At 44.7% G+C, this 72,089-nt stretch overlaps 4 protein-coding genes across 8 annotated transcripts in view; 1 reads left to right on the top strand and 3 right to left on the bottom strand.

The window, feature by feature from the left end:
* Positions 1-939, bottom strand: part of sox18 (SRY-box transcription factor 18) — a 6,788-nt gene extending 5,849 nt beyond the window's left edge. The window contains exon 1 of the mRNA XM_037480797.2: positions 113-939. Within this exon, the coding sequence (XP_037336694.2) occupies positions 113-521 (409 nt within the window). The 5' untranslated portion in view covers positions 522-939. The remainder of the gene's footprint in view (positions 1-112) is intronic.
* Positions 940-16,570: 15,631 nt separating this feature from the next.
* On the top strand, positions 16,571-22,173 carry tcea2 (transcription elongation factor A (SII), 2). Its single transcript, XM_062565151.1, has 10 exons — positions 16,571-16,828; positions 18,134-18,196; positions 18,664-18,769; positions 19,184-19,283; positions 19,402-19,589; positions 20,050-20,107; positions 20,256-20,409; positions 20,520-20,666; positions 20,772-20,843; positions 21,870-22,173. Exons 1-10 carry the CDS (start codon positions 16,760-16,762, stop codon positions 21,876-21,878), a joined length of 966 nt encoding a protein of 321 aa, XP_062421135.1. The 5' UTR covers positions 16,571-16,759; the 3' UTR covers positions 21,879-22,173.
* A 1,659-nt stretch (positions 22,174-23,832) lies between these two features.
* On the bottom strand, positions 23,833-42,086 carry rgs19 (regulator of G protein signaling 19). 5 transcript variants are annotated; one of them, XM_037480241.2, is made up of 6 exons: positions 41,944-42,079; positions 36,795-36,905; positions 28,698-28,873; positions 27,575-27,655; positions 26,948-27,182; positions 23,834-25,654 (listed from the first exon to the last, which is right to left on the bottom strand). In XM_037480241.2, exons 2-6 carry the CDS (start codon positions 36,807-36,809, stop codon positions 25,454-25,456), a joined length of 708 nt encoding a protein of 235 aa, XP_037336138.2. In that variant the 5' UTR covers positions 36,810-36,905; positions 41,944-42,079; the 3' UTR covers positions 23,834-25,453. The 5 variants fall into 5 exon arrangements, with proteins under 5 accessions (XP_037336137.2, XP_062421130.1, XP_037336138.2 ...); XM_037480243.2 differs by having other exon boundaries at positions 36,795-36,902; positions 41,944-41,962; XM_037480240.2 differs by lacking the exon at positions 36,795-36,905 and having other exon boundaries at positions 23,833-25,654; positions 41,944-42,086.
* Positions 42,087-67,659: 25,573 nt separating this feature from the next.
* On the bottom strand, positions 67,660-70,476 carry LOC119223286 (Ig-like V-type domain-containing protein FAM187A; the record flags this gene model as incomplete). The annotated part of the gene is made up of 5 exons (XM_037480506.2): positions 67,660-67,886; positions 67,971-68,197; positions 68,627-68,989; positions 69,220-69,497; positions 70,312-70,476. Coding segments are annotated over 5 exons (1,260 nt in total), but the record flags the coding sequence as incomplete, so codon positions are not given.
* Between the last annotated feature and the right edge of the window lie 1,613 nt (positions 70,477-72,089).

Genomic DNA, 72,089 nt, shown 5'->3' with positions numbered 1-72,089 from the left:
ATTGATCACAGTCAGGTGGTTCTCGCGTATGTCACCTCAAAACCTGTCAGCCTTAAGAAGATTTTTCATCATTCTGGTCTTATTTTGCCCCCATGTGTGTTGTTTATCTTACCTAGCATCTTGCTGAGCACGGCGTTGTGTAGGTCAGGGTTCTGCACGGCCAGTCGTTTCCTCTCATCTTTGGCCCAGACCATGAAGGCGTTCATAGGCCTGCGGATCCTCTGCTCTCCCCCCACAGCCTTCCCATCAGCTGTGCCTGGCAAAACACCCCCTGCTGCGTGGGTCAGGTCGGGACTCTGCCCCCCCGGACTCGGTGTCAGACAAAGCCTCCGATCTGCTCTCATCGTGTTCCCACTTCTGAGGTCATCGGGAGAACTGCAGTCGCCGGAGATGTTCTGCTCGAAACCCGGTTCGGAGTCCGAAGCAGGGCTCGGGGTTCCCGACACCCAGTGGCCCCCGAGAGCCATCCGGCCGGCATGCAAAAGGGTCTCTCTGGACAAACTGGGCTTAGCTGAATTCATTCCAGAACAGGGCTCGGAATCAGCTTTTAGTCCAAGTGGAGGTGAGCAAACGTCTGTCTCGGCTTTTTGGATTGCAACGTTCTGGAAAAAAAATGTTGCTCAAAATGTTTCAGATGACAAAAAGCAAGATCAAGAGAGGAATCTGATGGATTTGGAGCCCAAATTCCAGAGCAAAGCATCGAGATCTGAGAGTAGCTTGGAAACGAGAAAGAAAGAGAAAAACAAACAAGTTGTGGTTCAGGATATTCCCCCTGGAAATGATCCACAATGATTCTGCCCTTTCCCCCCCCCCCTCAAAAAGACAACAGTTCTTGTTTGGAGTGTGTGGTGCAGTGGTTTGCCCAAAGCTCCTCAGTCACATGGACCGCCCCACTGGCCGTCTCTCTGTCTGTCTGTCTGCCCTGTTTGAGCGTTTCAAAACTTGTGGCCAGATTTAACCGACCCATGCTGGGCATATATACCCCGCCCCGACCAATCACATAAACATACAGCCGGGGTACTTAACCAATGAGACGCCACCAGAGGAAGACACCAGTGTGTGTGTGTGGGGGGGAGAGAAGAAGGAAGGGGGGCAGGTCCAAGCGTTGCCTCCCCGTCTTTCCTCCTCCACGACCGCCACCCTTTACTCCCCCCCTGAAGCTTCACACACACACACACACACACACACACACACACACACACACACACACACACACACACACACACACACACACACACACACACACACACACACACACACACACACACACACACACACACACACACACACACACCTGTCCGCCTGTACAGGGAGATGTAATCATAGAGGTTCCATTGTTTCTGCCCCACTGAGAACGAAGCTTCTCACACACTCATTCAAGGCCCCACATGCATGCAAACCAAAGAACACACACACATACACGCAAACACGCACACACACACACTCACACACACACACACACACACACTTGCATATGCATGACACAAGCACACATCAAAATGAGACCAAGACTACACATTTATAATTACATTTGCGGACAAATTAGAGAGACAACATGAAAACACACTGATAGCATGTATTGTTTTGTGTGTCTGTTTATGTTTCTACTTGAGGGCAGGGCAGTGGTAACACAGTCCACCACCGTCCAACCAAAGCAATTAGCGGCTGAGTTTAACAACAACAAACCGAGAGAGTGAAGAAGAAGAAGTAGAAGAAGAAAAAGAAGAGGAAGAAGAACATGAAATGTAGGCATGATGAAACAATGGGTTGATTATTCAGTGTAAGCGCCGTTGCGGTTGATATAGGACGAAAAACTCAAAAATCATTTGGCGTCAGTTATTGCTTTTTTTTTTAGAAAGCCGGTGACGTTGAAACTGTTGGTTGGAGATAACAAGCGTGAAGAAGAAAGTTGGTGTAAATTTGTAAAAACACAGCAACATCAGACAGCACCACTGCAGTTGTGCGTCACATATATCAGTCACGTATCCGAACTCCAGGTTCCATCAATGAAGATGTGGCCCTACACAGCATCAGCTCTGTCAAATGGAAATAAGAGCTCACTGATTAATATGTTAGGAAAACCTTAAAAGTCAGATACTCTTTTAATGAAGTAGTGTCCACGCATAATCTGACCCACACTTCACCAATATATCGGATACAACTAATACAACTGTGTACTAAGTGAATATGAAAGGAAAAGGTTGCCTTAATGTCCTGTAATATTTTCATCCTCCTCCCTCAACAAAACCACAAAAATCTCATAAGATGAACATCGCATGTGATGAGTTTGCCAAGTACATGCCCCCCTCCACCTTCCATATAATGACGCCCTGCGCACACACACACACACACACACACAAACACACGTGCGCACAGCACGCACACTAACTTTCCTCCCCACACCCAGCTCCAGGGGAGACTGCTGCAGGCGTCTCAGAGCCTCCAACTCCAGCAACCAGGAACTGCTCCCACTTATCACTGCTGTCCCAGGCTGCTCGGGTGTGCGTGCGTGTCTGTGTTTGTGGCATCCGCTGCACCTTCTTTCATTTGACAGAATAAGAGAAACAACATGTTGACTTTATTAATATAGCTGCTCTACAAACTGAGTTTACAAAGTGCTTTGACAGACAAAAGCAAGTCAATAATTCTCTCAAGAGTGACGAGGCCCTCTTTACCTACTTTGCTTATTTATCTCAAAGTATTATTTTTCTTGGTTTATTTTTACTGTATGGATTGTTTCGGCTATTGTACAGAAAAAGCCATTCTGTAAAAATGGGTTTTAAAAAGTGATTTAGAAGGGATTACTGAATCTTCATCTCCTAAAGCAGGTTGATCCAAAGCCAAGTGGCCTTGATGTCAAAAGCACGCTGACCTTCTCAGCCAGACGGGCCCCACCTGAGGATGAATTCAACTCTTGAATCTGATTTAAATAATCCTGAATGTATGTCAATAGTCAGGGGAAGATGTCAATGGGACTGATGGGTGAAGTGATGAATTGTAATCATAATAATAAGATAAACTAATGTGTTTACCGATTTGGAGCCATCCAACAGTTGATATCACTAAGTAGCATCTAGATTTTGGAGGTGGGGGTAGCTGCATTTTTGAACAGCCTGCCCTTTTCCCCCCGTTTCCCCATTCTCTGGATGAAAGTAGCAGCTTCCCTTTCTGAATCATTTTTTGCTTTCATGTATGACAATGCGACTGGAGATGAGAAATCCCATCGCCTCGCATCCACGTGTTCTTCACGACGACCCCATCTGTTATTTAATCCGGCTTCATCATTGTCAATTAATGTCCCGTCCAGTGTAGATATGCCCACAACAAATGTGCGTGTGTGTGTGTGTGTGTGTGTGTGTGAGAGAGTGAGAGTGAGAGAGACAGTGTCATAGCACCACACCTTTGCCACAAAGGGAATTTGGCAGCAGCTCCAGACTTTGTGGCGAGAAAGAAAAGAGAGAGAGAGAGAGAAAGAAGGAGGGAGTACATGGCAAGAGCGACATTTTTTCTAGAACTCCTGATAATACACATACATAAACACACACACACACACATGCACACACACACACACACACACACACACGCCAACATTCGGGACAAGAAGCCAAGACACAATGGCAACGTAATGGGTGTGTTTACTCAAGTGTGTGTGTGTGTGTGTGTGTAGGTGTGTGTTTATGTGTGGGAGAGGTCATGTTCACACACCGTTCTATTTTTGAACACGCTGAAGGAGGGAAGTGTGTGTGATGATGGATTGGAGACACACGCGCACACACACACACACACACACACACACGCGCACACACCGTTTACTGGTCGCCACGGGAATCCCCAACCTTTATCATCCAAAGACACACACACCCACACACACACACAATTGCATAATGCTCAAGATCCAGGACAGAAACACACACAAAATCAGAGTAAGATCGACCTTTAGAAATCAGACTCATAAAACCCTCCTGAGTCCTAAAATCTAAATGAAAAAAAACTTTTTTAAGATAAGCTGTCCCAAACAACATTTATCTGCCTTATCAATATATATATATATTTTTTTGCTGGTACGTTTACAGGATAAACTTCTGGTTATTCCTCTTATACATTCACAATTCATAAACCAAAATAAAAAAAAATGATCTTGACCTTTGACCCGCAAACTGATAATTCAGCCTGAGTGGAAGGTGATTGTGGGTCAGGCAACTTTGTGATAATCCATCCAAGATTTTCACTGAAAAACACTAATGCCAGCTTTGTTTTGTTGTTCATGTCTCACTTTTACAAATAATAGACTTACAAATAAGTCTGTTTTTGCTTTGCTTGTCTTAGACGCCTGCAGCGTCATTTATGTTTATACGTGATTCTTTATGATCCAAAAATACATGGGCGCGTGAAGAAGTCTTTTTCCCTAATTGCCTTTGAAAGGGAGGTTTATGCAAAGCTTTCCATGCCGAGCTGATGAAAGCCACTCCAACATTTGATTGAATCATTTCACAAATGTCAGCAAAATTGTGAAAACTACACAAATTATTTTCAGAACTGCAGTAAAAGCTCCTGAACAACTTAGATGTGTTTTGTTCTCCATACAAAGCGTACAAAACAACCCCTAAATTAACCCCTGAGTCTTTCAAAAGCTGTATTAAAAACTAAAGATTAAGGGTTAATGTTATTATTTATGTATTTGTATGAATTTCACATGACATCGAAAAAAAACATTTCGGTTGGAAGAGACAACAAAAAACACAAGTGAGCAATTGCCACTTAATTTAATGAAGCTCAATGAAGCCTCTGTAATTTGCTCTTTCTTTTACGGATTCTCACGCTGGTTTTCTCACAACACTCAAGTTTTCAAATCTCAATTGTCATCTTTGTACTACGTTTCTCTCTCACCTATCGCTCCCCTCTCACATCGGCCCCATGTGAGTGGAGGGTTGTGGGTCTCCCATTCACTAATAAAACCAAGGAGAAAAGGCATATTTAACTGTTCTTTATCCAATAAAGAAAGGGTTGACCATGGAAGTTTTAAAATACATTTTCCAGCGTGACAAAGTTATAGGACCGCTTAATCTTCCCTGCAAGCCTTTTCAAATGATGTCTGTGGCAAAAGTACAACAAGGATTGTTGCATAGTTTTATTGCATACTATTCCTGCTTATTAGTGTATGTGGTGACAAACATGTGATGGAAAAAGATAATATGAAGCAGTAATTGTGGGGTTTTGTGTATTTTAAGCTGCAACGTAAAGTGTACAGTTGGGTATTATTATGAAATTATTATGGACTCGCATTCTGGCGGTTGCTGGAACTCTTCAATCCACCAAAGACACTGTGACATTTACAGAGTGGAAGTGTTACAAGCCTCTGCGTGAGCGCTTCTCTTATCAGAACAACTCCATGGAAAGTTGTCCTGCTTTAGCAGCCGCATGCGCTGAGGTTCAGTCAACCCCTGTCAAATTCAGATCCCTGCACTGTGTGGGGTGAAAAACAAACCCTGAACACTGTTCTTTTATTAAGTGGGAGGGTGAATCCATCACAGTGAAGCATCCCAGTGGTTCCACAGTGTAACGAACAGACGGGCAGCCACTCACACTCACATTGAGACCTCGTGCCAGCAGTGATCATTACAGCTTTAATGCTTCAGATGGGCCCGACTGCAACCCCCCATAACAAAGCCTTTCGACAAAAATAAGGTCAAATAGACATTTTTAGTTTCACACAGGAACAGTGTGTACTTTTTTTTTGTTGACACAATGAATCGAGTTGTTCATTTGAATAATTCTGTATGGCATTTTATGAAATTCAGGGGTATAATATTCAATAGTATAATTAAACGGATCAACATCTGTTTGACCTCATTGGAAACTGTAAATAATATATCTCCAGCATTACTTTCACACATACTCATTCAAACAGAAGTAATGAGTCCGTGCAACAAATCACGCACTCCCACTTTCACACACACACACACACACCCCGGGGCCTGTTTAGTCTGTGCTTTCCCACTTATCTTATTTTCAACATGTTTCTCCTTTTTTTTTTTTTTTACCATTTTACCAACAACGACTTTCTGTAAACTCCCCACATTTTTCTGATTCGTTTTCATTTCCGGCAGCGACCGAATATCTTCTGCCCATCAGACACATTTGTGAACAAGAGACGGAGGGAGAGCAGGACTACAATGTGCACCAGAACAAAACTGAGGGAGGGAGGGGCTGAAACAAGTGGATTGTTTGGCAAAGCAAGAAATGTTGGGTGGGAGTTAAAGTTTTTGTATTTCTTTCATGTGGTGTGCAAATGAAGTCTATTTCTTTCCTTTGTGGTGTGTGCGTGCGCGTGTGCGTGCGCGTGTGTGCGTGTGTGTGTGTGTGTGTGTTTTTTTTCTTCTCTTTTGTGGTGAACTTGTGGGAACCGCTGGGTGAGATGGAGTGATTCCTCAAGTCAATGCTATCGGACTCAGGCACACTCAAACACTGGCCCTTGTTCAAAGGGGAGGGGGGGGGGCGGACGATAAGGAGGGACGGGGCCCCCCGATGGCGGCCCCAGGCTCCAAGGAAGGGAACCGGATCGGCTTGGGATCCGATCTTGATACCAAACGTAACCAATACAAACGAATAAACCATCTAACCGGGGTTCAAAGCTGTTGACAGACTGTGGCTCTCATCATTTCTCCAACTTAAAATACGTCCTTACTTCACACTTCACAGATCCTCACAAAATAAAAAATAAAACAGAAGACATGCATTACATTATTTCTGTTGGTTTGATCTTCTGGTCTCACAAAATAAAGTTTGACAAAGCAAAGTCTGGCAGCGTGTTTGTGTTTGTGAGAAGAACAAAAAAAAAACACTCACAGTGTCAAAGACATCAGCATGCGGTTTTCGCTGTGTATTATCGAACAGTGCTTTTGTTGATTTTGAGGCTTTTCCGACATTGTTTTAGAATTCAGCAGCAGGCCGAGTCGTTTGTCCATCATTTTGTCTTAAACAAGATACGGCAAAACAAAACTCACTCTGTGTCACCTGATCCAGCACCACATGACAAACCATCATAGATTTAATACACCTGACCTGACCTGAAACGTTGTACCTGTTCACACACATCTGAACTCTGCTGAAGTGAAGAATAATCTATTTATCCTGCCAGCTACCAAGCTCAACAAACAAAACGGTGTTTGGATTTAGATTAGTGGGTAAAAGATTCACGGCTGACTCATTACTGGAGTCTGAGAGAGGGGTTAGGAAAGGAGAAGTGACATTTAGCAGCATTCATCTTTCTCCAACATATAAAGTAATCGAGACAAACATGTTTTTCCTTCATCCACACAGCCTCTGGGTTGAGATATTGTCTTCACACTGAACTTAAATCATTTCAGGCCTCCTACAGGTCCCAGGAATATTTGAACCACTTCATCATTAGTCAAAGGTCACCATCCAGTGTTTTCCACTAGATCACCAGGGCCTCAGAGGGATGGGGACTCGACAAAAGCTTATGGTTTACACATCACATACATTAACACTAATAGTACAATGAGTGAAATCCAAAGTAAAGGTTGGTCGACTACATAACGTTAAATGCTTCCTCTAGCGTGATCAAAGGTCGAAAACATATTCATTACACGTATTCATGAAACATAATTTTAGGTTCACAAATGTAGACGTTAGAGGTATCCTGTGCTTTGCAAAAGAATACAATGGAATCATTTCTTTTTCTGGTGACTGGTTTGAACAATTAAAGCAGAATCGTCTGGACGACAAATTGCCCGTGGAAACCTACTGTTTCCCCCCCCCACCGACTACTGTGGAGCAACAAAAGGTTTACAGAAACCGGAGCTTGAGTCCTGCAGAGTGCTCCAACACAAACTCCACTTTAGAGCAAAGCCACTTATTTAACATGTAAGTACCATCTACTCCACCACTATCCATTTAGTAAGCCAGTGCACGTAAACGTATTTAACCATGAAGTGACATAATTATGTTTGTTCTAGTCGTTGGTGGTTTACAATGGTCATTAATTAAAGCAGAGCTAAGTATCTGTGATGGTGGAGAAAAAAAAAAACTCCACTCCATGGTACGCATTTTGTCTGCTCAGCACAAAAACAGCACCCCCCCCCCCCCGTCCTATATAGGCACTCATTAAAAATTCAGCTAAAACACTGTTTATATTTTGTTAAATGGAACTGTGGGCTACAGCTGTTTAGAAAGACCGAGAGACAGTAAAAATACATAAAGAGAAATAAAGAGAAACAGTACTGACCAAACAGGAGGAAACAAGGAGCTTAGAACAAATGGCAGAGAAGCCCTAGAAAACTAACTTAGTAACTAACTGAGCTGCATGACCTCACACAGCAGCTACAGCAAACTAAGAATAGCTTTTTGCTGATGTTCTGATGCGTCTCAGACCTGAAACACACACACACACACACACACACAGTCACCTGAATTACGCCGGAAGACGTAACGCAGTCATCCAAAATCAATGTTCCTCGGCCTTTGTGCTATTCTCCCTTTAATCACTTGTTGTATCGGGTACAGTGCTCCAAATTGGTACTAATTTGTAATCTTTACAGAAAGTATAGCTTTTCGCTACCGTCATTGCTTCTTGTAAAGATGGGTAAAAATCATGACAACTATTGTGTCCGAGTGGTTTTAAGTATCGTACAGATTCCTAAAAGCACTGACGCAATTAACGGAAGAAAAAGGGCAAAATTTGTCCAAAACAAGGAAATAAATAGAAGAAAGGAGAACATAGGAGTCAAGTTGGGACGGATGGAGAGACAAATATGTAAGTGACAGATTTAGAGGAAGAGGAAGGGGTGAGAGGAAGGACTGATAGTGAGCAAACTCACAGCCTCCAGTTTACTCGGCCACAGAAGTTGGGAAAGTATTCTGTGGTCACTGCAACTATTCAAAAAATGTTAAAGACTGAGGGAGGGAATCACTGAGCGCAAAGCAGGAGTGTGTGTGTGTTTGTGTGTGTGTGTTTCTCTTGGTCTGTTAAGCCCTTACATGTAGTTCTCTGTGTGTGAATGTATCACCGTGAACAGTTGGTTGAATTCCCCAAACTAGTCATTGTTTAGTAGCATCAATCTTTTACACAGGCCACTGCTTAAATAAAACAAATGAATTCCCCCCCCCCCATGATGACTTCGAAGCCCCATGTGAGCGGTGTGAGGATGCCCTGCGAGGCCATAACCGAGCCAATTAGGCAGAGGCCTACGCAATGTCACGATCCGGGCCGCAAGGCCGTGACAACAGGACAACACAAACAAGTAGTCGGAATGAAGTTTCTTACTGAACGATGCTACACTGGCATATATATTTATTTTAAACATTTAAAACTCTTCCTGTATGTTTTAAATCAAATATAAAATATGTTTTATTTAAAGTTTTTTTCACACAACCTTCGTGATACAAAATATCTCCACATCTTCAAACTCTCCCCGGGGCAGTAGGTAGTGATAGAAGTCAGTGAAAGTCCAAAAACAAGAGAAGAAACATTTATATTTGTGTAGAAAGTGTTGTAAAAGCAAAAAGCAAAGCTGGCTGAAAAATTGCAGACTCTGCGAATATGTAAATGAATTAGACTTATATTATATTTATTAATATTAGTGACCCATATAGACCATAGGTAGATGGGACACATTTTCCAGTAAATGACCTGTTGAATCCGAATCAGAAGCCATTTATTGCCACATATGTTACACATAGATGAATTTGACTTGGTACATTGGTGCAATATAAGAATAAAATACGATAAAAATATAAAACAATATAAAAGATTTAATAAGAACAGATCAGTACGCCAAAACACCTTTATGTGTCCGTACTTTTCCATGCTGATGTATTCTTATAGTTTGTATAATGTTTATGACCATAATATTATTTGTATTTACACTGGTTGTAGGATTAGAATACAGTGCTAGCTGAGTAAAGAAGGGTTTTCCAGCTCATGTTTTAACAATTACTTCCGAGCAGTTTACTCCAAATTTATTGAACGAAGAGATAGATAGATAGATAGCACTGGCCCTCACTTATTTAACCCGTAAAGGGACTGCAAAACAACAAAAGTAATCACTCATCCAATACACACTAGTGCATATTTAGACAAGGTCACATGATCACCAGCACACACGCAAATAAACAAAAAAAATGAGCTGACATTGCATTCTGTGTGCAGATGAAAACAACCAGAGGGACAAACAAAAGACGCAGGTTTACAGAAAAAACAAACATACCCCCCCCCCCCCTCCATTTGTGTGTATGTGTGGTCTTCAACATTGTCCACACACAGGGGCACGTCCCAACCGCTGCGTCCCACCATTGTCCTGCAGCACTTAGTTCATGCAAAAGTTACACGCCGACACACGTGTAAAACGTGCAGCCCTCACTCACAGACACACACCAGATAGGAATCTATAATGAGTGTGTGTGTGTGTGTGTGTGTGTTCTGGATGGAGGGCAGTTTCTGGGAATTGTACTGCTGCCATAGTGGGGTGATGCTGAGAGCAGCAGGAGGGTGGACAGAGTGTGTGTGTGTGTGTTCATTGTTTTCCCTTGTTATATGGATAAAGATTAGTGCGCCTTTTCAACAAAATCTCTCAAAATCACACACACACACAGCCATGCATACACCCTAGTCTGACCTATATCCAACTTTGCATGCACACACACACACACACACACACACACACACACACACACACACACACACACACACACACACACACACACACACACACACACACATGCACACACAGACAGACAGACAGAATAATGAGGGCAGGCATGCTGAAAGCAGGACAAAGCCCGTTACTTCATGACCGTATTGATGGAAAGACACTCATTGACCTGCTGGACGTCAACCTGTTGCATTGTCAGTTTAATTTGATCATAGAAGAAGTGGACAGTATCATTAGAAGGAACACTTAACTTGCATTTGGGTTTAGGGATTGAACGTCAGCAATTAACTTTAGAAATAGCAATTCTTTTTCAATTTCTTTGGTTAATTTGGGTACTTTTGTAGCACATTTAAAACGTGTTCCGTTTATTAATTATATTTAAGCACTGCCGTGGACGGGGGCTTGATAGCGGCACGCACTGTAAGTAATTAACATTTCCCACCTTTCCCATCTGCAGCCCTGTGTTCTGCGTCCTTTAAGCAATCCTTTTTACGCCTATTCACAAGAACAGAAACTGTAAACGGGCAGGAGCCAGCGCGTTACAAACCCGCTTTAGACATATATATCTGTATATCAGACATGTCCTCAAAATATAAAGGCTTTTAGATGTGATGGGGTTTTTTTAAATCACCCAGTCGGTCTTCAGTTACCATAAACTGTCCTTAAACGCTTCTAATTTCACTTTAACTGCAACATACTGTGTCTTTTGAGATTTGGGCTGATTTGGCATTGAGACTCAGTGGCACTATTTATCTTAAATATTAGCAAATATTAAAGGAACACATTGGCGCTCTTTGCATGGCAGTGGAGTGAGGAACCATTTCAGTTCAGTGATTGCCCCCCCCTGAGAGCGGTGGAGTATCTCCGCTCTCATCTTCCAACCCCCGGAGGAGAAGGAACATAGTCCCAAAATGCTGATCCTCTCTTTGGCAAACAAAAACCAACAAAGAGAGACAGATTGACTGACCGGTGGACAGATGTGCGGACATTTTAAAGTCCCATGAGGCCCATTTGGAGGAAGTGCGGTGGATGTGTGGGGGACACGGGGACAGGAAGATGCAGCAGGGAGCCAACGCTTTCTCAGTTTCACACCGCTGCGGCGCTGCTGCTGCTATTCTTCTGTCGTTGATCCCAGAGGAGCAACCACACACACACACACACACACACGCTAAAACAACACATGCAAGAGTGACAATAAAAACAGGACAATTCATCTATAAATCTGGAACACATTGGTGTAACAGAAATGGAACTTTCTCTAGAATTTTCTTCATATTTTGTCATAAAACAAAAGTTCTTCCCCTTCTAGATTTTTTTTTTAATTTAAATATGTTAACAATTTGGCATCCCTTTAAGGAAGAACAGTGCATATACCTGCAATCCTTCTTGCTAATATTCTACAGTCTCTTTAGAATAAAACATTGAAAAACAATTTTCAGTCTTTTGTCCAATAATAAAAAAATAATCATGAGCATAAAATCTTCTATTTATATTACATTTATGCTGAAACACTTAAAGTCAATTAAATGCACAAAAAAATGTATCTGCATGCAGCATGTTTTAATGAGTGGTGTGAGTGCACTACATATATGAGGGGTAGGGGTGTGGAGAGGGAAGTGTGTGGGAGTGGGGCTGCCAATGCCTTCCCACACACACATCATAAAACACTCATAAAACACACACACAGGCAAGATACACACACACACACACGACACACACCCACAGCCCAGCAGCAGACCAGCGGACTTCAGTCCTGCTGTGACCTGGCCAAGAGGAAATCACTCACACTCACGCAAACACTGTACATTTGCTCTGTCCTCATTCATCGGGACGAATCAGATCACGGTAAAAAGGAAATTGGAAACGGAGCGCAAGAGAAGGAGTTTGATCATTAATATACTCAACATTTCTCCGATAACATATGAATTATGACTGTTAATGTCATGTAGTGGTGGCAGGTAAACCGCACAGAAAAGAAAATGAGAGTTGCGAAAATATTCAGTTTCAAAGGCTGTTGTCAAAAGATAAAATAAAAATAAAGTTTGCCTTCTCTGTGTGACCTCTGGACTCACCAGGTTGTTTTATTGGTCCTTGTAGATAAAGCAACTCGCTAATGCCTTTGTTTTGAAATCTTTGCCACATTTGGCCATGAAGCACTTTTCCGATTACTTTTATGCTTTCAGTATAATTTGTAATGTCAGACTTTAACGCGTCATGAAGTACGTCTACATTTTAGTTCTGGTACTTTTGTTGAGCAAAACGATCTGAAAATGTCTTCTACCCCTGGAGACAAGTAAGAAAATGAAAATGTACTTTTAAAGATTGAAACTGGAGGAGTGCTAATCTTTTTTTTTTGGCCTTTGCTACATGGACTCGCTCACTTCGTAATTCCTCACCTCGTTTCAAGCCGAGTCTCGTTCCCCCGGCTCGCCACAAGTCTGCGCCCTTGCAGGGCGGAGAATGGCTGGACGTGTGCCCAACGTTTGCCACACAGGACCAACGGCCTAATTCTCCATCCTGGGATGGTGACTTCATCACCTTGTTCCTGGCTTCCTGTCTCCTGGTTTGGACGCCTGGCTGGAATGTTGGCAGCTGGCCGGGAAGCAAGCAAGCACACACACACACTCCGTCTCAGACACACACACACACACAGTAAAATGTTTGACCCCCTGCTTAATGACAATGTATTAATCCTGCGTTCATTTTCTGCGATAAAGACTGAAAAAGGCAATACCAAATAATTTCAAATGATGACTCTTCCTATTTCACTGATACCTTTATTGACAGATACATGTATGGAACCATCCGGATCCATCTCTGCTGAAAGCAAACCGCATTGAAGTTGATGCAAAATGAAATCATTACGGTTCTTGTCAGGTAGCCTTTTATGCTGCTCATTGATTGGTCCAGTGTTTCCCCTCGCTGTTCCTTTGAGGTTCAAACATTATTTGTGTATCACAGCGTGAACTTCCGCAATAACAATATAATTTTCCTCCTCCTATGATCCAGTAAAACTGCCCCATGAACAAGTTGAGAAATTGCATTTTCAAAAGTAAAAAAGCAATTTTATGGGTGTTTTTCAAATTGTTAACAGAAGCAAAGAAAATGCCCCACATGACAGATTTTTATAAAATTAAGTTATGTTTATTACTTTCAAAAGAAAAAAAAGAAAATTACAGCCACCGAACAAGTAGTTACATCAGATAAATTAATGTTCACATTATTTCAGATACAGATTCACACTATCGGCCACCACCTTGTTCTCCAATCAGCAGAGAAGAATCTACATGTCCGACTATTAGGTGTTACAGTAATTGCTGATGATAAACTTCTGCTGATCAGTTTCTTCCTGATGAACACTTTTTTTTTTTTAAAACAGATATTGTACTTCCCAGTCAAACCTAGCTTTATCAACTTTATTTAGCTTTATTACCAAAATCTGATCATTCATGTTACTCACATATAAAATGACAACAGCCTCAGTTCTAACGAGTATCGAGGCGACTCATTTACCATCATTGAGGAAGAAGGAGCCAACTGCACACAATGCTTGGCCTGGTCTCTGAAGGAAATAAGAATGGCTCCATCCATCCAACAGAGAGGACACTTCCTGCCTGAGGTCATAACGAGCAGTGACTCCATAGATTCAGTGGAAGTAGAAAGGACCCTTCCTGGTGCCGAGGGTCAAAATGAACAGCTTCAGATCAAGGCGAGTGGGAACTTCCTGCTTCAAATGGTCAATAACTGAGACTCCAAAGTCCCACACTTCCTGGCGTCAGAGGTGACTTCGAATGAGCCCATAGATCACTAGAAGAAGGCACTTCCTGAATTCGGGCCGCTGAAAGCGCGTTTCATTGATCTAATACACACAGCACAAACCCTTTCCGGACACAGCTCCGCTCCGTGTAGAAAGGTCATCCAAAAGAAGCCACAGGACGAGGTAAGAGGGGCCCGGTCACAACGGGGCCATCTTATAAGAGGTTTGTGAGAATACAACAGCCAGAAGGAGCTGGAAAGGACCAACGTAAGGAGATGGGGAAGGGAAGAATGAAAGGAGTGCGAGAAGACCTCATTGTCGATTGGAGGAAGATGGAGAGGGGGGGGGGGGGAATGAAGAAGCAGATTTTGTTTCTGTTAAACCAGCTTGTGGATCAGCGTCGCTCCTCTGCCTCGCTGTAGACCCCTCAGCCATTCAGGTCCTCTGTAGCACACACACACACACACACACACACACACACGCACGCCGGCGCTCTGCAGCTCTTCAGCTGGAGGCGCTTCTTGGCTGATGACATCAAGCAGAAGGAACTCATGTTAAGAAACAAATGAATTAAATGTTGTCTGGAATGCAGAGCGGAGAGCCTGTTTTAGTCGAAAGAGAGAGAGAGAGAGAGAGAGAGACAGGACCACAGTCTGTTGCGTTCTGGCCGGCAGACACGGTTTGGAAAGTTGGTTAAGAGTGAGAGTCGTTTGAGAATCTAGAATCTAAATCACATAAGAACCAAACATTTCTATTTTATTTTCATCAATAAAATCTTCTGTGCATCACCTTGCTTCCCAGTTTGGGTTAAAGTTTAAAAAAAAAAAATAGGCCATTCTCATTTCACTCGTGTTGTTTTCAACATTCAGTGAATTAACATATCAGAAAATAAACTATTAGCCATCTAAAGATGTGCTGGAGTAAAGACCTCAGCAGAGAGTGAAGTTTCTCCTTCTCTCTCCTCATGTGTTGTTATCCAGGTTTCTCTGTACTTTGTTGCTGGCTGTGCATACCTTTCAGTGAGCGTTAATGCATGCAAGCATGCCCCACTGGATGGGTCATGACCCCAGATCGCCACCACGCTCATTCAGCAGTTATAGCCAATGACTACACTCCCAGAAGGATAGCGTCCACCCTCCCAACAGGGAACTCCGTTAGCTTCCCGCTTGAGACTGACCTGCTGGTCACACATTGGGCGTTACACTTACAGTTTCTTGATTTGTTTAATGTGTTATTTATAAAAAAAGAATCACTTTGATGTGACTCCGTTAGATTAACTAAAGTTGCTTCTTTGTTTGAATCCCTTTATGAACTTGAGTTGATAAAGTGCTCAGTAAACAAAAAGATACTTGCTCTATGGGTGAAGGAAGAAAAACCAAATAGACATTACAAAAAAAAAAGTTAATTTAACATTTTCAGTGATAAAAGTCAAACAGTCGCATATGAGGGCTTATTCATCACAGGACATACGAGCCTTCTTTTTATTAACTCACTAAAACCGCAGTTAAATCAGCTTTCAAATAATTCCAAATTGATGTGGAGTTGAAACAAATTGATCATGCCAGAATCACACGCTTCATATGAACACAACAACACTGTCACCTGGAGGAAGAACACAGTAGGTACATTTAGGCTTTTCATTTTGTGTCCTGGCGTTGCATTGTTAAGTTAAAACAAGTTTTCAGTCCTTTACAGCTTGTGCGCATCATCCAAAAAAAGTGCATATCCAATCGTCATCAGAAACTGCATACAGTAATTGCTTAAACTACTCTGACATCCATGTAGCCCAAACTTATAAAGCAGAGTCATTTACTGCTGCAAATAGATGTATAGCAGCGTATATGGTCTGTGTGAATTATGGATGAGGAAAAAAAAATCTGTTTCCCAACAATAAAAAAAATAATGAATTGAAATAAGTAAAAAATAAATCACGTGGTCAAAGTGAACATTCGTAGTTATATGAATCATGATGCCTTAACAATTCTGTCCAACAAATATCCTTAAATCTTGTTCTAAATATTTACAGTAACACAAACAGCACACCTTGAAGGCCCCCCTTTCCACCAAGACAAAAAAAAACTTTAAATCTTTAATTTGCTACCAAAGTCCGTATTTGTAAAAAATAAAACTACAATTCCCAGCGTCCCACAGCGACACACAACAACAAACGAGAGGGAGGCAGCAGCTGGGAGAGCAGGAGACACACTGCGTAAAGTGGGGGAAAGAGGGGGGAGAGAAAGAGAGAGATTGGGGGGGAGCTTTTCTTACATAAACGAGGGGGTGCTCCGCCGCAGAGAAGGACGACTGACGGAGAGGAAATCTGCTCCAAATGGCCAAACCGCAGGAGGTGGAGCGCATCGCCAAAAAGCTGGATAAAATGGTGCACGTGAAGGACACGGTGAGTGCAAACACAGTTGCAGCATCCGCAGAAAAAGCACGCGAGCAGGTGATGAGCTCCACAACTGCTGCGAGAACCTTCTGGAAACACGGCGCGATGACCTCGCTGCTCCTACAATTACACATTCCCGGTCTGCCGCTTCAGTTTTTGATGATTTGGGGGAAAACATTTGGCCATAAATCAACGCGGCTATTGGTCAAAAAGCTGCTAATGATATCAGCCGCACCTTGATGCAATTATCCCGTCAACTCACAGCAGAGTTTATCTACTCAACAACTGCTGTAACAAGGATGTAGGCGGATTAACTATAACATTCAAAAACTATGTAGAAAGAAAATGCTAAATATTTCCAAAATCTTATGACACAATTTTGTCGAAAAATGTTACATCTGTTTTTTAATAATTACAACCAAGTGATATTTAACAAATTTAACCCACCAAACTTTGTTTGCAAACATTTTCCAGTGGGTAAAATATGTATTTTACTTCCCTGTGTGTGAAACTTCACTTTTATTTCTCTAAATCTGCCCGGATCCTGACCAACTGTATTGATCACCACATGAATACAAAAACAAATGAGCGTATAAAACTTAATCCTACTGGGGTTGTACTTAACTAAAAGGGATTTAAATGATATATACACACCAGTGGCCACATGCAGCTGCATGGCATCTACACGATTAGGACATTTGTTCAAGGTGTTCATGCTGTGAAATTCAGAATCAAGTCATTCTGTTAAATACTATTTAATTAAAATCCACATATTTAAACATGATTGATATTTGCACATTGATGATAGCATTTTTTTCCTGCATTTTTAAGTCCGCATGCTGTTTTTATTGGACGACTTTGTTGTGCTTTATGAATGATTTCCACATCACAGCAAACAAAGCGCACCATTTTATCCATCGGCGTCCTTTTAAGTTCACCATCAGCCCTTTAGTTAACGTTTGCTTCCAAAGTCCATTTTCTCCCTCCTGAGGGAAGTATGTTGTTCCATCGGCCACAATTAAAAACATTCAAAAGCGACAAACTAGAGGCTGCCCTCCACATCAAATGAAATATAACAAAAGCTATCAAGTAAATTGCTACCTGTATAGTTCTAAGGGTCCTGGTATTTTAATTTCCAAAATGGGCGAGTGACTGTTGAAAGCTTTTCAGACGTAGGCGGCAAGGAATATGTAAGACTGAAGACTGATTTGTTCGATGGGAGTCCACGAAGAATCTGTTCATGAAATGGGCTCTCGTGTGGCAGACGGACTCGTGCTGAGAAGCTAACGTCCGCTGCTTGTTTTTCGGCGACAGGACGGAGCTCTCGACCTGCTGAAGGAACTAAAGGACATGAAGATATCTCTGGAGACCCTGCAGGTAAGCAACTCCACCCCAAGTGCACGCAAAGTCACGACGCAAGTAGCACAGGTTCAGACAAAAGTTTCAAAATTGTGCAAAAACGAAGTTTATGAAGAGCTCCAGGGGTTAATTTAAAAGACAAGCTCCAACATCATTGAAACATTTAATGTAAATCCATCAAGCTCCACAAATGTCAATGTGAAAAGATAAGGCTGTACTGTTTTTTTAAAAATAAAAGTTTTTTCCATCACAAAAAATAGGTAACAAATAGTATAATTTTTATTTCCGGTGCTGTGCAAGTCAGGTCAGAACAACGGCACCTTATTGTGGTGTAACACAGTAGGCTTAGTCAGGAGGATTGGGAGTGCTAAAGATGGACTAACTGAAAATAATGTGATGCCATTCAGAAATGGGTCCCACTGAAGAAATAACAGTTTAATTATTGGTTCACATTGGAAAATTAAACGTTTGGCTCCCTTCTGTAGTCCACCAGAGTTGGGATGTCGGTGAACGCGGTGAGGAAACACAGTTCAGATGAAGAAGTTCAGACTTTGGCCAAAGCTCTCATCAAGTCCTGGAAGAAACTGCTGGGTAAGCGAAAGTGTGCGTCGGGTGATAACGTTCTTCTGTTAATTTCCCATTGAACAGAACTTAAAGTTGTGACGCTTTATTATGTCTAATGTCGCCCTACAAGATGTTCCCAGAGTCCACGATCACATCAAATGTATAGATTTCAGATGTCATTTCAATTTTTCGTTTTTTTTAATAGCAACCAAAATCTTACAATTGACCTTAATGAACTTAAAAAAAACGACGGAAGGGGGTTAAAGTTCACTGATGAGGTGGCAACCCGTCAATCAGAAGGTTGATTGAGAACTTATTATAGCAGCCAGTTGTGGGCTTAGATAGAGAACCCCCGGTTGCAGATGTTTTGACAGGCATTGGTCACTCAATGGTGTCCCCGCCGCTTCTTCTCGTCCACGTGGTTCGTTTGCCGCCCTGCAGACGGTTCAGGGGAGAAGTCGGACGAGAAGGAGAAAAAGAAAGAAGGCTCTCCTGTGAGGCCGTCGTCCACGTCCAAGGAGTCCGGCAGCAGCGAGAAAAGGTCGGCCGCGCAGTGATGGCGTCCCGTTTGGTTACACGTACGGTTGGATGATGATGATGATGATGATGATGATGATAAACCTTCACTTTTTTTCCTAATCTTTCCTTTTAATCCGCAGTATGAAGTCCGTGGAGTCCCTCGGCACACCCACCTCTCCCTCGGTGCCCGCCGCACCCGCCGCGCTTCCCCCCCCCACGACCTCGACCCCTCCCCCTCAGATTGCCTCGTTCCCCCCGGCCCCCGTCACCACCCACGTGGTGCGCAACAAGTGTCGAGAGCTGCTGGTGGCCGCGCTGCAGACGGATGGTGAGAAGATCATTTCATTTAAGCGCAGACCATAATCTTGAGTGTTCACATTTCTACGATCTTTACATTGGCTTTGGTTGATAATTGGACTTCAGGTTGAAATATACAAAGACATTCTAATCTTAGTCCATCTATTCACTGTTCTGGCGGCTTTAAATCATATACCATGATTTAAGATCATATCTTTTTATTTTATAAGTTTATTATGCTCGGTAAATAGATGTTATCTACATCTCTGTGAAATCACGGGGTGGGCAAGATCATGTGATATGGCTTTTAGAGCAACAATTATGGAAGAACGCCGTGAAATGACGTCAAAAAGCTCTGGGAAGTCGGGAAAGAATCGTCATGCTGCAGTAAAGTTCCAATCAACTTCAAGCCAATTCATTCTGCTTTTCTTATTTTTCCTCTTTGACGTTTTTAAAAAAGGTTTCAAATATCTCGTGTGCGTTCGTTTCAGATGACCACAAGACCATCGGTGTCCACTGTGAAAATCTCGCAGCCCAAATTGAAGAGGATATCCTTTTGAGTAATCAACAACACGCAGTAATCTGGGATTTCCCTTTGACGTGAACAGAGCTGGCTACGTAGTTTTTACTCAACAATTCTCTCCCGTCCCGGCTGTTCCTAATGCGCTTTAGTCCTTGACTGCTCCTCGAGCCCACAGATCTTCCAGGAGTTTAAGACGACCGATATCAAGTATAAGACCCGTCTGCGAAGCCGCATCTCCAACCTCAAGGACCAGAAGAATCCCGACCTGCGGCGCAACGTACTGTGTGGGAACATCTCTGCTCGGCGCATCGCCTCCATGACTGCTGAGGTCAGAATGCAGAAGACGGTGTTGAGCTACTGCGTCAATGAGGGCGCGCACGGAAAAAACAAGCTGGTGTGTGTGTGTGTGTGTGTGTGTGTGTGTGCGTGTGTGTGCAGGAGATGGCGAGTGCAGAGCTGAAGCAAAAGAGACAGGATCTGACAAAAGAGTCCATCAGAGAGCATCAGCTGTCCAAGGTCGGTGGCACTGAGACGGACATGTTCATCTGCAGCAAGTGTCATGGAAAGAACTGCTCGTACACACAAGTATGCTGCACACACACACGCACACACACACACACACAGATATCATTTAAATGAAGACAGTTTAAATGACACTACTTAGTTAAGATGTATTGGTTTTTTTTAAAGGTGCAGATCCGCAGTGCTGACGAGCCGATGACCACCTTCGTGCTGTGTAACAACTGTGGCAACAGATGGAAGGTAAAATAGAATAAAAAGTATTAAATAGTATTTCATGTTTAAAAGAACGGCGTTAACTAGGAGGGGAACCGGATGGTAGTCACTACACTTCTCTACAACGCCATCTAGACCCAGTGTGAACATCATGTGACCAGTGCAGAGTGAGCCTGAACAGACTGAACGAAGCTTAGACACACACACACTCTCACTCACTCACTCACTCACTCACTCACTCACACACACAGGGAGTGACTATATCCTTTGCTCAGTTAGACGTATACACAATAAAATCTATATAAATGCTCTGAATTTGGAGGTCAGCACTTTTTAAGGTTAAACTTGCAATGATCGAGTAGATGATAGTGAGCTGATTGTGTGTATATACACATTTAGTTGTTTATGGGAGATGAATTACTGAAGTAAGCAGGGCGAGAAGCTTCAATAAATATCTAAAAGCTGAAGGTTGGAGGTGGCCGTGTGAGGGACACTCTCACCACAAGGTGGCGGCAGAGACCAGGCTCTGATTGGTGCCCTTCCTCTTCCTCCCCCCTTACCTCACTCCTCGCTCTCCACTAATTGGAGACACTGAAGGCTCGTGGGAAGCACTTTAACAATCTGAAACATGGCGTGAGGCTTTAATGTTTAGGCAACAGATGTAATCTGTTATTTTATTTATAAACGAGTGTTCAAAAGTAGTTTTCGTCGTATATAAAAATGAAATCTGTAGTGAAAATCTTGAGCGGGGGGGGGGGGGGGGGGGGGGGAGGCTCATGCTCTGTAAAAGCAAAGTGGTGCTAAAATAACCTAAAGTGCAGCTGATTGGTCTCTGCAATCATGAGCTACAAACGGTACTTGATGCTATTGGTACAATACGCAGGCATGCAAACTTTTAAGGCAATGCATTCAAGATGTATATAAACAAAGGTGGAACTTCATTCTGTGACTTCTTTATAACTTTAATTGGAATTTGCTGCAAAGTAAACTTTAATACAACTTGCGAGTTGATGCATCTTTAAAGGATATCTCTTTTTTTTGTCTTTCTTACAGTTCTGTTGAAGAAGAGAGTTTGAGCGTGTGTGTGTGTGTGTGCGTTTGTGTGTGAGTATTACTCCATCATGAAGCAAACTGACTAAAGTGAATTGACTGTAAAACAATTTATTTAGTTTTCCTTTTTCATGTATATAAAGTGAAAGCTGGTATATATTTAGAGAAGAACATGCTAGCTCATGTTGCGTTTTTGGTTTCATTTGTTTTGCGCACTTAGAAGAATGAATTTCTTGAGCTAGATGAAGCTTTAAGCAATGTTAAAATAACATTTAGGCTTAATGGAAATAGCGGATGTGCCTTTCTTTGCCACAGTATTTTTCCCTTTAAGATTTCTATTAAAGTGGCTCTTGGATTACGATCACTGCGCTTTCTTCTTTTGTGTCTGACTTATTGGGATGACGTCAAAATCCAAACATCTCCCGTGTTTTTTAACAGCTGTATAAACAAAACGAATCCTCTACTCTTTACACTTTAAGTCTGGTTTGACTTCACATCCACTGACTGAAAACAACGCAACCAAACCTTCCGGCGACGTAAATGTGCACTGACACACCCTGCAGTACGCCTCCACGACACTACCACTACCATTAAGGACGTTTAACTGGTAAGGATTCGTTCTTGATGTAATCCTGACGGCCCCATGTGAGAAAAGGAGACCATCATTGTGAAGCTGCTGGGACGATGGAGGGAAGGGAGTCTGGACTGTGGAACCTTGCTTCTTCTCTGAATACTGACAAATTTACAGAAAAAAAAAAGTATTCTCATCTCTACTGACACAATGTAATCTTGGCCACACAGCTGGGCCTGTTTCTCTCTTCACTTGGCTCTCGATCTACTGAAGCGGATGGACGTGTGAAAAAGGGGATCACAATCGACCAAAGAGTTTAAAAAAACGAGGCTGGTGGAGGGAGCACGTTGACAGAGGTGAGAAAACCCAGCACAGAACGTTGTGTTTGTTGTGGAAACACGGCCGAGGGCTTTCCATACATGAGCGGGGATGGATGAGGTGGAGGGGCTCTGTTAGGCGTCTTCCCCCTGGATGGAAAACAGGCCGATAACTGCATTAACTGTTTTTTTTTTTGTTTTTTTTTAAAATTAAGTCTGCCTTTGCATTGCGGCATGTTCAGCTGACCTGTGCATTGGTTCGTCAGGTTGATCAAGGAGTTACTTTCAAAAAAAAAAAAAGACATGGCTCTGTTTTCACTTCTCAGAAAGAATTGTTGTTTGGAAAGGTGTTTCTATGCAGTCACAGAACAAACATTTCTGACAGAAGAGAGATTGCATCAAAAGCTGTGGCGTGAATGAGTAAGGAAAAAGTAAAAAACTTTCATTGTAATTGTTTTCTTTGAATATGAAGTGTGACTATGCCATTAAATATAAATCCATTGAAACAAACGTCTGTATCACCAGTTACTTGCCAATACACACAGCTCTGCTGGTTCCACACTAGAGTATAAACGGATGAATCTTTGTGTGTCTTTGAAGTAGTAAATAAAAAAAGAGCCAGTGTTCATCCTAAAGAAACTACACTACAAAGCTGGGAAAGAAATCGATGGACAGATAAAGTGTGTGTGTGTGTGTGTGTGTGTGTGTGAGAGAGATAGAGAATTACTCCCAAACAAAAACATATCAAGTTACAGTGAACTGTGGAAAAAGACCAGCCAGCCACACACACACACTAGAAATGGACTGTTTCAAAGGAGGTGTGTGTGAGTGTTGGGAGTATCAACACAGAGAGTCAACAGCTAGAAGTGTTTCTGCTCAGTTCATGTTCACTCTGAGTTCAAACTGCGTTCTCACTTCGGAGGAAAAGGCTGCTTAGAACCCTTGTCTATCTAAAAAGGATGCAGGTTAAGATGTTAAAACGAACGGACAAATATCCTATGTGCTGATATGTCTTTATCGGATCTTTTAAACCCCCCCCCCCCCCCTACTCAAAAACACAATTGAAAAAAAAAAATAGTCGTCAAACAACATAATTAGTCTAAAATATTTTATAACTCATTTATCATATCAAAGAAGAGGGTGGCAAGGTGATTGGAGACTTCAGTATGACAACTCATACTGTTACTGAAATAAATACACTGATTCAAACTGAACAAACAACGCTGCTTCTCGTTGTATTCGAAGAGTTTGTATATATATGTGTGTGTGTGTATATATATATATATATACACACACACACATACGTATACTGTACATACATATCTATATATATGTACATATTATATACACAATTAAAATCACAGTTTTAACAAAATATAAAATAAATAACATTAACAATACTAAGATGAATGCAGTCTGGTCAGGACCTCTTTTCTTGAAATGAGTTGTTTTCACACAGACAACTACAAACTTGTGTTTTCTTCAAACTACATTCCCAACAGAGCACTGGGTGTAAGCGTCCCATCTCACATTACATCCTCTTTTTCTATACATCATTTTTATAAATCGTTTTTCATGGATATACATTTTTGTTTTTGAACCCGGGATTCCTCCCCCCACGTCCCCCCCCATTCCTAAAATGAACAACCACAGTTCAGCCCAACAACCTCCTGCAGCCAACCAGGAGCGGGCTTCTGAGTGGGTGACAGACAGTGTTGAGGTCAAAGGTGAGAGGTCACGGAGGCAGAGGTCAGCAGCAGTTGCAGCGGTGCCCAGGTAGGCCACCCTGGTGTGTGTCTGTGTGTGTGTGTGTGTGTAGATTTGCATTACTATACTATACTACTTTTAAAGTTTGATCTTTGTTGAAGAGAGGTCATCTTCTGCGGTCCCTCCCTCCTTTTTTCATATGTCGTTTATCAGACCAGATCGCAAAGATGCTTTGAACCCTCACATCTGAGAGGGTGTTGATCCGCTCGTCAATGATCAAAAAATGAATTAACCAATAGTATAGTAACACAAGTTGTGTGGGTGTGTGCAGGTGTTTGAATGTTTTCCAGTGTCTCGGTGCAGTCCTTGGTGTCGGGTCGGTTGGGGATCGGTAGAGTCATAATATCCAGGAGTCGGGAGGGGCTGGGATTAAACCGAAACCAACAATAATCAACACGGCTAAAAATGTTCCATATAGTTTTCTCTTCAAAAATGGGCCGTCTTGTCTGTTTGTAAATCAGTAGACGGAAGGAAGTGACATCCATCCGGAAAATGGGTCGACTAACGAAGAAAACAAATCCTTCTTTGGTGCTGTGTAAGCGCGCGATGGAGGGAGCGACTGGTGTTTTCCAGTTGAAAAGGGAGGAAAAAAGAAGTAGAGAGAAATTCATCTTTTTTTGTCTTTTGACTTGACCTGTAGGATTCAAAAAGAAAAATCGCCTCTTCACCGGACAACTGAGAGGCGAATAAGTGAAACCCCACCCTGTCCGAGGTGTATCGGTTTCCTGCTAAAATATTTTGATATTATTTTGATCAGTTTTTAATAGGAAAAAAATGGAGTCTTGGAAACAATGCTAAAAGTCGAGGACTTGGAGACGTGGGTCTCTGCAGTAATCAGAGAGCTGTGAGCAGTTGTCTGATCCTTTTTTCTTTTTTTGGGGGGGTGGAAACTGCAGTGTCTGAAAAGGTGGACCGGAACCAGCGGCGCGGGACTAGGACTCGGAGGAGGTACGCGAGCCGCCGCCGCCGCCACCGTGAAGCAGCGACTTGTAGATGCTGGAGGAGAGGAAGCGGGGGTAAGAGTCCCTGTGCATCAACGTGTAGATCTGTAGCTGGGCGTCCTCAAACGACTGAGTGGTCGGGTTCTGCATCTTCTTGTTGATCACCTCTCGGACCCGGGCGTCCAGACTCACCTGGGGAGACATTTCCATATGTACTTTTAATGGAGGAGAGGTGACGACACACACACGGTGGGGGGGGGGGGGGGGGGCGGGGCGGGGCGGGGATGGGCACTTATTGTTTGGCATTGTTTTCGCCGCTGGGGAGGACGGGGGCTTTTAAGAACAGCTGCAGTGGCGTTTGGAGCTCAACTCGCGCTGTACTTTTGTTTATTATCTTCCACACACACACACACACACACACACACACTCAGGGCCCCACAGACAAAGCAGCAGCTGATATTTATAGCGCGACAAGCTGTCTCCTACGTTTTTCTCTCCGCACTTATTTAGGGACGACGCATTCGCACAAAAGAGAGATAGGGGGCCCCCCCTCCCCCACCAAGGTCAGACATGCAGACCGGACGGCCAGGCGTGCATCTTCTTGCGCCAGACCCAACACGTCTGGGTGTCTCGGATGTGCCCGTGTCTATATAAAGCCGCTATTGCCAGAAGTAGACGGGAGCCGCAACTCATAGTTTCCTATAAACACACTGCGCACCCATACGCACGCAGGAAACAAAACTGTACATACAAACACACTTGTGTACACTTGTGATGGAGCCTGACGAGCAATGCCTCCAGCCCTCCAACTAAATGAAGCAGCCACACACACACACACACACACACACAGTCGGATAAAAATAGCAGCAAAGCCGACATTGCTTCCCCTTGTTTCTCCGCAGCGGAGCAACTCGAGCACATCCATTGTGTGGTTGTGTGCGTTTGCCCGGGTCTGTCGGCACCAATAATCACTCGGGCCAATCGGCAGGGAGGTGGGTGTCTGTGTGAAAAAGTTGCCGTGTGTACGTGTTGCCGCATAATTTATTTATCCAAATAAATAGGGGGGGGGGGGGGGGGGGGGGGGGGTCAACCCAGAGCACATTTGCCAGATCTTGCCAAAGAAAACCTTTTCCAAATATTGTTGTTCCAAAACTAAAAGAACTGACCCCAAGCAACGTTTCCTGGTGGTCCCAAAGGGATTAACTTGCAATCACCTCTTGGAATGTCAGCAATGATATACTGTATATAAATACTCTTTAAACGTTGTGTAAATGTCCGGGGGACACCTTTTCTTTCTCTCGATCCAGAGATATAAGGGTCATGCAACATTTAAATCTAGGGTTTAAAAAAAAAAAGTGTTCTGTACACTAACAACGTCTTATTTTGAAGGAAGGTGTTAAAGCAGCTAAATCTCCGAAAACCAGTCCTTCAAAACCTCTTTGTTGCTAATAGAGATTTACTCACCCCCCCCCCCCCCCCCCCCACCTCTTTTGGCGACAGAATGGAGATGTAGTCCTCGTAGATGGAGAGCGCCTTCTCCTCAATGGCGCTCTTGTTGATTTCTTGTTTGAGGTCTTCGCAGGCCAGCCAGAACAGCATGTTCTCCTCGCTGTACTCCGTCCGCAGGAACTCTCGGAAAACATTCCGACCCGCAGGGTTCCTCATCAGCTTGTCGAAAGACTGGGACCACAGGCGGATCTCCTCCGCGGACGGTCTGGGGCTGAGGGGAAAGAGTCATTTCTTCTTTATTCACCGTTGGGTTGTTTAGTGACGGCGCAGTTTAACCCGTCGGCGCCTTTCATCTAGACGTTTCCTATTGCTGTTTTCCTGGTAACCTCTATGTTGTCTCCCTGTCTTTCTGGTTTATGAAGGATACACTATCCTGAAACTTAACAAAGCTTAAACCCTTTCCCCTTAAGGTGTTCCTCGAAAGGCTCGTTGAGGAGAAAAGACCCGATCGACAACCTGAAAAAACAATGACTAATGATCCATCATCCATAACAAAAAAGAATCATTGTTTTTTTTTTTTTGGTGCCGTGACCCAAGCGCCGAAATGTTAATTATTAACTGACTTTAAACCAGACAGGATGGTTGTGCTCGGGCCGGACTCACCAAGATTCACAGTTGGGTCTGGTTTCCATCTTGGTGTCCTGCGAGATTCTCTTCCTCCGCCTCCGCCTCTCCTCTTCGTTCCTGACAACGAGACGGACAGGATGGAAGCCGCTCTCTCTCTCTCACACACACACACACACGCACGCACGCACGCACGCACGCACACACGCACGCACGCCCGCCCGCCCGCCCCCTGAACCACAGCTGACAGAGGAGCTATAGAGCCATAAACGCATGAACAGTCATCTGCGGCGATGTTACGGCCCCGTTTAATGACACCGCCGCTGAGCCCAGTTATGGGAACAGCCGGGCGGAGCAGCAACGCCTTCAGAAGGGAGCTATAAAACAGTGAGATCCCCTGTGGGAACGATGGAGACCGAACCACTGAACGTCTACTGCCGCACCACTGTCCGGGGACTCGTTTAACGGAGAACCGTCCTGTCCCAGGTCGCTGTGTGTGTGTGTGTGTCAGTTTGTGCAGTTGTTTGTTTGAGTTTTAAACAATATTTTGGGAGTATTATGTATAGTACATAATTATGTATAGTATTTATACATAATAAAGCTAAAAAAAAAACTGAAGTATATAAAAGATATTGCTAAATTATAGCAATAGACCTCTGTAGACAACAGATGGGATTTCCCAACACCTTGTACTTTATTGTGTTTTTTTTATGTTATCATACCAGCATATGCTCTGATGTTTGTTCTTCTGAATATAATCCAGTTTGGTCAATGGGAGCATTCACCCTCCAATTCGCCCTCAAAACAGTACTGGGCTTATTTTAGCTCTGGTGGTAATCCCCCAATCATAGATACGCATCAGATTAGGGAATTAGCCACTGCTAGAAATAAGTACCTCATTTCATCTGTAGATTTACCTAAATTTAACTTGAGGATCTAGTTTGAAAGTGTTTTGAAGGTGATGCAATATAAAAGGACAAAAGCCTCAGTAGAGGAAAGCAAAAGATGACATTCAGCACAGCCCGGCAGGACCACTGTACTCGCGCCAGTGTGCATTTGCTTACATAAGGGGTTTGTGTGCTTTGTGTGTATTTGTCTGTATAAATGCAGTGTGTGTGTGTGTCTGTGTGTGTGTGTGTGTGTGTGTGTGTGTGTCTCCTACCACGAGCAGCTGCAACAGCAGCACCAGCAGAAGCAGCAGGCATTGGGCCGCTGGGAATTCTGCGTAGTGGTCATGTGGCCCCGCCCCCCTCCGGTCTCGCTCAGCGCCGAGGTCTCACTGCGACCTCCTCCCATGGCCAGCTCGCCCCCTCGCTCGGCCGGGATTGGACCCGTGTACTGCAAGGACACGGACAGAGAGACAGATGTCAATTTCTTCTTTACTGGTATTTATAGAAGTACTATCCTTTAATTACTGGAGAGAAAAGCACCAGAATCTAAATCTGAAAAATTGGTATTGGTTTTGTTCATAAAAATTGTCTTTGGTGGAAGAGACAGAACTGGAGAAGAAAGAGAGTTTTGTCATATTTCAGGGACTTGAGGGTGCACACGTTTCTTTTTGAGAAACTTGCTCGTTTAGATGAACACACTTTTTTAAACAGAAATTGGGTGGAAAAAGAAAAAGACAAAAGGTCATGTGATGTGAGACGGTGAGAAAAGGGGGAATGAATGCATGGGGTGGCAAAAGGGAGATAAGGGGGCAGACATGTTGAAAGATGGCAAGATTGTGGATTACACAAGAGAGAGAGGAAGAGGGAAACAAGAGATTTACACATTTAGAGAGGTCATAGAGGAAGAGAGAAACACCAGGAAGAATAGAGGAAGTGAAAGAGAGCGGGTATGAAGACAGAGCGGGCAATGTGATGCATCATGTGATTGGGCTGTGATCACACACACACACACACACACACACACAGACCTCAATTTTGGGTTCTGGGCTAAAGGCAGCAAGCTTTTTGGATCGTTGAATTGATGATGTTTAAATACAGTTCTTTTTTACATATATTTAAAGCTGCCTCGGAGTCCAAAGAATGTTTGTGGGACGAATGGGCCAGAGCGACCCGAGAGGTAGCAGGTATTCACACATGCAAGATATAAAAAGGTGACACCCATACGCCATCAGACGCCGCCATCATCATCATCACATTGGGAGCTTTTGTTATTTCTCTGTTTCTCTAAAATAGTGAAATTACAGCTCAGCTAACATTAGCCTCCAGCTGTCAACTGGCTGTGTGTGCGTCTCTGAAATGGGCAGCTGATCTGTGTGTGTTTGTGTGTATACGTGCGCTCTTGATGCCAACACGGAGAGCGGGTGAAAGTGGCAGAATGGTCATGCCGGTAACATTGCGGATAAGCGAGTGAATGCGGTAGCCTGCGACCTCTTGGCGATCCGCTGCCTGTGTTGGCAGACTGGTCGAGCAACAACAAGAACCAAAAGCTTCTATCGGCCACCGCTCCGCCATTCAAAGATAGCGAGTCCGTTTGAAAGAGAAACCCATATTCCTGAAAAATGTTAAACCAGTTGTAGCTGCAGAGATCCTTTCACGCCTTTACAGATGTTTCCTGTATGATTCTGGTTTCCTGGGTAAAGCACTTTGAGGCCTGCAGTACTTTGTTTGGCCACACGGAGCAACTTGACAGCGTGGCCAACACACCTCCGCGAGGTCACCTTAACGTTGCCTTACAAATACGGAGTTGGTTGGCATTTCTCTCTGTTAATGTGTTGGAGAAAAACAACCAGCTGCTGAAACCAACACACCACACACACACACACACACACACCTTTAGAAACACACCCACACACTAGCCACTGTTTACCTGCACTGCCAGAGCAAAGACAGGAACACTCCCTTCCGCTTTATTACGGGGGATGTTGTATAACACAGAACTATCATGTTTCTCCATTTGTGCGCGTGGATGAGAGCAAAAGGCAAGTCTGTATGAAAGGTGTGTGTGTGTGTTCATCGGATATGATGACTGAGAACGCTAAAGCTCATTATCATTGGAGTTTAGAAAGGAGAAAGCAGAAAAAAAGGGCTACTGAGAGAAGGACATGAAGAAAGAGAGAGGCTAATGTCTACAGTTCCTTCTGAGCAGATGTCTCACTTCCTCTTGCTCCACATGAATTTCAGTTCACGTGTGAGTGTGTGTGTGTGTTTAACAGGATTTGGGTCGGAGTGTTAATCTGATTAAACTGGATGACATTAAAATGCCGAGAAACCAAACACACACACGGCAGTTCACTTCCTACTCATCTTAACTCCCCCTTCTGTAATGTGTTTTTAAACCCGATTTGCCGATGGAGAAGTTGACACAGCACACATGTCGTTTTTTCCCTGCTGCACGACGCGTACAGGCCCAAAATAAATGAAAAGGGACCAGTTGGGTCTGCAAACGCCTCAGCACAGGCTGAGACGCCGAGACTCTCCTTCACATCGCCGGGGCTGCACAATCGGTCAAATGCAAGTTCGAGATGACCATTTCCACAATGAAATGAAGAGGATCGATTGAATGCCGTGCTCGTAGAGACGCCCCGCCTAAAGGACGGCGGGCCACTAGGGGACGATGGAGAGGTTGTGTGATGTGCAGAGTGGAACAGCAGCATACTGTACTTTATCTATTTGGCCTCTTTTTGGGCACAGAGACTGTTAAAATCCACTGAATTCAGATCAACGAGACCTTAACGTTTTCGTCTTATTTCAGATCTAAAGATCTTTGCTGCAACCATTGCACAGGCAATAAGTCCCAGTCTCTTTTGGACGCATTTCATTTCATTAGCAGGAAGGTAGCACAACAGTAAGTTTGTGTGTGAAAGTGCATACAAATATTTTGTCTCTAAAATCAATCAATTCGCGTGTTGCTCAAAGTAATTGTGATTATCATTTTGGCAATAAATCAGTGAAAGCAAGCAACATCGGATCTTCTTTGCTACTATTAATGTATAAACGAGCAAATACATGCTGTATATGTGCATGTCCTTTGAAAATCCATCCGTCAACTGCTCCTCTCTTTTGTGCTGCACGCCGTTGCTGCAGGCTTTGGCCGCACAGATGGACTCACACACCGTGCCAATAAAGCCAGATGACATTTAAATTCAGAGAGAGGCACTGTGGGGCAGTTTGTCTACCACTACACACTCATATATACACACACAAACACACACACACACACACACACAGTCATCTGTACCTGCCAGCAAGGTTTAAGTAATTCAACAACTCATTTTGAGATTACTGCTCTGTAATCTCACCACTTGATCAGGGTCAGTTGGTCCAACTAAGTTTTTCCTCTAGAGCCTCGATCACAGAACATGAATCACATAATCGATGGAATGGATGCTCGGGACAGAAATGTGACCAGGAGGGCGCCGCTACAAGTTAAACATAAACCAGCCGCCTGTTAACCTGAAGACACCTCGGATGGAGCAGAGCTTGGACGCGTGACGCCACCAGCGGATTCGCGGCAGGGAGGGAGGGAGGGAGGGAGGGAGGCGGCTGAGGACAGGGCGAGCATGTGGGCGGGCTCCGCGAGCCCAGAGGACCCCGGGCGCGTTCAATCGGGACGACGTCCCGTCCCTCGGCGCGGCCTGCAAGGCGGCGGGAGGGGCGTTCACGGCATCGCCGCGGGCGCCATATACGGGGAAAAGGAAGTCACACATGCAACCCTGCAGACGACTACTGCATCAACTGATGGGGGTTTTTTTTGGGAGGGGAGGGGGGGGGGTTACTTCTGCCGCTGGTCTGGACTGGTGTGTGTTTGAGGATTAATATTTGACATTAGAGAAGGCTAAATTGGAAGAGTTTTGTTAACCGTAGCATATTTTCTGCTGAATCCCCGAGGGCAGAGTTCACTCTGTGCCGGGTCCTGGAGGACACAGGACGCACTGGGGAGGAAAGGAAGGGACTCGCCACAATGTTTCCACCGCCAAAATAAATGGAGAGCGTTACATCCAACTGTAACCCTAGTGGGGTTTAGCTCTCTGCTCTGCACCCTTGTGTCGTTCTCCTGCGTCCGCCGGTGGGACGCTGCTTGCTCGCGATCACCTCGCTCATCGTGAGGCGGTTGTGGTACCACCGCGAGCGTGAGAGCGCGCGCACACACACGCACACACACACACACACACACACACGCACGCACACACACGCACACACACACGCGTGTTTATTGTCCTCGACCGTGTTTGCTCGGTGCGTCTGTGTTGGTGTCCGTGGGTTCGTCTGAAGGTTTCTGCAGTTGTGTAATGTGATTTGTTCCATGCACACTCGAGTGACACATTTAACTGCCGACATGCAGTTGTTTACAGTGTTCAGCTGTATGACTTCAAACACCTCACCTCATATGTCATCCTCCTCAATAAAGATCTTTTCTTTAATACACACTGGATAATCATTTTTCCTTGACTCAAGCCACACTGCTTTTTTTTGGGGGAATATTGACAGGCAGCATGCATCCCACCCCGCTACCTCTTAAGGCATCTTACCTCACAGCTGGAAGAGAGAGGGAGACACATGTTTTCCAAACCACCTGCCATGTTCTCTCACGTTTTCTATTATTTATATCATTGGATTGGAAGAACATATCTAACACATGCAGGCACAAGTCTCTCAGCCTTTGCCTCACCAGAACCATATTCTGAGCAGTAGAAATAACCGCACAAAGTGATCCGTTGCGACATCGAGGACAACCACAGCCGCATGAAACTTGAAGACCACAAACTATGAGCCCCCCCCCTGTATTTCTGAGCAGTTTCCAAAACAAAGATTGGTTTATACCAATCCCCCAGCGTGGACTTTTCTAAGCTGTTCCTCCAGGGCTTGGTGTCTTAACCTCAGATCCGGTGGGTAAGAACAAAAATGAAATATGGCGAAGAGGAGCTTTGCTAAGCTCCTGCCCTGACACGTTAAACACTGCTGAAGCTTTGCTAATGCAATGCTTAAATCCACTGTTTAACACACACACACACTATGCTCCCAATCTGTCTATCTACTTTTTTAGAAAATCACACACACTTTTGCTTTCACACTACTCCCTTTTACACACACACACACACACACACACACAGATTCAAAGTTTGTCACCAGAGGGCTGCGCCGACAAGCTCCAAAATTCTTCTCATCTAACCTTCTATGGACATGCTGAGCCACACACACACACACACACACACACACAGACACACAATCGAGCTACAACTGCTCACATGTACATGCAAAGTTACAATACACAAAGACACTGTGATCGCAGCGGCATACACGTGTCCACGTGTAGTCGTGCCACGACGCGGTGACCTTATTGCGTTGGGCTCCCATTTACAAAAAGAATCCGCCTTAGCCGAACAAGACGATCATTACATCCTCTATAAGACACTTTTAACACAATCAATGTCCAAAAGGAGCCAAAAGAAACGTACAAAAGGCACTCAGTGTGACTAATATGACCCGATGCCACATTCAGTGCCTTCATTGTCATGAGGGTGGAAGCAGACGAATCATAAGAGAACTCTTATCATTTGGGTGAACTGCTCCTTTGAAACCATCAGTAAACATCTGGCCAAACAGTTAACTTCAAGACTCAATCATTACTGGAATTAAGTACAAATGGCCTACTTCTAGTGCCGTTTTTATGTAGAGGAGTACTTCTATGTTTGATGCAATCACCCTGGGGTTTAACAAATCTGGGCCATTTGTTTTAGACCAAAAAAAAGGTTTCCAAACGCGACTGAAAATAGTTGTTTAATGAAAGTCCTGGAAAAAGAGTGGAAAAATACATTAAAACCAAACAAGTGATGTATTGTAGAGCTGCCTAATCAGACGTTGGAGCATCCAAATTTCCCTCTTGGCATCCGAAAGTCAAGTTTCATTGCTTTAGGAAATTGGCAGATTAAAAAAAAAAAGGGTTTGTGTTTAACTGAATTTTGAAATTGTTACTGTGTTATTTCCCAGTTTTTAGTTTATTATTAGTGTAAATAGCAGCTGCAATGGCCTCATTTTAAACCAGAGTGAACTAAAGCAAGTCGATGCCTGAAAAGGGGGGGAAAACCGCATGAAACTTTCTCATTTGGGAAAATTCAGGTCATCTATCAGTCATCTATCAGTCAAAAAAAGGCAAACTGCATTTCCCCAAGATGTCTCACTTCAGGAACCGAGACAAAGCGTCTTGCTTAAAGCTCGATGACTACACGTTTTCAGGTTCATCTCGCGCAATGTTGAAAGAGTTTCTCCACCAAAGACAACGAGAGAACACCCTGAATAACCAACACGGCCGTCCTCCCCCATCATCAGGGGGGGGGAATCCAAACCACCAACGCTGGTACCGCCTTGCTCCACAGCCTTTCAAGGGTGTCAAAAAAAGCAAATAACCGAGCCTCGTCGAGTAAGCGGCACATTGAACCAGCAGCAACACAGACGCCATTCAGCGGCAAAAGGCTCACCGGGGGGGAGTCGATTCAATGGCAGAACCAGGACGGACGAGCGGATGAAAAAAAACTGGCCGGGTTCTTCTTTTTGTTCTGTTTTCTTGCACTCTTTTGCTGAAAGCTGCAAAAGTTTCCATCAATCAACACGCATTCACTCCAGCAAGAAGAGTAAGACAGACGGAAGACGGTCCAAATGCAACAGGAAAAGAGAGAGAGAGAGAGAGAGAGAGAGAGAGAGGGGCAGGAAACTGGGTCGGAGGTATTGTGACACACGTGGCTTCTTGGTTTCTTTCTGAAACTTGATGAATCAGACGTGGTGTCTCCACACACACGCACGCACGCACGCCCACGCACGCACGACAACCTGACCCGGGGACTGCAAGGGCCCATTCATGCCGAGGCGGCTTTAAAAAAGGGAAGAAATGCTGCCAAAAACCCGACATTTACATTCCTCCTGCCGCCAACATTGGACACCTTCCGGAGTCCGGTCTGGACTTGTCAACGACTCGCTTTCGCTAGATCACAAAACGTATCGAATGTGACTCCTGTATCTCCTGCATCCTCTGAGGGGAAGGAGACGATGCTTGCAGGACTGCTCGGAAAAGGCGAAGTGGAGGTGAACATTGGCGTCTCAAACCCCCCCCCCCCCCGTCCTGTGTGTGAATACTTTTTGCCAGCGGGTGTGGGTTGTCTGTTTGGACACCCACATTTCAAAAGATGGTAATACTTCCTGCTGCAGCGCAGGGGTGTAACGGTACGCTGAAGTCACGGGGAGAGGCGGTTTGAATTACACAACCAATAACAACGTGGCCTGAAGGCTGCATGCGCGCGCCGCAACGCAATTCCCCGCCAGAACACTAGGTGGAGTAACGGTTTTTGATGAAGACCACCCATTTGTGTGTGGAAGTCGTTGGTTTGTTTATTTATTTATTTGTCTTTTTTGCCCCGTACATCGCCCACTGCTGCTATTCATTGCTTTTTTTTTTTTCTGCGGACATATTTCGGACATCACCCCTTGACTGGCAAAAATCTCCCTCCATGGATTGGACGCCATCCGCGCGTCCTTATAGTCCGCCAACGACGGGTTGCGCGAGTGGTCATATTTACATGACATTACATGTCATTTAGCTGACGCTTTTATCCAAAGCGACTTACAATAAGTGCATTTCCACGTAGAGATACAAACTCAGAAGAACAAGTAACAAGAGAGTACAATATTTACAGAGAGAGAGAGAGAGAAAGACGAGGAGTTAATAGGGAATTCATTTTGAGGAAGGCGGAGGGACGATTAAAGAAAGAGAGGGAGGGATAAAAGAGAGAGAAAGTGGGTGAGAGGGAGATAATGAAAGACAAAACGTTGTGGAAGGAAAGGGAGGAATGGGGGAGAGTGAGATAAGACAATGAGTTACGGAGAGATTGAAAGAAGAAGACAGAAGGAGGACTTGGAAAACCCAAGAGAGGGGACAGAGAAGGACGAGCAGATAGGAGACACTTTGTCCTTTGACAAGTTTACAACCCGAGCTGTACGTTAGTCCTGTTTAAGCCGCCCAATCTTTAGCACAAGAACCAAATGAGTATTAAATAAAAGATCGGGTAGTGAGTCATGTGTGTTTTTGTTCCTGTGAGCCAATTGATGATAAAACATGACATTTGATCAGTTCATAAAACTCACATACTTGCCGTTACTTGAATTTTCAGGCTGCATCAGTAATTGTACAGCCTATTATTGCTCTTTTTGCCATTGGCCGGTTTCTTTTTAGAGCAGAGAGATGTTTTTTTGTTAGTTACGAAAACATTTGCCAGACAGGTAAACAAGGAAACGTTGTGAGACATAAAGAGAGGGTTTACCAGTGCGTCCGTCATGTCGCGAGGGCGGGCCGCCGGTTAGTGTGTGAGGCGTCAGCGATGTTAGCAGGCCGGACACATGCATGTCATCCCCCTTTCTGCCTCGGACCTCTCCTTCACAGACACACACACACACACACACACACACGCGCACACAGACGCACGCAGAATGCACAAATGAACGTGCAAGTGCAAAAACATACAGTCACTCCCAAAATATGTGTGAAATCCCAAAAGAAAAAGGCAGACACGGAACAAATAACAAAACGCACAAAAAAAAAAAAAAAACAGGGTACCATACATCAAGCCATAGAAACATGAACGATGGACACAAGCCATTGAACACACACACACACACACAGGAAAAGGAGAAAAGAAGCCATAGTGAGTGTGTGAAGCGATTGTTCACCGGTCACCTTAAGGACAGAAGATCCTCTGAGGAAGGCACACTGTCATAAATCACAGGTCCTACGTTCAAAGGCTCAGTGAAAGAAAACGGGAACCAGCGAGTGTCTTTCTGACACACAACACGATTCCGTAAAGAGCCTCGCAAGGTCTCTATCTTGCCAGATGTTGGAGGGTCACTGCTATTCCCATCAAAGATGCCGCGCGTTACATCGACTCATTAATACTCCATTTAGTGGTCTGATATCAACCGTAAATCAGGGGCCTCCTGGATATGTGAAAATCCAACAGATTGCGTCAGGCCTCGTACTGACTTTATCCAGCCAAAATGAACCACTGATATCGGATCACCATTCGGTTTAGGCGGATAAACTGGAGTGAAAAAAATATATATCTCAAATATATCAACGCGCGCTGCACCTGACGGAGACCCTGCTGTTTTTTTCCCCACAATGAAACTTTTTTTTTTGTCGCTGTTCAGAGACGCCATCTGTGACAACTGGGGGCTTCGGAATTTGCAGATGGACATTTCATAGGGCAAATTATTCCAAGGTGGAAATAATTGAAATATTTTGCAGCCGGTTATCGAATGATCTACAGCCTCAGGAAAAGCAAATAACTTTTTGTTGAGTGATTATTATTATATTATTATAATTATTATTATGAGAGGAACAGCGTTGTCCTCCATGAAACTCTCTGACCTCTTTATTAAATCCACTTGGTGAACTCAACAATGGGTGGTGGTCAAACGTTTCCGGACAAACACTTGACATTTAGGAGAATTTTTTTTTTTTTTTTTTTTTTCATCTAACGTCGGCGAATGGGAACTATGATCAAAGAGTGACACGCTGTCCCACAGACGAGACAAAACACAAACATGTGAGACAGAAACAGATAATCAACACTTTGAATGGAGCAAGACAAAAAAAAATGTGAGCAAGAGAGAGACTGAAGGAAAAGAAGCCAAACTTAAACAAAAAAAAAGAGGAAATATGCAACAGACACAATGAAGAAAGAGGATGTGTGAACCAACCGGCAACGCAATCATAAAAATTTTTTTTAAAAAAAAGAAGATCTCTAGACCTCTGACCGTGTGTTTGTTAATGTCAGGGTTGGTACCCTAAAATCAGCCAAAGACTCATTTTATTTAGAGCCGATTCTGTTGATTTGATTTACATGGTCAGGTAGAATACAACTATTTTTGAGTCCAATAACAAAAGATCACAATCAAATCTGCCTGGGATTTCTGAGAGTATTTTTTCGTTTAATCCAACTTTTCTCCTTCGTCTTGATTGGTCACCAGAGGCAAAAAAAAAAAAAAGCTTTGCATAACGCAACACACTCATTTGTGCCTTTCTGGACCACAGCAGACACCTATACGAGCGGAAATATGAATCATAAGTCCCAATTGGAACTTTGAAGTCGTACTTCATACCAACGTTGTGTTGTTACAAGAGAAGGTAAACAACAAGACTGCTACTGGCCTGCTGTGGGAGAAGCATGTGGCCGTTTATACATAAACATGCCATTGAGTACAGCAAGGTCACTATGAACTCACAAAACACAAACACGCTGTAGGAAAAGTCAAGAATCTCACAGCGATTACTTTGTCTGAACTTTCCCAAATGTCAGCTGATAGGGCGCTATAATCAAATACAAAAATGTACGTTGGATTGTGAAGAAAAGAAAGAAAAAAAGAAAAACAAAAAAAAGGCTCCGTGCCTCGCAATGCAGCGAACGACGGGGGGGGGGTCATAACTCAACGGACGTCAGGTGAAGCAGAACGGGGGAATAAATCAGCAACGACCGCAGCCACTTGGCCAGAGAGAGAGAGAGAGAGAGAGAGAGAGAGAGAGAGCTACGTCATGTGAACAAACCGCGTGGAATGGAGACAAAAAACACCAAAGTGATGGGGGGGAGAGGGGGGGGGGGGGAAGTACAGCACACGCCGTCTTGTGACTTTTGCCCTTTTTTTTAATAAAGCAATTACCTTCAAAACCACAACTAGAGCACGTAGAGCCACCGGGATCCCTCCATGCCGCAAAATGAGAAGGAAGAAGGAAACAGAACGACGTGAATAAAAAATAAAAACAGGACGTTTGACTAAAGGTTCAGGGAAATAACGTGCAGAAACCTGGACCATACTCGTCTTATTTGGACAAGCAGCCCCTCGGGGGGCTCCTCAAGCGTTAAATAGCCAATAGTGAAATCTGTCTTCAAAGCACAAAACGCACAAACCCAGCCGTAATGTTTTCTTCCTCTCAACCCGAGCAGAGAGCTCGTCTTGAGGTTGCAAAATGATTTGGAGAGCAGAAAATGAAAATAATAAATTACAGATGCGTTGTGTGTGTGTGTGTGTGTGTGTGGTTTAAAGTAACGTTACTATGATGTAATCTCATAAAAAGTAGTTTTGGTGAGAGCGTTGAGTTGAGCACAGTGGTTTGAAGGAGATGTTTTCACAAAGACATGAATACATGGAGAGGGAATTTCGACCCGTTATGAAACTGCTTTTTATCATGAAAACTGAAAAATAAAAAGGATGACATTTAGAATTCCATGGTTTACACTTAGCGGTTGAAAGGATTTTTTTTAAAAAAGAAAAGAAAAATAGTACAGAGCCTCGTATGATCAAACAACAAATGGATCTGTGTCCGACAACATGGACCATAAATGGCCTGGGATTAGTATTTATGGTAAAAAAATAGATTAAAAAAAAGAAAAGAACGCTGCCTTTTTTCTTTTGTGCTCATTCAATCCGATAGTTGGTACAATCTGAACTACCACTACAGGCCAGGTTGATTTCCTCATTTGGTTTATTCCGGGATTCCGCCGGTGAGTTTTGCAATGAATGCTTACAACAGGGAAGTCCTTTTGGTCTCCAAGCCCATCCCCACCCCCACCCCCCCCCCAGATCGACAGCAACAGTCAGCCGTCGCTCAAAGCTTTGGCCTGCGATGCATGTGGCGTCACCTCAACCAGCAGGAGGTCTGCTTTGTACATGTTCTCTCTCTCTCTCTCTCTCTATCGGAGCTTCTTCTTGCACGAAATGTGTCCCAATGGATGTTGTTTGTACGCCTCGATTGGAGCTGCTGCTCTGAGGGTCTCCTCTCCCCACCTCCCCCTTGTGTGTGTGTGTGTGTGTGTGTTTGTTGACGTAGCACAAAGTCACAGCTGCGCATTACACAGCATCTCTGAGTTCAGATAAGAGCCCCCCCAGTGCGTTAACGCAGCCCGCCGAGGCTTCCTCTCCGTCCCGTTGGGCCCTCGCCGCGACACGCGTTGCCGTACGCCGCGACACAGGCCAACGGCCCTCGGGGAGCCATGACAGACCTCCGTCGCCCTCGCTCCAGGCGGATGGCGCTGGGCCGCAACTCGTAAGTTTTACAGGCCAGTTTAAAAAAAAAGTGTTATTGAAGAAGATGCATCCTCCAAAAAGGGTTGGTGTGTTTTTGCAAGTTTGTAATTCAGAGTTGTGAAAATAAAACAATCATTAAAAGAAATGGAAATTGAAAGAACGCATCAACCAATAGCAGAATAAATCAGGTCCAGCCCAAGTTGTTGTGGATGAAGCACCAGGAGCTGATCATCTACGAGACTAATGACGTACTGAGGAAACATCTCGGTGAGTAACTAACAATTAGTTTGTTCAGATTCAGAAAAACTCATTCAGGAAAATTCAGAAAAAATAACATTAGCAATAACCGCATCAGGAATCAGGAATCCTAGCTTATTGCTAATGTTATTTTTTCTGAATTTTCCTGATTCCTGATTCCAATAAGCGCATCCATCCATAATGGACGAAGTTGCAAAAACACTAATACCCACAATAAAACCCATTTGTTCACGTCTTTCAGGTTGGCCAGTAATTATTGTAAATATAGAGCAGACGCATTGCAAAAAGTGGCGGCCTCAAAGAAGAAACGTTTTGGTGGACACCGCCGCTGAAGTCAAGTCGATCACCTGGCCAGGAACCCTTTGCAGGTAGAACCCAACACAAGAAAGAACCTCCATTCAAAATATCCACCAAAACACTGCAATGCACAGTGGGCCAAGAATGATATAAAAAAAGAAGAAGACTGGGATAGCCAAAATATATAAAATATAGCTTGTTCACATGTAAGCTGATGAAGACAACCCGCTGGTTAACAGAAAAAAGAAAAGGGGTCAAAGTAAACTCAAGGTGGAAATACACGGAGATTGTCAATTCACTGAGCTAGTTAGATATTTGTCACGGCTGACCTGTGTTGTCTATGAACCCTGAACGCACCACGGTTATCAACAGCACGAACGTGAAGCTTTTTAAACTCAACTTTCACGACATCAACCGAAACAAAATACACGAAAACCAAGAACACTTCAATAGCGCCAGAAAAACCCCGTTAGAATACGTCCTTGTTTTTCAGAATCAACGGAAACATATTACAGTGAAACACCGTTAAAAATAATAGACTCGTTCTTCTCTTTTTCTTTTTTTTTTGTCTTGCCCGCTTCCCGTTCGTGAGAGAAGGACTCAAGGAGGTAAGGTGAGGAACGGAGGGAGGTAAGGAATCACGGAGACCGACCTTTACCTCAACGCCGCGGAGCGAGAGAAAGAGAGAAAAAAAAAGAAAAGCTGCCGCCGATTGGGGACGAGGGAAGGGGAAATTAACCTGGACCCCCCCCCCCCCCCCCTCACCTCTCCTCTCTCTCCCCTTCCTCCCCCCCCCTCCGCCTTCAAGCTCCTCTCCGCAGCCGATCGGATACTCACAATCTTGGCATTAATAAGGTCCGGAGGGCGGTATCCGCTGCTCTTTCGGAGGCACATCCGTGTGTGTGTGTGTGTGTGTTTTTTTTTTTGTTGCTCTGCGGCTCCGCGGCGGAGGGTGTGTGGAGTGGGAGGAGGGAGGAGGGAGGGGGGCGGGGGGGTGGGGGTGTTCCGGGGTGTGTGCGTGGATTTCTTTTTTATTTATTTTTCAAAATATCCTGCCGCCGCTGTATCGGAAGAAGAAGGAGTCCGCCTCCCCCCCCTTTCTGCTGCTCTGCCTCCTGCTCGGGTTTTTCCCACAGCAAGAGAGAGAGAGAGAGAAAGAGAGAGAGAGAGAGAAAGAGAGAGAGAGAGAGAAAGAGAGAGAGAGAGAAAGAGAGAGAGAGAGAGAAAGTGATAGAGGGACGTAAGGAAAGAGCGTGTGTTTGAGGGCGGGAGAGCCGGCAGAGCGCATGCGCGGACTCACGCCCATCGAAGACCCGGAGTTTTCTATAAAACAAAAAACTTTATATACCCAAGGCTATACATTAACTTTTATCTGTTAGACATCGTAGTAATCGCTGCATACAACGCATGCACTCTTTCACCAATGCTTTACCTTACGATACCTTACAATACTTTACTTTACCAATTACCTACACCATTGTGTCATTTTCTTTTTGTGTTGAGTGTTGTGCAGTAGAGCTCTGGCGTGTGAAAGCTTCGCGTGGTGTGAGCGGACCAGGAGCAACGGCAGGGGGCGCCATACACCAAGCGGAGCGAACGTGAGAGACGACGGGATGATGATGATAATAAGACAAATATACTAAAAAGACCGTCTAAGCATTTGATTTCGAATTGGTCAATTCAAATGAAAGTACATATGCCATTGTAAGTCAGCCCCTTTCTGCATGGCTACATACACATACCTGATGTAGCACACACAATCTGTCCTCAATAATTAGTTTACAAAGGAATACCTCTCCCAAATCAAGAGCGTAGTCACCATCAACATTTCCCGCAGCTCAGATCATACATTTAAAGCAATACCCAGGAGCTGACTTTAAATATTGGCTGTATTTCTTTTTCCTTTCAGTCAAGGGCCCCCTGCAGGAACATTGTCCCATAGTTGGCGTAACTCTCCAGCACCCTGTATTATCAGGCTAACCTTTGATCGGTAGTACAATTCTGAATCATATCTGGTGGCCGAAATCTCTTCTGATGTGTGAACGGTGTGTGAAGTCTTATCAAACGCTTCCTTGCTGCCAAAAGCATGTGGGCTGCCTAGTGCGGAGGTGACTTGAAAGCATTAGGAAATATCTGGATCTATGGTAAATGTCATTAATACAACAACATAGGGCAAAAACACTACATAATGCTGTACAGCATGGAACACGTGGCTGATTCTATGGACCTGTTGAATGGCACATGCAGTACCTTCTGTCACCACAAGGGGTCACTAAAGCTGCACAAAGTGTCATGGATACACAGCATTTTGAGCTTGTGTAGATGTTCTGTGTTTTTGCAGACAGATATTGACCACCAGTTTTGTACCAGATACAAGATACCCTCTGGCCCAAAACGATTAGTCCTTAAAATACCTAAACTCTGCACAGTTTGTTTAGTGTCAATTACTGTGCCCTCCAGGTAAGGTTGAATGAGCCGTTGATGTAACAATACCCTGATTCATTTTGGGCTTTTACAATACCCAACTTTGATTATGAAACTATAATCTAATAGTGATCCATTCTTTTAGTGGCGCAGAGGTTTTCTTAAACTGAAAATAATGAAAATAAGGGAAAAACAAACTGCCCGAGACAGCACAGCAATCGAGATTCATTTCCAACTAGTAGTCGGTAGATCTCATCACATAAAAAATAAAAGAATCAATTTAACTGCTCGTCCTGTTCAGCCTGATGCGGGGGCTGAAGTAGATCCCAGCTGACTTTTGGCCAAGGCAGGGTTCACCATGCATAGATCGCATGGTTGGCTGACGCACGAAGATAAACAACCATTCCCACACACACCAATGGGGAATTTAGAGTCATCGATCAGGCTAAGCTGCATGTCTCTGGGCTGTGGCAAGAAGGCAGAGAATCCAGAGAGAACCCTCTCTGACAGGGCTACAAACTCGACACAGAATGTCCGATGTTAGGGAATGTTCATTTTAGTCTCTTTTTAGGCAGCAGGAGTGAAATTAAGTCTCATGCATATACATTGTGTTTTGGTTGTGTTATTGTTTTAGTGAGAAAGATTACATACAAATTAGGATTCAAGCTCTACAAGATGATTGCTTTTTTCTGGCAACAATGTGTTTTCCTCAAATGATCTATAAATTGTCAAGCTATTTCAAGCAACAGTGAATATAAATGTAAAATATAAATATAGATGGGAATTATATTTTCCTGAGATGTCAGAATTACACAAAAATCTAGTGTTTTCACTTTAAGGTCAAATGTCAACTAATCTCTGACGGCTTCGACTCCGTGATAAGAAATCGAATGCAACGATGCACAGCCGGGGGTTTGTCTTTTCTCTCTCTCTCTCTCTCTCTCTCACCCTGCAAACCTGCAGATTTTATCAGCTCGTGGCTTTGCAAATTAGGATACTAGGATACCCGAAACCCATGCATACACACGACTTACCATGTCACCAGCCGATGCATTTGTTCACCTTCACTCCCCTCTGCCGTTTCCCACTGTGTTCTTTCGAACCATTTTTTACTAAATGAATGTGTATTTCTTTTGTTCCTGTTTTGAATACATTTCCTGAGACCCAACTCAATGCTGCAATCAGAAGGTCCCCTCTGGAGAGGGATAAAGACCGGAGTAAACTGAAGCACAGATTATTAATTATTGTTCACACTTGAAGAAGCAGAGTGCACAGCCCTAGAGAGGGACAGAGAGCGTAATAACACAAACAGACCTCCTGCACTCACTGACAGTCTTGTGCATCAGATAACACCCCGGGAACCACGATTTTTCCAAGGACATTGGTTCAAATGCCTTGATCAGGAAAGCTGTCACTAGCTGGCGTATCGTGCAGCTTGTTTTGGACCTTTTTAAGAGTATAGTTTGGTTCTATGGCACTATTACTTTATGGTACAGTCTCAGCATTCTCCCAACATCCTGTTTCAAGCTGCTTTTTAGAAAAACCAGCTGTGGTGAAACCACGGCATATGTTCCGCCTAGCAACAAACAGCGGCCAGACAATATTAGCAAGTAGCTGGTGCGGCAAGGGAAGAGGAGGTGGACACGGGTGGACACAAACACGGAGGACAATGAATGTCTCGTATCATTATCTCAATGACTGTGAGCTTGCTGCGGAGCTACGCTGCCCCCTAGTAGCAAATCATCAAATGAATGTAGTTGTACACGTAGAGCGTTGTAATTTTATGTAACGGGGCCATATCATGAAAAACTCGCCCTTTTAATGATCTTCATGTATATTTGGGGAATCCAGAGTGCCTGCAGACCCACAGACTACAAAATGAGACAATTCAGGATGTTTTTTGTCAGTTGCCAAGATCAGAAAACCTGGGATTGAAAAAGTCATTAAGATTTGCCTCCCCGTCCCAGACTCATTAGGCATGCTCATTAGCATGTACCGCTCCCATCGGAGCTTCTCCACCCAGAGAACTAGTTTTGCAAAGGTGCCGCATCATTTTCTAGGAAGGCAATCAGAGCAGACTGGGCTTGTTCAGGAAGGGGGAGGATGAGGGTGAATCCGACAGTATGAGAAAAATAAAGTATGTTTTAAAAAAAAATAAAACATTAAGGCTTATAAATATGTTTTGGTAGAAATCCCAAAAGTGTGAACCTGAAAACTAAAAATAATATTTTCTCTTTGGCTACCATATGGATTATAATAACAAGAGTCTAAATCTTTATAAAATTCCTTCAACAGGGAGAATAGTTACTGTACGGTGCGGGTTCGTACGGCTCCGGACACAGGCACTGACACCAGTGTGGTGGGTTCCAATATTTTATTATTTTACTCGTTGCTCCTGCTCACTGGAACACGCTGCTCGCTCGCTCAGTCTCCTTCCCGCTCGCTCGCCTCACTGCCTTTTAAGTAGCGAGGGGACACACACACACACACACGTTAGTCAGTCAATCAAATTGTTCTCACCTGGCACTGTTCCCTGAGCCGCTTCCCCTCTCCCACACCTGCAGCCGAGCTGAAACCACGCCCGCCACCACATACCCCCACCGCCCGACTTAGGCCGGGGAGCCGTCCGGCCTAGCTTACTCCCCCCCCCCCTCCCTCCAGAGGGCGGGAGAGGAAGTCCGCCACGACCATCTGCGTCCCCGGCCTATGGACCACCTTGAAGTTAAACGGCTGCATGGCCAGATACCACCGAGTGATCCGGGCGTTAGTATCCTTCATGCGGTGGAGCCATTGGAGCGGGGCGTGGTCCGAACAGAGGGTGAATGAGCGTCCCAGGAGGTAGTAGCGCAGGGAGCCCACCGCCCACCGGATGGCCAGGCACTCCTTCTCCACCGTGCTGTACCTGGCCTCCCTCTCCGACAGTTTACGGCTGATGTAGACCACCGGGCGGTCGACCCCCTCGACCTCCTGGGACAAAACGGCCCCCAGCCCTCTGTCCGACGCGTCGGTCTGCAGAACAAACGGGAGAGAAAAGTTAGGTGTGTGGAGGAGCGGCTCCCCACAGAGAGTCTGTTTTACCTTCTCAAACGCCCGCTGGCACTGCTCCGACCACTGGACCGGATCTGACGCACCTTTCCGGGTCAGGTCGGTCAAGGGGCTGGTGAGGTCCGCAAACCCGGCGATGAACCGTCTGTAGTAACCTGCCAGCCCCAAAAACCGCCTCACCTCCTTTTTCGTCTTGGGGCGCGGGCAGGCTGCAATTGCCGCTGTATTGTCTACCTGGGGACGCACCTGCCCCCCCCCCCAAGTGGTACCCCAAATACCGTACCTCCCTCCGTCCAACTGCACACTTCCCCGGGTTGGCGGTGAGCCCGGCCCGCCTCAGCGACTCCAGCACCGCGTCCACCCGCCGCACATGCTCCGCCCAGGTGGTGCTGTGGATAATGACATCATCAAGGTATGCGGCCGCATACGCGGCGTGCGGGCGCAGCACCTTGTCCATGAGGCGCTGGAACGTGGCCGGGGCACCGAACAAGCCAAAAGGAAGCATGGTAAATTGGTACAAACCATACGGAGTGGAGAAAGCTGTTTTCTCTTTGGACTCTGACGACAGGGGAATCTGCCAGTAGCCCTTAGTTAAATCCAGGGTCGTAAAAAAACGTGCAGTGCCCAGCCGGTCCAGGAGTTCGTCGACCCGGGGCATTGGGTAGGCGTCGAATCGTGACACGTCGTTTACTTTGCGGTAGTCCACGCAGAACCGCACAGTCCCATCCTTCTTGGCCACCAGAACGATGGGGCTGCACCAGGCGCTGTTGGACTCTTCTATTACCCCCATCTCCAACATAGCCGCTAATTCCTCCCGAACCACTTTCGTTTGTGTTCGGGTAGTCTGTAGGGTCGTGACCTCACCGTCACCCCCGGGGGTGTCTCGATTCGGTGCATTATCAGGTCGGTGCGGCCTGGCCGGGGGGAGAACACATCAGCAAACCGCTCCTGCAACTGGGCAACGTCTGCTCTCTGGTCCTCAGAGAGATGACCCTCACACGGGAGCGGGGTGGGATTAGCCGCGTTTGTTACCTCCGGCCCCAGGTCCTCTCTTTCAGATACTGTGGAAATCAGAGAAACAGACTCCGCCTCCCTCCAGGGTTTAAGGAGGTTGAGGTGGTATATTTGTGTAGCCCCGCCCCTGTCAGACCGCACCACCTCATAATCAACATCCCCCACCTGACGTGTGACCTCGAAGGGCCCTTGCCACTTAGCCAGGAGTTTTGAGTTGGAAGAAGGAAGTAATACAAGTACCTTTTCTCCCGGTGTGAATTCTCGCAGCTTGGCTCCTCTGTTGTACAGCCGCTGTTGTCGTTCCTGGGCCTGGAGCAAATTCTCCCGTGACATCCTACCCAGTGTGTGGAGCTTTGCTCGCAGGTCCAGGACGTACTGGATCTCGTTTTTCCCGGGGCTCGGACCTTCCTCCCAGCTTTCTTTAATAAGGTCCAGCACCCCTCTTGGTGATCTGCCAAACAGAAGCTCAAAGGGGGAAAACCCGGTGGAGGCCTAGGGAACCTCCCGGACTGCAAACAACAGAGGGTCAAGCCATTTATCCCAATTACGTTCATCGTCGCTAATAAATTTACGAATCATGGACTTCAGCGTCCTATTCATCCGCTCTACCAACCCGTCGGTCTGGGGGTGGTACACGCTCGTGCAGACGGACTTAATGCCCAGTAACCCGTAAAGTTCTCCCAGTGTGCGCGACATGAACGAGGTGCCCTGGTCTGTTAGAATCTCTTTCGGGATTCCAACCCGGGAGATGACCTGAAACAGTGCTTGCGCGACGCTCTTTGCAGAGATATTGCGCAATGGCACCGCCTCCGGATACCGGGTTGCGTAATCCATGAGGACTAGCACAAAGCGGTACCCGCGTGCGCTCCGGTGAAATGGCCCGATTAGATCCATGCCGATGCGCTCGAACGGGACCTCCACCAGCGGTAGAGGCCGCAGCGGGGCACGGGGGATGGCTGGTGCATTGACTAACTGACACTCCGGGCAGGACGCACACCAGCGGCGCGTGTCCGCCCGGATGCCTGGCCAATAAAATCGGGCCATTATCCGGTCTAGTGTTTTCCCGTATCCCATGTGACCCGCCATCGGATTATAGTGAGCCGCATGGAAAATCATTTCCCGGCGGCTTCTCGGCACCAGCAACTGGGTGTTTTCGTGCACCGTTCGAGTGTCACGACTCACTCTATACAGTCTGTCCCTAATCAATGAGAAGTGCGGGTATGACTGTGCTGCGTCAGGGCGCACCAAATGACCATCAATTCTTATCACTTGGTCGTAGGCTGAGCGTAGAGTATCGTCCCGAGACTGCTCGAGTGGAAAATCTTCCATGGAGCGGAACTCGGGAACCGCCGGAGTCTCCACGGGAGGCTCCGCCGGTTCCCCCTCTCCCCCGGCGGCGTCGGACGACCTCGCGTCACCGCTGAGCACAGCACAAATACCGCATGTCCCTGTCGGTCGTGAACGCACCCCCGCAGCCTCTCCCATTAGCGTGTTAAATCCCTCCCAATCCGTTCCCAAGATTACCGGGTGCGTCAGGTGGGAGCTAACCGCGACCTTTATTCTATATTTTTTTCCCTTGAACCTAAATTCGACGGACACTATGGGATACTCATGAATGTCCCCGTGCACACACCTAATTTTCACCCGCGACGCTTCTACCAATGCCCCTGGCCGAACCAGGCTCTGGTGTATCATGGACTGCGAGCAGCCCGAATCCACCATCGCCTGGCGTGTACCCCCCTGGATTCTTACCGGAACGCGGTACGTCGCTCCCGGGCCGGGGGAGGGTGATGGAGCGCCGGCGACCCGGATCACCTGCCCCACCTCCATCAGCGGGCACTCCCTCCGCAGGTGGCCGGGCCGCCCGCACTTCCAGCACTCCTGCCCTGGCGTTTGAGAACCTCCCGGTGGGTCAGGAAGGGTGCCGGGGTTTGCTGCGGTCGGGGGGTCTCGGTGTACAGCTGCCGGCGCCCGACGTGGGGCCGGTGTGGGCCGCCCCGCGGTCCGCTGCGGGCTCCCTCCGGTTGGCGCTGCTGCCGGTTGCGTCGCAGGCGGTGCGCCCTCCCGGCCGCCCTGCCCGCTGCGGTGCACCGCCAGGTGGTCCTCGGCCAGGGTAGTGGCCGCCTCCAGCGTCGGTGGCCGGTGGTACCGGACCCACGCCGCCGTCCGGGCCGGGAGCCCCTCCACGAACTGCTCCAGCACCACCGCCTCCAGGACCTCTGCCGCTGTCTCCACCCCCGTCGGCCGGAGCCACCTGGCGGCGGCGTCTCGGAGCCGCTGCCCGTAGGCGAACGGCCTGTCCTCCGGCCCCAGCATGGCCCCCCGGAATCGCCACCGGTGGTCCTCGGGCAGCAGCCCTAGCCGGTCGACCACGGCCTTCCGCACGGCCGCATAGTCTCTCCGGGCTGTCGGGGGGAGCCCCATGGCCGCCGTCTGCGCCTCCCCGGTCAGGAGGGGCACCAGCCTGACCGGCCATTCTTCCGCCGGCCAGCCGCATGCCTCCGCCGTCGCTTCGAAGGCCTCCAGGAAGGCCTGGGCGTCGTCCTCCGCGGTCATGCGGTGAAGGGTCAGGCTCGCCAATGCTGTCGGGCCCGGTGGTAGCGTGGGTCCCGACCTCGCCACCAATAGCTCCAGCGCCTGGGCCTGCCTCCCCACCTGGGCCTGGAGCGCCCCCAGGAACTGCCTGTTAGCCTCGGCTTGGTCTCTCTGGATTGCCGCCAGCTCCCCGATCATCTGGCCCAGTGCCAGTGCTGGTTGGGCCGGCATCGCCTGCTGTCCCTCGTCTGTCATTCTGCCGAGTTGGGCGCCACTGTACGGTGCGGGTTCGTACGGCTCCGGACACAGGCACTGACACCAGTGTGGTGGGTTCCAATATTTTATTATTTTACTCGTTGCTCCTGCTCACTGGAACACGCTGCTCGCTCGCTCAGTCTCCTTCCCGCTCGCTCGCCTCACTGCCTTTTAAGTAGCGAGGGGACACACACACACACACACGTTAGTCAGTCAATCAAATTGTTCTCACCTGGCACTGTTCCCTGAGCCGCTTCCCCTCTCCCACACCTGCAGCCGAGCTGAAACCACGCCCGCCACCACAGTTACATTTACAGGTGCTGTTTGATTTAAAATAGCATATTTTTCATCTATTCAAACATCCTGAGATGAAGGAGTACATGCTGCTGTATATTTATGGAGCGTATTTGCCATAGAAGGAGAATGCGAGCAGCTGTGTTACATGTTACATGTGTACACAGCTGCTTGTCTTCATCAGCAATTAACCCAAATAAAAGCATGAACTGGAGAGTTGGGAAATGGCAAAGGATGAGATCAAATATCAAACTATAGAATCAGGTCCACACGCATAACACGTGTATAATACACATTCACATGTACTAGTGTGTTCCAAGGACATGACATAACAAATATACTTTACTGACAGCCCTATACTGCATGTACATACTGTACCAGTCAAACGTTTGCACACAAACACACACACACACACACTCACAAATGTTCAATTTATATTCACTTTTGAAGGTTTCATAAGATGTCTTTTGATCAAGCAGATGAAAGCGAGTAGCGTGGACTCTTATAATAAATTAAATTCTTTGATCCTCAATTCTGAAAAATATTAAGTTTGAACATTTCCAGGAATACGGAGTACATGTCCAACCCAATAAAGACAGCATCGGTATTGAACATCAGTCGTCATCTGCTATAGGAATCAACGTCTTAGATAATGGAGATTGTATGAAAAACATTATTCGAATCAGCTAGTAGGAAGACACTTTCAGCTGCTGCTATTTCTAAAGAGTTTCACATATTCAAACCAAAATGTTGCATTGGTTTATAACAACTAAAAAAGACAATCATATTTGTCCTTATCCATTCTGTATAATTTATCCAAAGGGAGTTTTAAAGGAGAAACAAGGTGTGTTTGAATGAATGTGGCCAGAGGACCAAATTCTGTTCTCATGGGCCTTATTCCCACCGCCCCTGCTGATAAACACCAATCTTCAGCAAAATAAAGCAAATCAGGTGGCAACTGCAAAACATTGATCTTCATCCACCGTCAGTGAAACAGTTTGGTGCCAGTAGCTCATTCTGTAAGGATATGAGCTGATGTCTTGAGACTTCCACATTTGTCCATTTCACCCAGCACTACACGCTGTTATGAACAGCTTTATCCCTACTTTGTCTCCACCCATTAAGGGTTTGGAGCTGAAGTTTCTTGAAGGTTGAAGGTGACGTGGTGTAATATCAGCACTGTTGAAATGAAAGCACCTGACCCCACGGTGACCCCTCTGCAGACACTAATCCTATCTGAATGGAGTTCATCATGTGGCTCACAGTGAAACATCACTTCTCTGGCGTCACTGCAGCTTCCTCAAGAGAACAGTTGTTTTTTGTTAGTTGTTAGTTTCTGGATGTGGACAAACCCCTAAAGATGAATTGAGCAAACTGAAACGACTCCCTGGAAGCATTTAAATGTCAACTCCAATTTAATGAGGAAACACAAAACAACCATACCATAATCTCTTGCAGTTAAGCCGATGCATCTTTGTTAACCTGTTAAATAGTGTGAACTTTAAGGGGAAGAGTTGTTAGCATACTGTATAGTGCAACATTTGCTAGGAAATACACTTTTTAGCCTTTAAGTTACTATGTTTATTCTGTATTGCCCAAAACAAAAAAATATAGAGGAGCTCAGTGTCTCTGTCGATAAACCCACAGCAGCATCTCTTCGGGCTGTAAGAGCACAAACCTGAGCCAGCCCGGATTATCGGCACAGTCTAAAGGGGAAGGCCTCAAGTCTCCTCTTAAATGTGCTGAGTGTGCGCTTCAAACCCTGAGCTGGTTCCATAGACGAGGAGCTTAAGAACTAAACGCTCTGGCTGTCATCATACGTTTTGAGGCTCCAGCAAACTACAAGTATCCCCTTATTAAGCTCTCTAGTGGGCGGCGTGGTACTGTAAGCTCCTGGAGATATGATGGTGTCCGACCATTTAGTGGCTTTGTAAGGGGAAGGGGAAGGATTTTAAATTATACGGCCAGTTCAGTAAATCTAATAATAGAGTAATTGTTTTTGTGTTAGTTATTACACACGATGCGGCGTTCTGGATCAAATGGAGACATTTTTAAGAGAGATTAGAGCAGCCTAATACGGAATATAGAAGGATAAAGACATTGATCTAGTTAAGAAGTAACAAATGCATGCAACTATTTTTTTGGCATAGCTTTGAGACAGTATGTGCCTGAATCTGTCATGTCCCATTAGTTAGAGGAAGCAGCTTAATCAAGGAGAACGCTGAGATTTTTTATGGTGCTGGCAATGCCATCTAGAGAAAATATACTGTTAGGTGATGGATTTCAGAGGTGTTCTAGGCCTAAATAAATAACACTTTTGTCTAAATTAATTTTGTTTAACGACAGGAAGTTTCAGGTCATTGACGTATTTCTTTTCCTCGTAAGATGTGCTTGAAGATTAACAAACTAGTTGTTTCCTCTGGCTTGATCTATAGATATAAGGTTGTATCATCTGCATAATAAGGAAAGTTTATGGAGAGTTTTCTGATAATATTGTAATGTGAGATTTGTAAAGTAAAGCTGGTTAAATTTAAATATAGTATTCGTATTAAATATGTATTTGTGGGTTCTACTAGCAAAAATAAGCATAACTATGTTTAAATTATTGTATAATCATCTATAACAAAGTCTAGTGTTTTTGTTAGCTTAGAATAAACGATTTATAACCACAAGGACTGGGTCCTGCTACAGTCCTGCTTCCAAATGTATTACCATTCATTATTTACTTGATCTCGGTTTGTAAAACTACCTCAACAAATAAGAGAAGAATGTAAACCCTGGGAATTAGTAGAATATTATGACCACTGCAACATAAACTGTATATGCAAGGCAAACCAATTGGCTGGTTTTAGCTGAATTTTGTCCCACTTATTATAATATGAAATTCATTATTCAATGGTCTTTAACGTTTGGAATAAATCCAATAATAGCTTCTGCGTGTAATTTCTTCTTCTGTCCGTCATACCTGAACACGCATTTTTATGGAACAACCTTAGCTTTGAGAGGCGCAATAAGCTCTGAGTGCTATCAGCATGACTCACTCAGACTAAATCCCGGTGTGTGCTTGCGTGTGTGTGCATGTTCATCATCAGGTCTCAGCAATAAATCGATGCCATTCCTTTGAGGTGATCTTCCATTATCTCCTCCGGTTTCTCTCTAAGGAGGGACAGAGAGGGAGGTAGTGGGTATACGAGGGCGAGAGAGGAAATAGAGATGGAGAGAAAGGTAATTGCCATGGCAAACTGGACTCTGATAGAGAAACAATCCAGACAGCCACTAAAGGTGAAAGAACTTATTAGAGATCCAGACGAAGCTGAACAAGTCATTAGTGTTTATATCAAGTAACTCCCACAAATTGGACTAAAGGGGACATGTTTGTTACAGCTTTAAAATTTGATACCCAAAACTACTTTTTTTCAAATTGGAAAACTTTAAAGCATGGTTTAAAGCATTTCATTCTTATAATTAAAAACAGTATACAGGAGGGAAGAGCCCTAAACCTAAGGAGCAGGAGGCCTCCCTATTTTAAAAGGAAAGGAATGTGGCTTTAAATTAAGCGATTTCATTATACATTATTTCATCTCAACATTACTTTAAAGCTGTATTAATCATCCACAGGGCAGAACATCTTCAACAATCCAGCAGAGTTATACAGCAGGCCGAAATATCAGTTGTGTAGATCTCAAATGTTTAAAAAGAAAGAATTTCTGCATGACTCCCCATTACAAAGGGCGAAGTGTGTTGTTTAGCGCAACTAAATGACAGGAACTTGACAACTGACAGGCTGGTTTGCAGAGGTGGGAACAAGTCACTGTTAGGCAAGTCACAAGCAAGTCTCAAGTCATTGCCCTCGAGTCCCGAGTCAAGTCGAGTCAAAGACGAAGCAAGTCCCAAGTCGAGTCACGAGTCACCACTAACAAGTCTCAAGTCGAGTCACAAGTCGTGCCATTTTAGTTTCGAGTCATTTCGAGTCATTTTATTATAGTGGGGACGGGGAACCCTGGGTGATGGTGCGCTGCCTCACAGACCTAGACTACGAAGGGAAGGGTAATGGTGGATCGACTGTGACTGTGTTATAGTACTGTAACGCTCACCCCAATGCTGCAGCGTAAATAAGGAGGCGATGACTGGCTTGCAACTCCGCTGCATTAATTTATATAAAACAACTCAACTTCGGTCACTGTTGGCCGTCACCACGCCGAACGAACACTTCCGCATACACGGCCCCCCAAAACTCGGGTTGTCTCGCGTAACTACAGCTGGTAACAAAGCATAACGTGAACACATGCAACATCTGCATAACTGATTAACTAATAACTTTAACTCAGCTCATTACACTACTTTAAAACGGACGTTGACATAATGTTGGCGAGGATTTCCATCGGAGTCTGAATCCGGGTTCAAAAATCCCGATTTTTGTAACCATGAACGAGCTGTCTCGTTGATACGGTCAAATGGACTGCAGTGATTGGATGTCGTGCAGGCAGCGCGCGCTCTCTGCATACAGGTGGCGCACATTTTTTTGACAGATGCAGATAAACAGAGCGGCGCGGTGGTGTGAAAATGTTTTCCCCCAGTTTTCATGGGAAGTAGCAAGTCTTCTCGAGTCAAAAGGCTCGAGTCCAAGTCAAGTCACGAGTCATCGGTATTCAAGTCCAAGTCGAGTTGCAAGTCTTTGTACGTTTTGTCGAGTCGAGTCTCAAGTCATCAAATTCATGACTCGAGTCTGACTCGAGTCCAAGTCACATGACTCGAGTCCACACCTCTGCTGGTTTGTGACACGGCTCGAGTCTGACTGATCCGTTCTGTCGCTAAATTCTCTCCACACCATCAAGGTCCTGTATTACTGTCAGTCACTCACTCTCTCACTTTTAGGGCTCGATAATGATACGACAAACCAACTGGCTCTCACTCCCAACTTGTCCAGACTGACACTAGAGGGGCTCCCAAAGCAGCATAGTCTGAAGCATGAGAGTGAAAATATGTGTGTTTATGAGATAAACCTACACACACTGCAACTGTGTCGCCTATTGAGACCTTGGCCAAATCGGTTGAGTTGTTTCCTGCCAGTGGGCCATGTGGGACAGAAGAAAAGGCAGAGGCCAACTCATGAAAGTGAAGCAAATGGAAAGTAAAGAAAGAACACACCCTAGTCTAGTCATTCTAGACATTTACTTCTTATGTAAAATGTTGTAATGTTCCCTGCAGTTCCGTGGTAAATGAAAATTTGGATTCCCAAAGCCCTAATTGGTCAAGCAGCATCAGATCTTAAGGAGCTTATATCGTAACTTATTAGCGCGTTACAGAGCTGCACATCCTGAATGCAGTGTAACTTGGGGGTCTTAGAGTCTCGTAAAGAAGGAGGGGAGCCAGAGCCTCCGGTTACCAAGCTCCTCTTCTGTGAAACCAGCTTACATTTCAGTCCACACTCACCATATGTCAGAGTAGGCTTAAGACTTTCCTATTTGAAAATGCGGATAGTTAGTGTAATGTAGTGTGTACTGAGTGTCTACAGGTCTAAATGACATACTGTAGAGTGTAATGTAAAGTGTCTTTGTGTGACAGCTCAGAACAGTCCTTATTCTGTTATTTATTTCCGGTCTTTACTAACCTATCTTGCCTTTCTGAGTGTTTAAAGTGGACTCATGAAGCTTCCGGATACAAACAAATGATAGATCTTACAGAAAAAATACAAATATGCATTCATTTCCACCCATTTTATTTTAGAGTCACACTGCTTCTAAAGTGTTATTAATCTGTCAGAACATGTTTAGTTTTAGATAGTTTAGCACATGCTGAGCATTCTTGTTAAAATCAAATCAAGTGAATCACCGTCAATTGACTTCAAACCTCATCTCAAATTTGTATCGATTGGATGCAAACATATTTAGCTCGAAATGGGTGGGAAAGAAACAAGGTGGAGTCAAAGTCCAAATCACCATTCAGAAGGCGACATCATTTAGAGGAGACAGTCTGATGTGGAATCTGTGTGTCCTTGGTGCACAGACGAGCCAGACGCTCTTGATGTAGAGTGAGTGGGACATTGGTCCAGCATGACCATAACATGCGTCCTCTTGCACCTTAAACCACGGAGCAGAGGACAGACTGTCAGCTTTGTGTCTGGGTATGCAACGTCATGTCCTTAACTATTTGATCGATTTTGTAGCCTGTGTGGGAAACATTAGCCATTAACAGCCAATGCTTGTTAGTGTGTGTGTGTGTGTGTGTGTGTGTGTGTGCGCGCGTGTGTCGGTTTTATTGAGTGAAAGCCGGCAGACATGACTGAGGGGAATACTAAACAGGGCGTTACACAGCACCATGACGGACACAGGAAGGTAAGGGCAAAGAGACATACACGGAAAGACAGACGGGAAAGGCAGACGCACGGATGACGTCGAAAAAACATGGCAAGACATCAATTGACCTCCAGTACAACACAAATAATTTGGTTTTGGCCATACAATTAAGTTACTTAAGCAGTAAGCTCCACTTATAGATGGATCACAGTGAAAAGTAAGCACGTACCCGGGAACGCGAGCACGTGTGAGGTCGTTGACCTCGAGCTTCTTCGTCATCTTTTCTAAATAAATCATTTATATTCTTAAAATGATGGCGTAAATGTATTTTGAAAAAATAATTATGGTTTTGGACATTTTTGAATGTGAAAATGATGCTACGTCCATCTCCATCCACAAGCTCTCTGTGGGGGGGATCCAGAGGTATTGCAAAGCCAGATGAGATATGTCGTCTCTATAGTTTGTCCTCAGGCTGCCCTGGGATGTCTTCCCACTTGGACATACCCCGAATCCCTTCCAACGGGGTTATTATGAGAAGCGCATAACTGAGTGTATAATAATGTCAGTTCCAGGATGAATGCTACAATTTGTAACAATGTGCCACTAGATGAATCCCTCCCTAAGCGCTGCAATGTGTTTGCACTTCTCAAACCATCACGTCAGATCCATTGAGGACCTGCAGCATACCGGGCCTCACCCATCAGTGCTGTCAACCAATGAAATGAAAAGTAAGCATGGTTGTATTTGTATGTGTGAACGGGAACTCTGAGGGACAACTGGCTAGGGAATAAAGAAGTGTGCGTGGGTGTGATGAACAGACTCGCCAATGTTTTATAATGTTTCGGTCGATTTCAGAAATCAATACACGGTTTAATTATTTATCTCCTAACATTGGATAGAAAACACGTGAAAGCACAGCAACACACCGAACAGAAATACACGCACGCGTCTCACTTCCAGAACAAGGTGAAGGAAATAATTGCCCAGATGAAAAACATCATCATCAGCGACGACGCCCAATGTTGATTGTTAAGTTTAACTAACTTACGTATAAATAGGAGAGATGTGTTTAATGGGTTAATGTCACTGGACTTAGTTTCTCATTAAGATAAAACACATAGTTGAGCTGCAAATGTCAGGAGCAACAGAAAAAAAGAAAAATGAAGAAAAAATGACAGAATGGATGAGGATAGAAAAAAAGGAGAGGCAAGTGAATTATTAATAGAAAAATGAATGCAAGATGGAGAAAATACTACACTTGAACGAACACTTTTTGCATTTCAACATGTCTCCAAGTATTACTGAAGATATCCAAAGAAAATAGTTGATTAAGAATTTCAGAAAAAGCATGAAAATGGAGAATAAAACACACCTTTTAATTCAAAGTTGGACCAATGCTGTATTCAAACAGAGAATAACATATGTAACCATGTGTGAGGGAGAGACAAAGCGCTTTTATCCTCCAGTCATTTCGCTTTTCAATATTGCAGCTAAGCGTCCCTTCTTTTTTTTATTGTCTGACTTCAGTGCCGCAGCTCAGCAGCGAGAGCACTGCCGGAGAAAAGAAAACATTATAAAGATTCGTGTCAAATGTAAAAGAAAATGTTAACAAGATGAATGTTCACATTAAGTAAAGCAAGGCAGGAAATACAAATAAAAGGAGAGCAGGGTTAAATAAAAGGAGAGATGGAATGACAGCCAGGAAATTAATATTGTTGACAATCTTATTTAAAGCTATGGAGCAGCAAGCACTTAGCCATTGATGAGATTTTAAAAGAACAGCTCGTTCAGATAAGCGCAAAGGATGATTTGTTATTGCTCCCCAGCCATCACAAAGTCCATGACATTTATAGGTCCTACGGGAGATTTGAATGTGGCCTGTCTTCAGGTGATTTTTAATTTCAGCACCTTATCACATGTGCTAGTCTAGGGGAGACCTGGGGACGAACAGACAGGTTTCAGAAATCACACATGAACTGATTGCAATTTACACAATGTATTATCATCCTCAGATTCTTAATCCGATTTTAATCATTTTCAACACAAGCTGGTACCCTGCGTGGAGGAAGCTGCCACCTGTGGTTCAGCCAGACAAGAGAGTAATGTACCTAAACCAGGCCTGTCTACCAACATCTAGGAACTGAATTAACGAAATGGCTATGCATACTTCTCTAAAACCTCTTTGGTAACACAAAATACTGAAGAGGCATCAACCAATAATCTTGTGTTTCCAGATAAGGACAGACGGCATGAAAGTGGCAATGTATAAAGTACCCCAGATTCACCAGGTCCTCAACCTCCCACAACAAACATTCACAACAACGCTCGATCTCAACATTCAGTCAAACGGATCAGAAACAAACCCGTTTGTGTCGGTCTACCTCCTGTTATTGTCGAGCCCCGCCGAGGCTGATTGACCCGGCACAGGTGGGACCCAATCAGAGAGAGACTGTTAACTAACGCCATGGCACCGAGGTTTTTTTTTTCTTCCCCATCCTCCACCATTCAGCAACTCAGACATGAATTAAGAACCTTTAATACCCCAAAGAACCATTTGAAAAACATGCAGAACCCCGCAATAAATAAATTGGTTCCTTAGAAGGTGATGCTTCTGCCTTCTAAAGAACTATTTTAGAACCTTTTTTTCTGTGTGCTGGCTGTCTTGTGGCGGGTCTTTACCGCTGTGAAGCGCGGGTGGAAGGGGAGATGGATGAGGTAGGATGGAGTCAGAGATGAAGGAAGGTGTTGTTCCTGGTGTCCAGTCTCAGGCACGTTGATGTTGACTCTCCTATTTCTTTGTCTCCTTGTCCTGCATCTAGCGCCTCATTTTGTCCATCTCCGTCTGCCGGTCTTGCATCCGTCTCCCAAAAATGCCTCTCTTCTTTGTTTTTTTTTAAGTCAAGGCAGATGTTCTCAAGGACTGTTTTGTCGTCCTGTAAATCTTGGATCCTGGTGATGAGGATCTCATCTTCTTTGCCGATAATATCCTCCATCTGTCGTGCTCTCAGCTCTCCATTATTTCACGGCTAAGTGCCAACAATCTCCCGACATTTAGCCAGGACGTTTTCCAAACAACGGCCTTATAGGGACACAGTGGCGGTCCTCTGCAGGCCAGATGTTGGGATGGAAGTGCTCAGCTACCAACATGTTTTGGGCACTATTATCCCTAAAGTGGTCCGTTTGCCACTCATCACCCTTCTGTTTGGCTTACTGCTCACACTATTTGAATCATTTATGTCATGAGAATTGAATGTCCATCCATCCATCTTCAACCGATTATCCGGGGTCGGGTCGCGGGGGCAACAGCCCCAGCAGGGGGACCCCAAACTTCCCTTTTCCGGGCCACATCTACCAGCTCTGACTGCGGGATCCCAAGGCGTTCCCAGGCTAGTGCAGAGATATCATGTCTCCACCTGGTCCTGGGTCTCCTCCGGGGCCTCTTCCCAGCTGGCCGTGCCTGTAACACCTCCCTAGGGAGGCCCCCGGGGGGCATCCTTACCAGATGCCCAAACCACCTCAACTGGCTCCGTTAAACGCAAAGGCGCAGCCGCTCTACTCCGAGCTCCTCACGGATGGCTGAGCTTCTCACCCTGATCTCTAAGGGAGACGCCAGCCACTCTCCTGAGGAAACCCATTTCAGCCTTTCGGCTTGTACTTGAAATAAAGAGAAACAGCTGTAATACGTTCTAAAAGCTTCGGCTGAATGGCAAGGCCAGATTGAAAATCAGCATCAAGTGTTGAATAGTGAAAGAAAACAGCGTGTGATGTCGGGGGGGGGGGGGGGGGGGGTAAAAGAAAACAAACAGGGATTAATGTTGAATGGATTAAGGAAATGACTGTAAACCGTGTGTAATCAGTGTGAGCGTTCCAGAGTGTTACTGTGGAGTTAAGTTCAACAACATTATGCACGTGCATGGTTTTTTACAAAGGCACAACAATGGTTGCGATGTCACTCCTCGGTAAATGAGGAGGGAGGAAGCGGTTTTGTCATGTGTGGTGGCGTAATGCCCCCAAAGGTAATATCCGCCGCCCCTCGACTGACTGACTCATCGCTGCGAGGGCAGCACAAGCGAAAAAAAAAAAAAAAACGAGATCCATCGTCCTCGATGCCTGCGATCAAGGACCCATGATAATGGGGGCGCCATTCATTTGCATTCCAATGACATACGGCGGGCTATAAAAAGGGCAAAGCCTCAGCCGGGGCACGAGGAAGTGAAATTGGCACAGAGCCAGTAAAGCTGTCATGTCTTAGAGCAATAAATATATGAATGTCAAAATTTTACAACCTCTATGAAAACAAGGTCTAATAATTATCACTATTTCACTAGACTAGTCGTGACATCACTAGATGCATGTTTGTAACATGCAGAAGTCATACGCAGTTCAGGATTGCTATTTGCTGTAAAGAAATGTTGGAGACCACAGTTTAATTCGTAAATCCCAGGAAAGAAAAAAACAATAAGACAGGTAGTCATAACAAACATGGAACACACGTTTCAAATTAAACCAAAATCAAGTTCTGCACAGTATGAATTGGTACGGATACCGGCCATGTGGTTTTCTCTGACTTTAACGGCCATAATGACCACAATGCACCAGTCAGCGCACAAAAAACGGCCTCATGGATTCCCGGCTGCTGAAGCTCTAAAGAATACAGAAAAACTAGGTTTCGAAACTGTAATTAAAAAAAGGACCATAAATCCATAAATCTGAATTTAACAGGATAATTTAACCCCTCCAGCAGTTATTTAATCCTCCGTGCAGTACAATGCTTATTATTACCCACTTGTATTGTTTTTTCGATGTTTTACATTCAGCACAATATGGTCACTCTTCCCCCGAGGCGTGACTGATTTTACAATTGGTTTTTTTTAAGATCTCATAGCTGCTGCTGTGGGTTTGTAGTCAGGCCACGGCCGCCTCTCTGGGCTGCAAGGCTTCACCTAAGCGCCTCGTCCCTCTCTGTAAGCAAACGTTGTTTTTTTTTATTACCACGTCTCACGGCAAAGGATCAGGGATGTATAATGGCGCCAATTAAATCCGCCGCTCTTTCCCTTGTGTCAGATGATGGTCGGTCAACAGAAAACAATTACTCGACACTCACATGGGAGCGCTGGTGAATGCATAATGGATCTGCAACACCAGCCATGTTAGCACGATGTTGATGAGCTGGATTATAGAGAGAAAGTTGTGCAGGCTACGGGGAACAAAGTGTTGAGACCTTCACATTTGTTTGTTCATGAACAGAACGTTGGAGGGAAAGGTTTTTTTTTTTTTTATGCCAGTGGTTCTCAACTGGTCTGGCTCTGGGACCCACCATCACCCCTTAATGACGAGCCGCAACCCAAATCGAGGAACATTGTGAACATCTCCAATTATCATACTTGCCAACCTTGAGACCTCAGAATTCGGGAGATATTCTAGCGGTCGAGGGGGGGGGGCTAGCGTTGTCGACGGGGGGGGTGGGCTTTCTGTCAGGAGACACTGACAACTGTCTAGCGATGAGACGGCCATCATTGATCCTTGACATTTTCCCACTGTAACCCTCGGCACAGGCCATTAACGGCTTCTACACCCTCCGAAGGTAGTTATGGGCACTTCCCTCAAATTGGCTTCAGCTGCGCTCCATCGCCTCCCTCTTCAACCTCGACATCGCCTCTCCATCAGCTCTTTCTCTCCCCATCTGATGTTTACTCTGCTCCTCAGACCGGTTTGTCCTCTCCTGCTTCATGTCCCGTCAGGCACCGTAGAGGACAGCGGTTGCAAAAGCGAGGCAGCTTTTTTAAAGAGGTATTAGAATGCATTCATGCATCACTATGGCAGCACGTACAGCACAGGATGCTGTGTACTTGAAATAATCATCAAGGCACCTCAAGCTGTTGCAGTTTTTTACATAGAAAGCTGTTTTGGGTGATGGAAAACAAATACACTCAAGCAATCATTTTTCGTGTGTCGTAGTCATCAGTTGACCGGTTTTAGATCATTAAGAAAGTATGAATTATCAGTGATCCCAGTTTACGGCTCTGCTATCACACTGTTTGTGTGTTACCGAACCGGCTGTTGCCTAAAGATTAAGGGGTCATTTTTTGTTCAATGGAATTTATGGAGTTAAAACTTGTTCTTTATGGGGAATACAACAGATTATTTCACTCTAAAGGTCAAAGAAGACAACTGATGTTGTGTATAAGATTGTTGCTTTAAATAAAAAGATGACTGCAACAGTTGCAACTTACTCACAAAAGCTCAGTGTTTTCCTTGAAATAAAATCAAACTTAAACTTAAGTGTCTTATAGAAAAACCCAGGTGACAAAACACTACACTAACATGTAAACTAATAAATAATAAATAATTGAAACAACTGTTAGTATTTGAGTTTGAGATTTTTGTGCTTTCGTGTGGTGCTTCTGTACATTTTTACATCGCTATCTCAGCCATGTCCTCCTTTGTAATGAGGTTAAATATCCTATGGGAACAATTTTATCTAACCAAAAAAAAAAGGTTAGGTTGTGTAATTGCATCTTGACACCATGCAGTTGATCATTTTACAATACGTGTAACGAATATTAATATAATAATAAATGATCATAAATTAGGTTAGCGAGCACTTCCAATGTGTGTCTGTTTTAAAGCTACGTCATTCGTAAGAGATAAACTGGAGGCCAATGTTCGAAATGCACACCTGGGGTCACATTCAAATAAATTGCATAGAGAGCAGATTATGAACAATCATCACAAATGGGACAATAGGACAAGACGTTTTTTCCGTTTCCCCGTGCTCTCTTTAAGCTGTACGATGATCTACTTCTAGTCTCTGTTCTTACAAAGCACTTGTACTGTAGGGATTCTCATTCAGATGGTCCGAATAATTCTAACTATCGGTGCCTGCAACTGGAAGCCATATCCCAGTCCAAGTTATTTTAGATGTTCACAGACCTCGCTGTTACCACTTTGCCATCACTGAAGTAGTCCCCATTTAGATTGTTGATAGTGTTTATCTTGAATGACAAATTGCTGCTGCAATTTTGACATATTTTTTTGTGTTACTACCTTGAATGCTGCAGAAAACTGAACGGCCTTTATCTCCGTGGTTACGGAATGGAGCCAGACAACTCGGACCAAAAGACAAAGAAAACCCAAACTATCTGTAAAGGTCCTCGGTATGATATTTATGTGATATTTACTCTTCTCTATGCTTGTTGTACTCAGTGCTTTGTTTACATCGCCTAGTCAGCCACCTTTTATTGGTAAAGCCGGTTGCTTTTCATCTGGCCGTCATGTGGTTGTCACGTTTAGAGCCGTGTGGAAGCACTGTGCTCTGCATTTTAAATAGCTACTTACTACTGGTGTATGATAGAAATACTACATGCTTTGTCATATGTACAATATTATCCTTTGAGGACTCATTTGAGGACCTTCAAAAAGTGGAGACTAGTGTACAATGCGCCGAGGGAAAACTAGCAGCACCGCACGCTTTGTCACACTTTGTCTGAATTTGAAGTTAGCATGCTCAGCTCTATTTAAAAACTAATCTTCATATCGAACAATCAGCACATCAACTTAGGCTTTGTAGCCTTGAACATTTCTCTTCTTTCGTTTCTTTTAACTTAAAAAGGACCATCTCAATGTCTCCCATCTACTGACATGTGGTCTTTATGAATTGTATGTACACCAGCTCGGACGATTCACAGCCTCACATAAAAAATGAAAAAACAAGATGATTAGATTGAGGTGCCAAATAATTGTTTGACAGCCATAAAGAACTCAATAAAACCTTGGCGAAATGATCACATCCCAGTACAGAGCTGGGCTGAATGGTCCATGTTGATGCATCTTAATACTACTCTATTCTATATACAACAATACTGGGGAAGAGGTTACGGTAATTTAATTGAATGCACAACGTGATAGACAACTGTTCATATCCTGTCCCCTGTCAACTAAGGCTTCTTCAAAACATTAGACCTGCATTACATTACATTTAATTTAGCTGAAGCTTTTACCCAAAGCAACTTACAATAAGTGCATTCTACAAAGAGGGACAACAAGAAACCATCACCCCGATCTGTTCCTCACGTCATCCTAGAAGCTGATGGATGGACGATGAAAGGAAGGATTTATGTCCTTTTCTCTCCTCCACACTTCGATAATTTCTTTCAGAGAACAAACTGGAAGCTCTCCCTGCTACCTCAGAAATACCACACAGGTCTGCAATGAGGGTACAAACATTTCCGGACATCGCTTCATTCAACAAGTTGTAAGCTAATGAGAAAAAACTGGAATTTGGATGTGGTTAAGCAGCAAGGCAGTGGGGAGGTACCACTGCTACTGAAATCTCTGAATATTCTGTTTGGATGCCTGAGGCAAAACAAGGTTAAGACACTTGTCTCTGTTTATTCATCATCCAGCAGACATCCGGCATCCCACATTGCTGGCCTGGATGCACTAACAAGTTGATTAATGCTCTGGTGTGCGGTCCAAATTTGCTCTGCTCTGCCTTCTCTCAATCCTCCATCTGCCAGCTCCAGCCCGCTCAACGCAGGAACGTTGCCTTTTAAAGGAGCGATCAGCGCGGAGCTGGTGAGGGAGACCACGATAACGCTTTCCACGCTTTAAGGACATGCGGCGTCATATTGTGTGCCTTATTGTAAGAAATAAATAGTACACTTACAGTATAACGGCCTGTTCTGTGCTGAATGTCTCTGCATCGAGCATCCCCGGTTTACAAGATTCACCTTAACCACTTCTTCTTTCTCTATCTGGGAAATACCAAAGTATTCCTAACTCAGACCCGATAAAGCAATCGTATTTAAGAGACTGAGGTTTGCTTAAGTGTCTCGATCGCACAGCATTATACTGCAGTCACAATAATGACCCACTAAATAACTGTAAAGATATATGCCACCTCAGTTGTATGATGCAATGTGGAGACCAAATAGTAGTAGGTTGCTATGAGTAACATTTCTTTTTTTTAAACCTTGTCATGAGGGACCTTTCCATTCATAGTGAAAGTTAGACAATGTGTTTTAACATTGTTACTTGCTAAAGTGATCCATGGAAAAGGAGCTTAGAAAATGATCAGTTGGCGCTGACCTCTGTGACAAATGAAATTCGCTGAATTTGCTTTAAAAGGAAGGCTTTGTGTGACTCACCTTTGCAAAGCATTTATTTTTGTAGGAGTGCCTTTGACTTGCACAACTCAATGTGCATTAATTCATTATTTTTTCCCCAACATTTGCAGACATCCGGCTTCCCTGGTCTTCCCACTTGGCTGTCCATGGCAGGCATGTCCTAAGAATCCCTAAATAATTCATTTATCCTTGTCTTATGTCTGCCTGCTTCCCTCCCTGTGAGTCTGGGGTAGTCTTGGTAAGTTCATGGGCCTTTAGGAAGCACAAGGCTTGTGGTCTAAGAGGGCCAGCAAAGGCATGCATTATATTCCTCTGAAGCCCAAAAAAAGGTTACAGACTGCTCAGGCTGACTGTGGGTCACATGATCACGCTGATCCGGCGAGTTTTCAGATGGCCACCAACTCCCAAAGTCGCAGTGTAATCTGGATCCATTATGCCCACAGGAAAGCTTCTCATAGTTTTAATATATCTCATAACCTAGCGTATTTCCATGGACACTGATCATAATAATGCCCCCCCCCTCAGGATCAATTAAATTTGATTCTTATTATCTTTGCTTTAACACAATTTAAATACTGTGCTTCTCAATCGAGTTTCCTGAGGCCCAGGGTGCTGCTGGCTTTCTCCCTTCAAAGGCCGTTAACTGGTGTTCCCCTTTCAGCCCAGATGGATATCAGCCCCCTCGTTGACTGTAAGGGTTTCTTAGAAACTAGAAGGATTAATTGGAGTATTAATAAATGAAATGAATTGGTAGAATGTATAAAACACGAGAACTGTGAGCTAGCAGAGAAAGAGTGAATGGTAAGTGGTCCTCCGGTTTCTGATATCCAATCACTATCATCTGACAGTTATTGATGTACCACTTGAAGCAGCGCTTTGATTCTCTTTGAGTGTCCGGCAGCGGAGAAAACAGCGTCGCATGGGGATTTATTTACTCGACTCAGAGAGGCTGACTCGGAGCAATGAGGAGGGGATGGTGGAATGAAAGGAAGAGGACTGAGAGGTAGTTTAGTGGTGGTGGGGGGGGGGGGGGCACAGCTGTGGAGGAACAAGCATCCCTGTATTCATCCCTTTTGGCTCTCAGGCTGGAGAGGTCTCAATAAGGACACAGGACGGCCCCCTCTGTCGAGCAGCGAGGAGCCAGATGTCTCATCCCTCTTCTGCCTTCATTGCAGAAAAAACTCACTCAAGAAAGACTTCAACACCTGCAAGAGCTTCTCCAGAGCGCTCATTACAAACATTACAAACTTCTGTTTCACCGGGTGGCATTGATCTATTCTGTTCTTCCGTATCAAAGAAGTACTACGAAAATGGGTTTAGGGTATTTTCACACATTGTTATATAAAAAAGTAATATATCTTTCTAATGTGATAGCTGCACATTCCACAGGTGTTAATTTCTCAACTTTCAGCAGGTCGGACTGACACTGTACGATAATAAAGACCTGTTTAATGAATTGAATGACATTTTCTAAATGTCTAAAAGATAAAATCTTTCCTCTTTTTCCTTATGGTAAAACAACACGTTTAAGACAGTTATTTAAGTGATCATATTTAATACGTTTAATCCTCATGTGTTTCACTGGTGTCTCTAAAGTGTCTTACTCCAGCCCTGAAGAACAGTAGAAGGCAAAACAGAGCAGTCATGCTAACATAAGATCTCAACACTAAATTCATCGCTGCCCAGAAGTCGGGATGCGAGGTCACTGACTGTCCCCGGCCCAGGTGGACGTAGACCAGCAGACGGATCTCAGCAGCCCTGTGACCCTCCAGCCAGCAGTAGTAGACACCTAATTAACAGAAATGCTGTCTTAGTCAAATCAAACCATCGTTGGTGATGTATAAGTAATTACAAAAAAATTAGTCGTTGGTACCCGAGTCCGGGGTTTTTGCAGGTTGAAACACCAAGTTGTGCCCGGTGTCTAAATGCAGCCTGGGGTGCGTGGCGCTGAGGTTACGACCCGCCAAGCCCTCAGATCGATAGATGGGTTTAATGCCTCTGTCCCAGGCCACAGCCATGTTGGGACGCGCCCCGGGACAGCCCAGGGTCAGGCTGCGGTCCGACGGGGTGCTCAGGTAGAACACTGGCAGCGAAGCAGAACTGCAAAAACAGAAACGCAGAGAGGTTGGAGGTATCTCAGAAAATTCAGTAAAACCAGGAAATATATATTTTTTCATAACATTATTTTTAAGCAAATATTGATGGCATGGATTCAACAGGTGGTGGATGTGTAATTCTGGACAATAATGATCTAATCCAGAACAAAATAGTCTGAACAGATTTATGCTCCAGAAAACATAACTCCTGTTAATTCTGGTGCCACTGACTTTTTTTACCATGCAAACAACTACGACAAATGATGAATTTTACTGTGAGTAGCCATGCTCCTCTGGGGTGAAGTTTAAATGTTTAATTAAATAAGAGCAGCATTAACACTGGAACATGGTAAATCCCAACAACTTTACTAAATAATATGTCTGCATTGATAATGCTTGGTTAATAGTGGTTATCGGTTGGCTACTTGCTTACTTCAATCCAAGAAATGCCATCAGAGCAATGATTTTGGGGGATAGAGAAGCTTGATCTTCACAAGCTACTTCACAGCTTTTGACCTCCATCTTGGCCCCGAAGCCGCTTTGCTTCAGTCGTCCGAACGCCCCGGGCACTGCTCCTGAGCCGCAGGAGGTGACCGTCTGATTGGCCCGTCTGAAGCGCACATGCAGGTAGTGCGAGTGGACATGGCACAGTCCCACACGCACCTGCTCTCCGGGTAGTCCACAGCGATCGCAGACTGACCAGGGCCTGAAGCTGGTGAAGACCTGGTACAGCGGCTTAGTGGAGCCGAGTCCTTTCCTTTCTTCAATTGTCTGGCTGATACTTTCAGAAGGGGGCCTGGAAGCATCACATTTGAATTGGGAGTCACTTAAATCAGTGGTTCGTCGTGGGTTTGTCATTCACCGTGATGAAGAGGAAAGGAACACGGATTTGGGGACCACACAATAAAAACGTCCAGTTTCTGATCACTGGTTGTTTCATCACATTTTTTCGTCATTGATGCCAAAAAATGGACAGCTTGCATATCAAATTTACAAAAAAAACCCATTGACTATGTGTCTCGTCACCCGCGCATGAAGCTGAGCGTACGGGCCTCCTGGATGTCCACGTCGTAGGCGTAGAAGAAGTCTTTGTGTGCCGAGCCGCAGATGTAGATGCCGGAGTCGCCGGGCTCTGCTCTGAAGATCAGCAGGCTGAAGAGACGGATGGAGAATCGACTCCGCAGCCCGCCGCTGTGAGGGACACTGTCAGGGTCAAGCAGGCTGTTGCCATGGTGATCTGTCAGGGCTCTGGTCTCCTTGGAGCCCCTCAAATGTTTCCTAAAGAACCACACGACTGATTGGACCTGAAACACACAGGGATCTGAATAATTTAAATGTATCTTCTGCTAGTCGATAATGTTGATTAATTGATTAATACCACGATCTGGAATCACTTTATCAGACCATGTGAATAAAGTCAAAGACATTCTCTTTTTCTTGCCAATCTTGATATAGCCGCTCAATATGTCTGTTTTAAATAAACTCCTTAAATCTAACTAAATGCTGTGGATTGCAGCTGCAGAGCAGCTTTGATTTAAGCAGCTGGTATTTTACAAAGAAAAGAGAACAGGACATTTTTTCCTGCACTGTTGTCAGGCTAATTACATCAATCAAACACTCAATCATGTAATAACCTTTGAGGATCACATCCTCCCTTTGTGTTTTTTTTATAATACAACCATGAAATGAAGTTTTGGCCTAAAATGATGGACTACATTAATGAGAAAAATGAGAAACATTGGGTTTTTGTTGAACTATAAGACCCATTTTAACAGCCGTGTGGTTCGTGATTCTTTGAATCCTCCTCCAGAACAATACTTTGTTTTGAACCAATGACATTCAAACAAAGTAAATATACGGTAAATATTTAGACTCTGCAGACAGTGCGGTTGCACTGGGATCCAACAATGTGTTGACTGATTGGCACCTCAGCCAACATCATGATAGACTGCAAGCTATGACAATATCTGACTATTGTCATCAGAGCAATATAACAATTTTTCTGTGCTGCATTATGTAACACGGCGGCATTGTACGTAAACCACAATACTAATTACGACTGAGGATATTAAAGCATGTCAACAGGATTAAGCCAATGTGTTGACGTCATGACTGCACCTGTTGTGGTTTGCAGTGGCAGGGCACCTCCACTGTGACTCCAGCCAGGAAGGCAGCGTTGGTGAAGGTCAGGAAAGCAGGGCAGGCTTTTCTAGCAAACGCATCCTGCTTATCCTCAGGAGCCTCGTAGCTCCACGCCTCGGGACTCAGGAGGAGGAGGAGGAGGAGGAGGAGGAGGAGGAGGAGGAGGGGAGAGGGGGATGGACAAAGCATTATAGGCTTCGCTGACAAAGCATGACAGGCTCACTCCTACTTTAGTACAAAAAAAAAACAAAGACGTCCGTCCAGGGGGAGGATTCAGGCATGTTTCACAACTGAACATTTGAACAGTTCATTTCAAAAGAAAACAGCTTTGATGGAATCTAACGAGCTCACAAAGGACCAGTCTTCTGTTGTCAACACAAACATTTTGAGTGCGGTGTCCTACTCTCATAAAACTCCCAGACACACCACAACTCCAGCCTTGGCTTGCGTCTTAGAACTTTCAAAATATATTCCGTGTACAGCTGGCTGGATTCAAATAAGCAATCCATCTGGTATCTCCTTTGTTCTGTGGACATTTTGACTAAGTCATAAGGAGCTCCTATCAATTACGTCTGCAGAAGGGTTTCTTGCTTTTCTTTGATTTTATGCAGATAAACTTCAGCTTTGCTCTGTTTTGGTTGCTATGGCAACGGCATGCAACGTCCTTCAAAAAGAAAGCCATGTTGGCCGACATTTTTCAGACCCATGTTTAAGAAGGAGGCCACATGGACAATACAGCTTTCATTCTCTTTAGGTTTAAGGCTGTAAGGATGGCAATGATGGTCTGAATGTGGGGTGATGGATGTACCAGTGTCGTCCGTACTGAAATATCTCCTCAGGATCCTGTACAAACAATCATTCATCCGGTTGCATCACACCTAGAAAAAACAATAGCAAAGAAAATGTTGCCTCAGGACAAATCCACTGTACCGGTGCGTAGCTGCACACAGCTCATAAAGCACGCTTTACAGAGTGTGTCGGTGTAAGGTGAGCTTTTCTCCGTGCACCTAATTCATCCTGCACGGCAAGAGCCAGGCCGCGGGTGGTTGTTGCTGTAATACATCACAAAGTAGAAATAAATGAGCGCAATGAAGCGCGTGCAGAGCTTCAGTTCATGAGGCCCGCAGCACAATCGCCGGGCGTCACACGCTTCTGATCGACTTCCCTGCCCGGAGACACAAACGAGACTCGTGTGATGGTAGCTGGGAGCCTCAGCTGAAGGCATACAGTCAATAATGACCCCCGCTGTGGTTGTGTGTAACCACTACGCACAGTAGCTGCAGGGCTGAGATTCTCTTGAAGGTGTCAGGGCGGCAGGATGACTGACGATGACTGAAAAGCGAAAGCGAAACGCACAACAACAGGAAGACTCGACATGCGAGGGAAAGAGACAGAGGGAGACATAAGAAAGACAGGGGGAAAAGACACGCTGCGTCCCGGAGACAATGGTCGGAAACACTTCTTGTTTAATGTGGAATTTAGAAGTTTTTGCACTGTTGCCAACAGATTGTTTTGTGTGTTGTGCGTAAAAAGGTTCAAGCAGCGTTACGAGACAGTAGGGTGGTAAAGTAAATGTGTCTCTGAGGATCAACATTAAAACACATAAAATGATGAATCACAACCGGTAAAGAAAAACACAATAAACAGATTTCACATTCATTTCCTATTTTCAAAAGCTGCTTTATTCTTAAAGACTTTGATATTTTCTAAATGTCAGAATGCAAACACCATTTTTTTAAAAACGTTTCAGCGTC

Source organism: Pungitius pungitius, chromosome 1, assembly GCF_949316345.1.
Source record: "Pungitius pungitius chromosome 1, fPunPun2.1, whole genome shotgun sequence".
NCBI lineage: Eukaryota > Metazoa > Chordata > Actinopteri > Perciformes > Gasterosteidae > Pungitius > Pungitius pungitius.
This window is presented reverse-complemented; position numbering and strand designations above follow the sequence as displayed.

Coding starts and splice junctions, on each gene's coding strand:
- tcea2 (XM_062565151.1), top strand. CDS start 16,760: ATGGCCAAACCGCAGGAGGTGGAGCGCATCGCCAAAAAGCTGGATAAA. Junction 19,284..19,401: donor TCCGGCAGCAGCGAGAAAAG/GTCGGCCGCGCA, acceptor TTTAATCCGCAG/TATGAAGTCCGTGGAGTCCC. Junction 20,108..20,255: donor GCAGCCCAAATTGAAGAGGA/TATCCTTTTGAG, acceptor CTCGAGCCCACA/GATCTTCCAGGAGTTTAAGA.
- rgs19 (XM_037480240.2), bottom strand. CDS start 42,000: ATGTGCCTCCGAAAGAGCAGCGGATACCGCCCTCCGGACCTTATTAAT. Junction 28,874..41,943: donor ACCTTATTAATGCCAAGATT/GTGAGTATCCGA, acceptor GTGTCCTTGCAG/TACACGGGTCCAATCCCGGC. Junction 25,655..26,947: donor CCATTCTGTCGCCAAAAGAG/GTGGGGGGGGGG, acceptor ATGTCTCCCCAG/GTGAGTCTGGACGCCCGGGT.